The sequence below is a fragment of the Prionailurus viverrinus genome, chromosome X, assembly GCF_022837055.1.
Source record: "Prionailurus viverrinus isolate Anna chromosome X, UM_Priviv_1.0, whole genome shotgun sequence".
Classification (NCBI taxonomy): Eukaryota; Metazoa; Chordata; class Mammalia; order Carnivora; family Felidae; genus Prionailurus; species Prionailurus viverrinus.
In genome coordinates, this window is record NC_062579.1 from 74,224,771 (window position 1) to 74,287,610 (window position 62,840).

General features: G+C 40.1%; 2 protein-coding genes across 6 annotated transcripts; both read right to left on the bottom strand.

The window, feature by feature from the left end:
• Nucleotides 1–23,087: 23,087 nt before the first annotated feature.
• TIMM8A (translocase of inner mitochondrial membrane 8A) lies at nucleotides 23,088–25,945 on the bottom strand. Its single transcript, XM_047843188.1, has 2 exons — nucleotides 25,722–25,945; nucleotides 23,088–24,176 (listed from the first exon to the last, which is right to left on the bottom strand). Exons 1-2 carry the CDS (start codon nucleotides 25,851–25,853, stop codon nucleotides 24,015–24,017), a joined length of 294 nt encoding a protein of 97 aa, XP_047699144.1. The 5' UTR covers nucleotides 25,854–25,945; the 3' UTR covers nucleotides 23,088–24,014.
• Nucleotides 25,946–26,560: 615 nt separating this feature from the next.
• Nucleotides 26,561–58,497, bottom strand: BTK (Bruton tyrosine kinase). Of its 5 annotated transcripts, none has more exons than XM_047843181.1 (19): nucleotides 58,359–58,497; nucleotides 50,105–50,275; nucleotides 49,461–49,559; nucleotides 46,132–46,200; nucleotides 44,484–44,565; nucleotides 38,363–38,491; nucleotides 37,983–38,050; nucleotides 36,857–37,044; nucleotides 36,368–36,430; nucleotides 35,738–35,792; nucleotides 35,382–35,461; nucleotides 35,096–35,223; nucleotides 34,076–34,150; nucleotides 33,428–33,599; nucleotides 32,691–32,907; nucleotides 31,365–31,429; nucleotides 30,437–30,555; nucleotides 29,762–29,919; nucleotides 26,561–27,062 (listed from the first exon to the last, which is right to left on the bottom strand). In XM_047843181.1, the coding sequence occupies exons 2-19, from the start codon at nucleotides 50,243–50,245 to the stop codon at nucleotides 26,991–26,993; spliced, it is 1,980 nt and encodes a 659-aa protein (XP_047699137.1). In that variant the 5' UTR covers nucleotides 50,246–50,275; nucleotides 58,359–58,497; the 3' UTR covers nucleotides 26,561–26,990. The 5 variants fall into 5 exon arrangements, with proteins under 5 accessions (XP_047699137.1, XP_047699135.1, XP_047699139.1 ...); XM_047843179.1 differs by having other exon boundaries at nucleotides 50,105–50,350; nucleotides 58,359–58,476; XM_047843183.1 differs by lacking the exon at nucleotides 50,105–50,275 and having other exon boundaries at nucleotides 58,359–58,463.
• Nucleotides 58,498–62,840: the final 4,343 nt, after the last annotated feature.

Sequence of the window (62,840 nt, forward strand, 5' to 3'; positions counted from 1 at the left end):
CTATCTATTGGTTGTCCTGATTATTATCCCTTTCCCAGGCTGCTCCAGACAATATTTTGCCTTTAAATGCTTTTGGCAAAAGCTACCTAGAAGCCCTGGGAATGCTCAGAGTCAGGTGAAATAAAGGCAGGTCCTTATGCCAGTCCTTGAGGGAGTCACTAGTCAGGTTGAAACACACAACCACAATCTTTGAGAATAAGGTCCATATTGCTCCTTCTGGTAGTATCAACCTGTGCCAGGAGTGCAGGATGTTGTCTTCATGGCTGCCGCTGACCTGGGGAGTGAGAAGTTGGTAGGCAGGTGATCAGAAACACTACTGCACTCTTTTACTGCAACATAGCCACTTCTTTTTCATTAAACTTTCCCCTACTTGTTGTAAGATTTGTGTTTTTTTGTACTACATTCCAGAGTTCTGCAAAAGTTGACAGTTTTTACCATCTAATTAGTTGTTTTCATGGAGAGATAGAACCCAGGAGTTCCTTAGTCTGCAACTTTTGGTAATGTCACTTGGCAAGAATAGTTGCTATAAACTGTTTATTATCTTCCAGAGTTTTTATAAAGTTGATTTTGACAGTGACAATTTATTTCCTGATTTTATGAAAGGAAGAACTTTTGCAGTTTCCTACTCCATCATTTTTGTTGATGTCACTCAAACACAGAAATTTTTTGTATCTGGACAAATTGCCCATCCCGGTATTTTATCCCACCAGAGAATCATTGCTGGAAGGAGACAGTGTCTGACCATTCTGACTTCTACATTGGCCTAGTGTTGGCTCTCAGCTCCAGCATTTTCATTGGAGTAAGATTTATCTTAAAGAAGATAGGACATATTAAAATGACCAACAACACTTCTATTAGAGCAATCTAATTTTTGTAAAAAAGAGCATTTAAAAAAAGATTATTAAAAGATTATTATTATTATTAAAGATTCTGTCTCTCCCTCTCTGTTTTCCTCTTCCCCACTTGCACTCTCGGTCTCTCTCTCTCAAAAATAAATAAACATTAAAAATTTTTTTAAGATTATTTAGGGGCATCTGGCTGGCTCAGTTGGGAGAACATGCAACTCGTGAACTTGTGGTCATGAGTTTGAGCCCCACATTGGGTGTAGAGATTACTAAAAATAGATAAATAAACTTAAAAAAACTAATTTAAAAAATTAAAAAGGCTAGTTTTTCTTCTCTCCCTCTTGCTTTTCTTTCCATTAACACATTTTCTTCCTTTTACTTGTCTGTATTTTATCTTATTTTTCAGTTAACATGCAAGTTAATTTTATAATCAGAAAAAAATCAAGCTTTTTCAAAAACAGGTAAATATCCTGTTTCATAAATAGAATAAAAGAAGTTTCATGAATGTCATAGGAAAAAAATCCAAGCTCCTTACTAAAGCTCATAAAGAACAGTTAGATTTTTTAATTGTTTTTTTCACCCAAAGAAAAAGATAAATAGTTGCATTATTACTTTATTATATTAGTGTTCTAGAATTGACAATGAATAATTTTTCTGCCTTCCCTTAGGTCATGGTAGTCATACATACTTGAAGGAATGGTTCTTGTAGGTTGAACTAATATTCAGTAACCACTCTTCAGTTTATAACCTACTGGAATTCTATTTAACCCCATGCTCATATAAAAAACAAGTTTTTTTTTTCAGAGATCACAGTCAGATTTAGAATAAGCCAATAAAGGGACACCTAGGTGGGTCAGTCAGTTAAGTGTCCAACTTTGGCTCAGGTCATGGTCTCACGGTCCATGAGTTTGAGCCCCATGTCAGGCTCTGTGCTGATAGCTCAGTGCCTGGAGCCTGCTTCAGATTCTGTGTTTCCTCTCTCTCTGCCCCTCCCCCACTCATGTTCTCTTTCTCTCCCTCTCAAAATAAAAAAATTAAACATTAAAAAATTTAGAATAAGCTGACAGATTTAGGATTTCTCCTTTTCTCACATATTTTCAGTAAAATCTCATTTCCTCCCATAATCACCTGCATACTCACACAGAAATAGTCATATAAGCATTACTTACTTTTCCAAAATAAAAAATTATCTCGAGTATATATATCTCTCTCTGCCCTACATTCAGATCTGTTTCTGTGTAGCTAAGTCAAAAGCAACTTAACTTCAGCTCTCATTGACTTGGCCTAGAGTTATGGTTGAGTCTTACTGTTCAAGGCCTGCACTATGGGTAAACAAATTTCCCAGAAAAATTCTCCAAATTAGGAGATATCCTGGGAACAAATAGCAGAAAGAGATAAGGATAAAGTTGATGTCAGACTCTAGAAATTGGAACTGCCTATGAACCTTTCAATAAAATCCTGCCTTTTTGTTCTTCTCTTCTGGTAGAAGTAGTGCTTTCTTAATCATAATGAAGTAGAAATTAAATGCTTATCTACTACTAATTTCTCTGGACAACGTGATATGTTTTCTTCTTATTTACCAGTCATTTGCACACATTTGCTGATACTTTGATTGGTGGGTCATAACACATTAGAAACTATTAGCCTAAAAAATAAACTATCAATCTTGGCTCACTGCAATAGTGATAACTACTAGGGCATCAGTAAGAACTGTCCTATTTGATAGCTGCTGTGGGATTTATTTAATTGGGAAAAAAACATAGCACTAACTGGGATTTGGTAGATTCTCAGAGTTTACATAGCATAAGTGTATATTATATATAAGAGCTGTTGATTCTTTACAAGGGCTGGACTTGACTTTAAGAAGTCTAGTGTATGTAAAAGTATATACCATATTTTGTTTATGTTCATGTTCCCTCACTTAGTCATGAACTTTGTGTAACCTTTGCAGTGGGAATTGGAAAAGCTACCAATTTTGTAGCCTGCGCCCGCTGGATGGACTGAATATATTAGTCAGGTAAGAAGAATTAAGATGCTTTATCTGAAGGGTGTCTGAATGGCTGAGTCAGTTCAGCATCTGACTCTTGATTTTGGCTCAGGTCATGGTCTCACGGTTTGTGTGTTTGAGCCCCGCATCAGGCTCTGTGCTGACAGAGTGGAGCCTGCTTGGGATTCTCTGTCTCTCCTCTTACTCTACACCCCCATCTCTCAAAATAAGTAAACATTTTTTTAAAAATATGCTTTATCTGAGACTTCTGTTAGCATCATCATAATTTTTATTCTATCTTTCTCATTCTTATTTTTAATTTCTATATTCCCAAATTAATTCTAACTGATAGTATTTTACTTCTGCCAAAGATGGTCTTTTATTATCCTCATCTCTTTATTTATAATAAATTTTAAATTTTAGTGTTTAGAAGATACTATATATTTCAGTGAATATTTGCCCTTATATAAAACCTTCCAATTTTAACATTGCTTAAATAATTACTTCTACAGTAACTTTTCTAAAGTTAATTTATCTGTCTAAATACCCTTTGCTGCTTCTTACTTTGTTCCTAGGACCATTTTTATTACTATCAGCCATTTTTATTCCAAAAATCTATGTGGTATCAGGAAATTGTAATGATCTTCGTCATTTTTACCAAGAATTTTTCCAAGAATTGCCTAGCCTAACTTTGGTTTATTTACCTTTATCTGTTTTCCCCTAATCAATTTTATCTTCCAATTTTTTTTAAAAAATTGATTTTTTATTGTTTATTTTTGAGAGAGACAGTGTGTAAGTAGGGGAGGGGAAGAGAGAGACGGAGACACAGAATCCAAAGCAGGCTCCAGGCTCTGAGCTGTCAGCAAAGAGCCTGATATGGGATAGAACTCTCGAGCCATGAGATCATGACCTGAGCTGAAGTTGAATGCTTTAACCTACTGAGCCACCTACTCTTCCACTTTTTGAATGAGTAACTGAATATGCATAGAAAGATGGGCTGCATCCTAAGTGTTCCGAGCTCTAATGTAATATTGATCTATGCCTAACAGGGGGAGCAAAATTCTCCCTTATCACAGATGGTGGAGAAACTGAAAGATCTAGGTACTGATTGACGAAATGAAAACATTATTTCTAGTTAAAAATCACTTAGAATTTTTATTTTAAAATTACTTAGTAACAAGTTACACTGTGACCAAATATGGTTTATTCCAGTAATGAGGGTGGTTGGTTATAAGAAAATCTATCATCATAATCCATTATATCACCAAATTAAAAGAGAAAGTTCTATGATCACATTAATAGTGAAAAGGAATTTCTTAAAATTCAACAGAAATTCCTAAGAAAAACTCTAAGTAAAATAGGAATAGAAAAAAACCCTAAATAATACTAGTCTATTTACCAAAGACCAACAACAAAGAGTATCCTAAGTAGTAGCAAAAGACTCAAACCATTTTGTGTAAAAGCAGAAACTGTACAGATATGCCTATTATTATTATTATTATTCAATATTATTTTAGATATTCTATACATGTGTTGTTCAATCTGTTCAATATGATACCTACTAGTCATATATAACTAACCACATTTAAATTAATTAAAATTAAATAAAATTTAAAATGTAGTTCTTCTTTCTCACTAGGCATATTTAAAGTGCTCTATAGCCACATGTGCCTAGTTGCTACATTAGACAGTACAGCTATAGAACATTTCCACCTTCACAGAAAATTCCACTAGACAGTACTGTTATAGAGAATGAAGTAAGATAAGAAAAATCTGTGTATATACTGTGAAAGAAGAGATTAAATGACCTTTCTTTGGCTAATGTATGCTTATATACATAGCAAACCCAAGACTTTAGTAACAAAAAGTCTAGAATTAATCAGAGAATTTGGATTCAAGATAAATTTTTCTGTACCATAGCTATACATGCCTAAAAATGGAAATAAGAAAAAAATTACACTTATGATAGCAGGACAAAAGAACTCATAAACAAAAAAAGAAATACAAATACTGCATGATTTCACTTACATGTGGAATCTGAAAAAGTCACTCATAAAAACAGAGAGTAGAATGGTGGCTTCCAGAGTTCAGGGAGAGGGCACGGGGGAAATGGAGAGATGCTCAAAGTGTACAAAAGTTCATTAATATAGGAAGAATATGTTCTGGAAATCTAATATCCAGCATGGAGACTATAGTTGGTAATACTGTATTATATTTTTGAAATTTACTAAAAGATTTCTAAAAGTTTTTATTTAAATTCCAGTTAGTTACCATGCAGTGTATGATATCTCATTGATCATACAATAATATCTCATAGTTTTGATTTGTACTTCCCTGATGATAAGTGATGTTGAGAATCTTTTTATGTGTCTGTTGGCCATCTATAGGTCTTCTTTGGAGAAATATCTATTCGTGTCTTCTGATCATTTTAATTGGATTATTTGTTCTTTATATATTTTGGATACTAGCCCTTTATCAGATATGTCATTTGCAAATGTCTTCTCCCATTCCGTAGGTTACCATTTAGTTTCCTTGATTGTTTCCTTCACTGTGCAGAAGCTTTCTATTGTGATGGTATCCTAATAGTTTATTTTTGCTTTTGTTTCCCTTGGCTCAAGAGACATATCTAGAAAGAAGTTGCTATGGCAGATGTCAAAGACATCACTGCCTGTGATCTCCTCCAGGATTTTTATGGTTTCAGGTCCCACATTTAGGTCTTAAACCATTTTGAATTTATTTTTGTGCATGGTATAAGAAATTGGTCCAGTTTCATCCTTTTGCATATTGCTGTCCAGTTTTCCCAGCACCATTTGTTGGAGAGACTGACTTTTTCCCATTGGATATTCTTTCCTGCTTTGTTGAAGATTAGTTGGCCTTATAGTTGTGGGTTCGTTTTGGGGTGTTCTTTTCCATTGATCTATGTGTCTCTTTTTGTGCCAGTACCACACTGTTTTCATCATTACAGCTTTGTAATATAACTTGAAGTCCAGCTTTGCTTTTCTTGTTCAAGGTTGCTTTGGCTATTCAGGGTCTTTTGTGGTTCCATACAAATTTTAGGATTGTTTATTCTAGCTCTGTGAAAAATGCTGGTGGTACTTTGATAGGGATTGCATTAAATGTATAGATTGCTTTGGGTAGTATAGACATTTTAAAAATATTTGTTTTCTGATCCATAAACATGAAATGTCTTTCCATTTCTTCATGTCATATTCAAATTCTTTCATCAGTGTGTTACAGTTTTCAGAGTATAGGACTTTCACCTCTTTGGTTAAGTTTATGTCTAGGTATTTTGTTGTTTTGGGGGCAATTATTAAGTAGGATTGATTCCTAATTTCTCTTTCTTCTGCTTCATTATTGGTGTATAGAAATTCAACTGATTTATGTACATTGCTTTTATATCCTGTGACTTTACTGTATTCATTTATCAATTCTAGCAGTTTTTTGGTGAAGTCTTTAAGATTTTCTGTATATGGTATCATGTAATCTTCAAATAGTGAAAGTATTACTTCTTGCCAATTTGGATGCTATTTTTTCCTTTTTTGTTGTCTGATTGCTGTGACTAGGATTTCCAGTACTATGTTGAATAAATGTAGTGAGAGTGGACATCCTTGTCTTTTTTCTGACCTTAGGTGAAAAGCTCTCTTTTTTTCCAAACATTGAGGATGATATTAGCTGTGGGTTTTTCACATGTGGCCTTTATTATGCTGAGGTATGTTCCCTCTAAACCTACTTTGTTGATGGTTATCATGAATGGATGTTGTAGTATGTCAAATGCTTTTTCTTTTCCTTTTTTTTTAAATTTTTTAATGTTTATTTATTTTTGAGAGAGAGAGAGAGAGAGAGCACACAACCAGGGAGGGACAGAGAGAGAGGGAGACACAGAATCAGAAGCATCTTCAGGCTCTGAGCTGTCATCATAGAGCCCAACACAGGGCCTGAACCCACGAACCGTGAGATCATGACCTGAGCCAAAGTCAGACATTTAACCGACTGAGCCACCCAGGTGCCCCTCAGATGCTTTTTCTGCAACTATTGAAAGGATCTATGGTTTTTATTTTTTCTTTTATTAATGTGATATATCACATTCATTGATTTGTGAATATTGAAGCACCCTTGCAATCTGAGAATAAATCCCACTTGATCATAGTGAATCATTTTTTAATGTATTGTTGGATTCAGCTTGCTAATATTTTACTGAGAATTTTTGCATCCATGTTCATCAGGGATATTGGCCTTTTTTTAGTGGAGACCTTATCTGGTTTTGGAATCAGGGTAATGCTGGCCTCATAGAATGAATTTGGAAGTTTTCCTTCCTTTTCTATTTTTTGGAATAGCTTGAGAAAAATAGGTATTAATTTCTCTCTCTTTTTTTAATGTTTTTATTTGTTTTTGAGACAGAGAGAGACAGAGCATGAGCAGGGGAGGGGCAGAGAGAGAGGGAGACACAGTGTCTGAAGCAGGCTCCAGGCTCTGAGCTGTCAGCACAGAGCCCGACGCAGGGCTTGAATTCATGAGCTGTGAGATCATGACCTGAGCCAAATTCAGACGCTCAACCGACTGAGCCACTCAGGCGCCCCTAACTCCTCTTTAAATGTTTGGTAGAATTCACCTGTGCAGCCACTTGGCCCTGGACTTTTGTTTGCTGTGAGTTTTTTTTTTTTAATTTTTTTTTTTCAATGTTTATTTTTGGGACAGAGAGAGACAGAGCATGAACGGGGGAGGGGCAGAGAGAGAGGGAGACACAGAATCGGAAACAGGCTCCAGGCTCTGAGCCATCAGCCTAGAGCCCGACGCGGGGCTCGAACTCCCGGACCGCGAGATCGTGACCTGGCTGAAGTCGGACGCCCAACCGACTGCGCCACCCAGGCGCCCCTGCTGTGAGTTTTTTTGATTACTGATTCAATTTATTTGCTAGTTGTGAGTCTGTTCAAGTTTTCTAGTTCTTCTTGTCTCAATTTTGGTAGTTTATATATTTCTAGAAATGTATCCATTTCTTCCAGGCTGTCCAATTTATTGGCATGTAGTTTTTCATAACATTTCCTTATAATTGTTTGTGTTTCTGTAGTGTTGGTTGTTATTTCTCCTCTCTCATTTGTGATTATATATATATATATATATATATTTATATATAGATATAGATATATGTATACATATATATATTACACATATTAAGAGCTTTAAGATATTAATACTTTTTGACTTAGTAAGTCCACTTCAGAGTAACTAACTTAAAGGGTTTATCTGACTTGCACACAATGTTTTGTGGGCAAGTATATTCTTCACTGGGTTATTTGTAATAGGAAATAAGTGGAAAAGATCTAAATGTGCAACATTTGGGGAATATTGTGGTGAGCTTTATGATCTGTACCTACTATGAAGCCAGTCAAATGTATCAAAGAAGAGTGTACCATAACAATCAAGAGCATAGGTTTTGAAGACAGATGTGGATTCAAATTGAAGCACCCTCACTGGCTGAGTATTTTTGGGCAAATCACTTCATAGTCTTTATAAGCCCACTTACCTGTAAAATGGGGGCAATAAGAGTTTTCAACCCATGCGGGTTTTGTGAAGAGTCAGTGACTTTATTCATGTGTTTAGCCCAGCCTTGGCAGATAGCTTAGTAAACAGTAACTCAGAATAACTCTAGGATGTATGTTTTTAGAGAAGAGAAAGTGGGATCAGGGAGAGGATGAGTTACTTACCCAAGTTCATATAGCTAGTAATTGGTGAGCTGGAATTCAAACACAGAATTTTGACTTCAAAACCCAAGTTCATAACGAAAACACTGAAATGTTAGCTGTTATTTATGTTCTTGCAGCAGCTGCTTCATGACATGGGAAAATGCTTATGGAAAAAATATTGAGTAAAAAAAGTAGAATACAAGATTGTAGTATTATTCTATTTTTTATTTGATATATATGCATATATATACATAAATATGCATGGATAAAAGGCTGGAAGAAAATATGTCAATATATTAAAATGATTATATTTTGAGTAAAGTGTTTAGAACAATCCTGGCACATAAAAAGTGGTAAGTATTATCATTATGATAATTTATTGTGATGTTCTGAAGATTTGCTAAAATGGACTAAATGTGAATTTGATAGTATTTATCTTGCTCAGGATTCAGACTTCCTGAATCTGAGAATTCACATCTTTAACTCATCTGTTCTGGAACACCCTCAGTCATTACTTCTTTGAATATTACTTCTTTTCACATTTGTCTCTTCACCTCTTTTTCATATTTTTATTTCTTTATCTCTCTGTACTGTTTTCTGTATATCTCTATTCCAGTGTACCACTTTTTGTCTTTAGCAGTGCTCCATCTGTGGTTTAATCTCGCCATTGGGTTTTTAGTTTTAAAATTATTTTTTCATTTCTAGAATAATTATTCATTTATGTATTAAAAATTTTTCATTATGTTTATTTTGAGAGAGAGACAGAGGGTGAGCTGGGTAGGGGCATGGAGAGAGAGAGGGAGACACAGAATTCAAAGCAGGCTCCAGGCTCCAAGCTGTAAGCACAGAGCCTGACGCAAGGCTTGAATCCACAAGCCATGAGATCATGACATGAGCTGAAGTCAGATGTTTAACTGACTGAGCCACCCAGGTGTCCCATATTTATGTATTTAGATTCAAGTTAGTTAACATACAGTGTAGTATTGGTTTCATAATTTAGTGATCCATCACTTACATACCCAGTGCTCATCCCAACAAGTGCCCTCCTTAATGCCCATCACCGATTTAGTCCGTCCCCCACCCACTTCCCCTCCAGCAACCCTCACTTTGTTCTCTGTATTTAAAAGTCTCTTATGGTTTTCCTCCCTCTCTGTTTTTCTTAGTTTTCCTCCCCTTCCCTTTTGTTCATCTGTTGTGTTTCTTAAATTCCACATAGGGAATTGGGGCGCCTGGGTGGTGCAGTCGGTTAAGCGTCCGACTTCAGCCAGGTCACGATCTCGCGGTCCGTGGGTTCGAGACCCGCGTCCGGCTCTGGGCTGATGGCTCAGAGCCTGGAGCCTGTTTCCGATTCTGTGTCTCCCTCTCTCTCTGCCCCTCGCTCGTTCATGCTCTGTCTCTCTCTGTCCCAAAAATAAACAAACGTTGAAAAAAAATTAAAAAAAAAAGAAATTCCACATAGGGAATCATATGATATTTGTCTTTCTCTGATTTATTTCACTTACCATAATACACACTAGTTCCATCCACATTGTTGCAAATGGCAAGATTTCATTACTTTTGATCGCTGGGTAGTATTCTAGTATATATATGTATGTATACCACATCTTCTTTATCCATTCAACAGTCAATGGATATTTGGGCTCTTTCCATAATTTGGCTATTGTTGATAGTGCTGCTATAAACATTGGGGTGCATGTGCCCCTTTGAATCAACATTTCTTAAAGTTTATTTTTAAGTGTATTTATTTTGAGAGACAAAGCGCGAGTGGGGTAGGAGAGAGAGAGAGAGAGAGAGAGAGAGAGAATCCCAAGCAAGCTCTGCACTATCAGCGTGGAGCCCAATGTGGGGCTTGAACTTACAAACCATGTGACCATTACCTGAACCAAAGTCAAGAGTTGGACACTTAACCAGCTGAGCCACCCAGGTGCCCCTCGAATCAGCAATTTTGTATCCTTTGGATAAATACCTAGTAGAATTATTTTTTTTTATTTTTTTTCTTTGTCAATGAGGGCCAAGTGGCTGAGGAAGAAGTACATAGGGGTGTGGAGGCCAGAGTTCAGCCTGATGATGAGTAGGTTCCCCAGCACCATGGTCAGGTACATGCCCAGGATAGGGGCAAACAACATACCTTGTGACTCTAGCCAGATGGGGAGCCCCAGGAGAAGGAACTCGGACACACTGCTCTGGTTCTCTCACCACATGTTCATCTTCTGCTGGGGATAAAAGGATAGTGAAAAAAGCAGAAATCAACAAATGTTGATTTAACAGCAGGCAGATTAAAATGACATCCTTTCTACTGATGAAAAAAAATTGTCTTTTAAAAAAATAGTGTCACTTTCTCATGTTTTCAATTATGTCTGTAGTCATTTTATACAGAGTTATCGTGTTAAATGGTTATGACACTGAAAATTTATCTGAAGATTTGGGGTCTAATCCTGCTGTTATGTGTTCAGGCATTGGCTTATGGTGTGGTATTGCTTCATGTGTTATGTAATTTTTTTATTATAAATCATATTCAGCATGGCTTTACCTGTGACAATCTTGTGGAAGATTTGTCCCTGTAGAGCTGTTTTATGTTGCTTCTGCCAGGTAGTTCAAGGGATAGCTCTGGTTTATGGCTTTCCACTTTATGTTTGGACCCCTAGTGATTTCTTTTACTTACTTGGAAACTCAGCTATACATTTAAAAGGCTACTATATTTTATTCCATATTTTGAAGTGTTTTAGAGTGAGGGAAGACTTTCAGGCTATTTTCACCACACTACTGTAAATGGACATGAAAGATTATATTTATAATAATCTTAGAATGGCAGGCAGCATTGGCTTTGATGTTAATTCTTTATTGAGAAGGCCATCCTTTCATAGAAGAATGTAAATGGATTTTTCCTGCCCTACTTCACTAAAAATATTTTTCTTGCCTAAAAAGAAAACAAAACTGTCAACTACCAGTTACCTGAGGTCTGCTGCCACTTTTATTTTTTCTATCCAAGTCTTGGTACATTTGGCAGAATACCAGATTTCTTGTCAATTTCTTGCAAAGGACTATAGTGAAGGTGAGGAGGATATATCTCACATATGTGAGATGTGGATATGGATGGGTCACTATTAATATGAGAAAATTGATCATATGCATGATTCTCAAGCTTTTTGGTGAGCTACGTTAGAAAAATAAAAGCTGTTTGGCATACTTTTTAGAAAGGAGAGAGTAATGTATCTCCTTTCACACATTTCAGGAATGTGTAATATAAATAATATGGATACCGAACAGGTTGTAAATGGGTGAATCTTGAATGGTTGGTCATCCTCATTTTTTCCTCTTCTCTCAGCCATCAAAACCCAGCCTATTTACCTTGGAATTACCTTTCTAGCTTAAAAATCTATCAGGTCTCTACTTCTAGTCTTGTCCTTCAGTCGCACTGGTATAATTCTAATTTTCCTAAAACCTGTGCTTTAAAATACTTCATATGTGGGGCGCCTGGGTGGCTCAGTCGGTCGGGCGTCGGACTTCAGCTCAGGTCATGATCTCTTGGTCTGTGAGTTCAAGCCCCACGTCAGGCTCTGTGCTGACAGCTCAGAGCCTGGAGCCTGCTTCAGATTCTGGGTTTCCCTCTCTCTCTGACCCTCCCCTGTTCATGCTCTGTTTCTGTCTGTCTCAAAAATAAATAAACGTTTAAAAAATTAAAAAATAAAATAAAATGAAAGACTTTATATGTTCCCCAGTGCCTTCAAAATAAAATCCAAGCTCCTGAGCATGGCATAATGAAATATTCCAGGCCTACCTTGTGATTCTTATCACCAGAGATTCTCCAATGTCTACCATGCATTTCAGTTGCACCAGATTACTAGCACTTCTCTTCTCCCCCTACCCCCACAAATTCTACATATTCTTTTCGGCCTAATTAAACATGTAATGAAAATATTATTGGTTTTGATGAAAATGTATTCATGAGTTTGCTGCCATTAAAGCCAGGAAAATAAAACTTTAATAAATTATGGTCTTGGCATAAATAAAATATTTAAACTTAATGCTGTGAGTTTTAATGTATCTACTTTTCAATTTTGTAACTGCTTTAATGTTCTGGAAAACATTAACCATTCAAGAATACATAAAAACATGTATATGGGGTCCACATTTTTCCTTTTGCCTCAAGCTCCTGTATGGCTCAGTATGGCACTTTTGTTGATCCTGTCCTTATTTAAAATTTTGATATTCTGTTCATCATGGATTTTTGCATTAATTTCAATTGGCAAATACTGAATTATCTAGATTGTTGAGGTTTTTCTGGTATCCCCTTAAATTCTGCACACAAGGTGAGTGCTTTATTCATCTCACCCTTATCCCACATTTGCTTGAGGTCCTTAGGTATATAAATAATCTGAGACTAGTGGACATCTGAAAGAATTGCAGTTCAGGGGGCGCCTGGCTGGGTCAGTCAGTGGAGCCTGCAACTCTTGATCTCAGGGTTGTGAGTTTGAGCCCCACGTTGGGTGTAGAGATTATTTATTTTTATTTATTTTTTTTAAATATGAAATTTATTGTCAAATTGGTTTCCATACAACACCCAGTGCTCATCCCAACAGGTGCCCTCCTCAATACCCATCACCCACCCTCCCCTCCCTCCCACCCCCCATCAACCCTCAGTTTGTTCTCAGTTTTTAAGAGTCTCTTATGATTTGGCTCCCTCCCTCTCTAACCTCTTTTTTTTTCTTCCCCAACCCCATGGTCTTCTATTAAGTTTCTCAGGATCCACATAAGAGTGAAAACATATGGTATCTGTCTTTCTCTGTATGACTTATTTCACTTAGCATAACACTCTCCAGTTCCATCCAGGTTACTACAAAAGACCATATTTCATTCTTTCTCATTGCCACGTAGTAATCCATTGTGTATATAAACCACAATTTCTTGATCCATTCATCAGTTGATGGACATTTAGGCTCTTTCCATAATTTGGCTATTGTTGAGAGTGCTGCTATAAACATTGGGGTACAAGTGTCCCTATGCATCAGTACTCCTGTATCCCTTGGGTAAATTCCTAGCAGTGCTATTGCTGACTCATAGGGTAGATCTATTGTTAATTGTTTGAGGAACCTCCACACTGTTTTCCAGAGTGCACCAATTTGCATTCCCACCAACAGTGCAAGAGGGTTCCCGTTTTTCCACATCCTCGCCAGCATCTATAGTCTCCTGATTTGTTCTTTTTAGCCACTCTGACTGACGTCGGGTGGTATCTCAGTGTGGTTTTGATTTGTATTTCCCTGATGAGGAGCGACGTTGAACATCCGCCTATTTAAAAATAAAATCTTAAAAAAATGAAAAGAATAGGAAGGAAGAGGGGCACCTCGTTGACTCAGCTGGTAGAGCATGCAACTATTGATCTCAGGGTCGTGAGTTTAAGCTCCAGGTTGGGAGTTGAGCCTTCTTAAACAAACAACGACAAAACTAAAACTACTTGAAAGTGTTGCAATTCAAATATAGAGCTTTTATTCCTGGGAGTGGTTTCCATCACACCTCTCCACTTTTTAGTACAGAGCTCAGAGTTCTGAAGTGGGGAGAAATTTTATTTTTAAAATAATGTTTATTTTTTGAATATGTAATACATTCACATGATTCAAAATTCAAAAGGCATACAGAAAAGATGTATGGTAAAGCCTCCTCCCATCCTTACTCCCCAACGACATGGTTCCTCTTCCCGGATGCAACCAACGTTAACAATATCCTTCAAGAGATATTTTATGCTTATTCAAGCAAATGTGCACATATGTTTTAATCTCCCCCCCCCCTTTTACACAAGTGGTAGCATATTGTGTCTTCAATCTTGCTGTTTTAATTTAACTATGTATTGGAGCTCAATATTGGTATAGATAGAGATCCCTCATACATTTTTGTATGTACGTATGTAGCCTCATAGCTACATAGTTAAGTATCTCATTGTAGGAACATTTTTTAATCAATACCTTATTGAGAGACACTTGGGTTGTTTCCAGTCCCTTTCTGTTACAATGCTGCAGTGAATAATCTTATTTGTCAACTGGAACATGTGCGTATATCCATAGGATGAATTCCTAGAAGTCAGATTTCTGGAATAGGTGTGTACATATATAACTTGGTAGATATTGTTAAACTGTTCTCCATGGAGATGATACCAATTTACACCCCCCACTAGTAGTGTAAGGGTAACCGTTTCCTTTCACCACCCACACAACAGTATGTTACCAGAATTTTGTTTTGCCAGTCTAACAGGTGAGAGATGTTATAGCTCAGTGTAGGTTTTTAAAATTTCTCTTAAATATAAACATCTTTTCACATATTCAAGAGCCATCTGTGTTTCCATTTCTTTGAATTGTCTTTTTATATCCTTTGTCCATTTTTCTATTGAATGGTCTTTTATGATTGATTTGTAGGGGTCCTTTATATAAGGAAATTAGTCCTTTGTAGAAAAGGTTCAAAGATTTGCTTCCTGTTTGTTATTTTTCTTTTAACTTTGCTTAATGAAGTTTTTGCTATTCAGAATTTTTTATATAGACAAAATTAACAACCTTTTATTTTACAGCTCCTGAGTTTTGTGTGAAGTAGGGAAGCTTGATGAAAGCTCACTCAGGAATAGACTGAGAGGGATCTTATTAATCACTATATCAGTAACAAAGGGAATGTGAATCAGTTAGAAATTTCTGAAATTCCTGAAATTTCTGAAATTATTTGAATCCAATCCCTCACAGTCTGTTGCCTCAATTAGTGAAAATACTCTTACTACTGTTCTCTTTGTCTTAATCCAACTACCATCTAGCTGCTAAAGTGATCTTTCTAAATACATACATGAGGGTAAGGGGAGAACTTTCATTTATTTTAAACAATTCTATATTGTTTGAAAGTTTTAAAACATGCATGTAATACTTTGGTCACTTAAAAAATTGCAAATATCATTATATTACTCCACTGTTTAAAATCCTTCAATAGCTTCCCATTGATTGCAAGATAAAACTCAAGATTCTTAATATTATATGCTCCATTAGCCCTGCCACTTCATCAATGAGTCAGCTTCATTAAGTGACTTTTTGCTTTTCTCTTGTTCTCTCATATAATGACTCTGCCAGGGTTATCAAAGATGCTCAGTTCTGAATAATGGTAATCAATTGCTACTGCTAAAGCATCTATGGTGTACCAAGTACTTTACATGTGATCTCATCTTTCAACCCTTTAAGGTGGGCATTACCATCTCAGTTTTATAAAGAAACTGAAAATCAGGGGAGCCTGGGTGGCTCAGTCGGTTAATCATCCGATTTTTGGTTTCAGCTCAGGTCATGGTCTTGCAGTTGTGAGTTCAAGCTCTGCATCGGGGTCTGAGCTGATGGTGCGGAGCCTGCTTGGGATTCTCTCTCTCCCTCTCTCAAAATAAATAAAATTTAAAAAAATTTTTTAAAAAGGAACTGAAGATCAAAGGTTAAATGACTTCCCTAAGGTCACACAGGTGTTGGCAAAGTCAGGATTTGAACCCGTTCTGCCTAACTCTGAAACCTATTCTCTATTATACCATGGTATCTCCAGAATGAAATGTTCCACTCTGGCCTTGCCTTTTAAAGAAACATATCTTCCTATCTTTAAATGCATTAGGAGGTAGTTTAGTGTAGTAGTTCAGACCATTAGTTCTGGGGTCAAACTGCTTGGATTCAAAAACCATCCCTGTAATTTATTAGCTGTGTAACCTTGAATAAGATCATTTCTCTGGGCCTCAGCTCCTCCATCTGTAAATCGATGTAATAATAGTTCTTCTGAGTTGTAATTTTTAGATGACCCATGTAAAATACTTAGTACAACATGTGGCAAATAGTATATATTTTCTCAGCAAAGTATAGCTATTATTATATTATAGATACAGCTCAAAATTCTGTTGACCCTTTTGTTCATCTAGAGTTCCTGATCAGTACATTTGAATCCTGGCTTGCTATATCCTAACCATCCCTTTTATGTATTTCTGTGTAGCAGAAAGTACCCTAATCATATTGTATAGGCTTTGCCTTTTTGAGTGATTTTTTAAGATATAGCCTTAGATACACAACACAAATTTTATTAGTTCATACATTAATGGTTAATGGCTGAAATGTTCCTCTTGTTAAAATGTTAATGGATGTAATGATTTAATCATCAAATTGATTTAGCATTTCTTTCTTTCTTTTTTATTTTTTTATTTTTTATTTTTTTATGAAATTTATTGACAAATTGGTTTCCATACAACACCCAGTGCTCATCCCAAAAGGTGCCCTCCTCAATACCCATCACCCACCCTCTCCTCCCTCCCACCCCCCATCAACCCTCAGTTTGTTCTCAGTTTTTAACAGTCTCTTATGCTTTGGCTCTCTCCCATTCTAACCTCTTTTTTTTTTTTTTCCTTCCCCTCCCCCATGGGTTCCTGTTAAGTTTCTCAGGATCCACATAAGAGTGAAACCATATGGTATCTGTCTTTCTCTGTATGGCTTATTTCACTTAGCATCACACTCTCCAGTTCCATCCACGTTGCTACAAAAGGCCATATTTCATTTTTTCTCATTGCCACGTAATATTCCCTTGTGTATATAAACCACAATTTCTTTATCCATTCATCAGTTGATGGACATTTAGGCTCTTTCCATAATTTGGCTATTGTTGAGAGTGCTGCTATGAACATTGGGGTACAAGTGGCCCTATGCATCAGCGCTCCTGTATCCCTTGGATAAATTCCTAGCAGTGCTATTGCTGGGTCATAGGGTAGGTCTATTTTTAATTTTCTGAGGAACCTCCACCCTGCTTTCCAGAGCGGCTGCACCAATTTGCATTCCCACCAACAGTGCAAGAGGGTTCCCGTTTCTCCACATCCTCTCCAGCATCTATAGTCTCCTGATTTGTTCATTTTGGCCACTCTGACTGGCGTGAGGTGATACCTGAGTGTGGTTTTGATTTGTATTTCCCTGATAAGGAGCGACGCTGAACATCTTTTCATGTGCCTGTTGGCCATCCGGATGTCTTCTTTAGAGAAGTGTCTATTCATGTTTTCTGCCCATTTCTTCACTGGGTTATTTGTTTTTCGGGTGTGGACTTTGGTGAGCTCTTGATAGATTTTGGATACTAGCCCTTTGTCCGATATGTCATTTGCGAATATCTTTTCCCATTCCGTTGGTTGCCTTTTAGTTTTGTTGGTTGTTTCCTTTGCTGTGCAGAAGCTTTTTATCTTCATAAGGTCCCAGTAATTCACTTTTGCTTTTAATTCCCTTGCCTTTGGGGATGTGTCGAGTAAGAGATTGCTATGGCTGAGGTCAGAGAGGTCTTTTCCTGCTTTCTCCTCTAAGGTTTTGATGGTTTCCTGTCTCACATTTAGGTCCTTTATCCATTTTGAGTTTATTTTTGTGAATGGTGTGAGAAAGTGGTCTAGTTTCAACCTTCTGCATGTTGCTGTCCAGTTCTCCCAGCACCATTTGTTAAAGAGGCTGTCTTTTTTCCATTGGATGTTCTTTCCTGCTTTGTCAAAGATGAGTTGGCCATACGTTTGTGGGTCTAGTTCTGGGGTTGCTATTCTATTCCATTGGTCTATGTGTCTGTTTTGGTGCCAATACCATGCTGTCTTGATGATGACAGCTTTGTAGTAGAGGCTAAAGTCTGGGATTGTGATGCCTCCTGCTTTGGTCTTCTTCTTCAAAATTCCTTTGGCTATTCGGGGCCTTTTGTGGTTCCATATGAATTTTAGGATTGCTTGTTCTAGTTTCGAGAAGAATGCTGGTGCAATTCTGATTGGGATTGCATTGAATGTGTAGATAGCTTTGGGTAGTATTGACATTTTGACAATATTTATTTTTCCAATCCATGAGCAGGGAATGTCTTTCCATTTCTTTAAATCTTCTTCAATTTCCTTCATAAGCTTTCTATAGTTTTCAGCATACAGACCCTTTACATCTTTGGTTAGATTTATTCCTAGGTATTTTATGCTTCTTGGTGCAATTGTGAATGGGATCAGTTTCTTTATTTGTCTTTCTGTCGCTTCATTGTTAGTGTATAAGAATGCAACTGATTTCTGTACATTGATTTTGTATCCTGCAACTTTGCTGAATTCCTGTATCAGTTCTAGCAGACTTTTGGTGGAGTCTATCGGATTTTCCATGTATAATATCATGTCATCTGCAAAAAGCGAAAGCTTGACTTCATCTTTGCCAATTTGGATGCCTTTGATTTCCTTTTGTTGTCTGGTTGCTGATGCTAGAACTTCCAGCACTATGTTAAACAGCAGCGGTGAGAGTGGGCATCCTTGTCGTGTTCCTGATCTCAGGGAAAAAGCTCTCAGTTTTTCCCCGTTGAGGATGATGTTAGCTGTGGGCTTTTCATAAATGGCTTTTATGATCTTTAAGTATGTTCCTTCTATCCCGACTTTCTCAAGGGTTTTTATTAAGAAAGGGTGCTGGATTTTGTCGAAGGCCTTTTCTGCATCGATTGACAGGATCATATGGTTCTTCTCTTTTTTTTTTTGTTAATGTGATGTATCACGTTGATTGATTTGCGAATGTTGAACCAGCCCTGCATCCCAGGAATGAATCCCACTTGATCATGGTGAATCATTCTTTTTATATGCCGTTGAATTCGATTTGCTAGTATCTTATTGAGAATTTTTGCATCCATATTCATCAGGGATATTGGCCTGTAGTTCTCTTTTTTGACTGGGTCTCTGTCTGGTTTAGGAATCAAAGTAATACTGGCTTCATAGAATGAGTCTGGAAGTTTTCCTTCCCTTTCTATTTCTTGGAATAGCTTGAGAAGGATAGGTATTATCTCTGCTTTAAACGTCTGGTAGAACTCCCCTGGGAAGCCATCTGGTCCTGGACTCTTATTTGTTGGGAGATTTTTGATAACTGATTCAATGTCTTCACTGGTTATGGGTCTGTTCAAGCTTTCTATTTCCTCCTGATTGAGTTTTGGAAGAGTGTGGGTGTTCAGGAATTTGTCCATTTCTTCCAGGTTGTCCAATTTGTTGGCATATAAGTTTTCATAGTATTCCCTGATAATTGTTTGTATCTCTGAGGGATTGGTTGTAATAATTCCATTTTCATTCATGATTTTATCTATTTGGGTCATCTCCCTTTTCTTTTTGAGAAGCCTGGCTAGAGGTTTGTCAATTTTGTTAATTTTTTAAAAAACCAACTCTTGGTTTCGTTGATCTGCTCTACAGTTTTTTTAGTTTCTATATTGTTTATTTCTGCTCTGATCTTTATTATTTCTCTTCTTCTGCTGGGCTTAGGCTGCCTTTGCTGTTCTGTTTCTAGTTCCTTTAGGTGTGCTGTTAGATTTTGTATTTGGGATTTTTCTTGTTTCTTGAGATAGGCCTGGATTGCAATGTATTTTCCTCTCAGGACTGCCTTTGCTGCGTCCCAAAGCGTTTGATTTAGCATTTCTTATATAAGTACTAAAAGTAGTAATTCAATTATTTTCTTTTATCGCAGGATTTGTGTGTAGTGATCAGTTCCACTTGCTTGTCTTCATAGTGGGACCTCATGATGGCCTCCTTATGTATATTCAGATATGATCTTCTGTTGGCTCACTTTCTGTGTCGGGTATCAAGTTTGGGCATTGCCTTGAAGCAGCTGTTTTAGGGAAGCCAATCACATAACCAGCCCTCAACTGGATACTCTTGACTTGTCTGTGATGGGTGTGGCATTCAAATGAACTATCTGACCAAGGCTTTGGCTATTGCCAGTACCTATGCAGTCCTTTTCATATAGTATTTGCTTTTCCCTACTGCTGTCATCACCTCTCTGCCATTCTTTTCAAGGAATGGCAGCAAAGTCTCTCAGCAACTTTGGTGGTACCACCTGTGGTTTCCTCACCCTAGTTCTTGGGCTTTTTTCCTCCATGCCTTTTGAGAGGTCCCTTGTGGTATCTGCTGCCCATTGACTGGGGATCAATTAATCTAAACAATACCCAAAGGGCGCCTGGGTGGCTCAGTCGGTTAAGTTTCCGACGTCAGCTCAGGTCATGATCTCACAGTTCGTGAGTTCGAGCCCCGCATGGGGCTCTGTGCTGACAGCTCGGAGACTGGAGCCTGCTTCAGATTCTGTGTCTCCTCTCTCTGCCCCTCCCTCACTTGTGCTCTATCAAAAATAAATAAACGTAAAAAAAATACTTCATAAAAAATCTAAACAATACCATTTCTCTTACATGGAATAAAAATGCACGTTACCAGACTCTTCTGCATCAGCCTCTTTTGAATCCAGAAGATGAGACAGGATGGGAGTATGAAGAGTCTCAAAAGATGCACTAGTGGGTGGTCTTTGAAATAAAATCTCCCCAGGCCAAGATTTTTTAAGGTACTCATACGAATGAAAATTGGTTTAAAAAAAGCCCCGATTGCTTTCCATGTAAATGTTATTCTACATGGGGTTTATTGACTTGTTATATTTTTAAATCTAAACTCCTAATAGAGATTTGTTACCATAAATAAATATGAAGTTCTTGCTTGATTTCCTTGCATGTGTCATCCCTAATGTTCATTCATGGGTTCATGGACAGGGGCCTTAGGGATAGTCTTGGTCCAGTTTTCACAGTATGCTTAGTAAAACCCTAGAGGTCCTAAGACAGTGCCTTAGGCACCACAGGGGTGGGTGAAGTGGGGGTGGGGGTGACAACAGCAGGCCTCCAGATATCCCCATCACTGTTGAAGCAGCTTTGCTTCTCTGTTTTATACATTAGGCTTCCAAGTAAGATTGCATTTCGGGAACAGCCTGCTAATTCATTCCTTTTATTTCTTTATGTCTTAAGCATTGTACCCTGAATATTGAAATGAGAACTTTAAATGTTATTAGGGCTGACACTACCACCTTTCTATCAAGATCCTGAAAATAAATTCTGGAGACTGACAAAGCAAACAAAAGCTTAAATTGTTGCTCTGGTATACTTAACTTCCTTGCAGATGGTGACAAATGTTCAACCTTTTCTTTCCTATTATCTTGTACCTAGCAGTGTCACACATAAACTTGGTGCTCAAGCATGTTGTATCAATCTGACAGACTCTTTCTCATTATGTACACTAGCTGAGCAAGCAGTAACACTGTAAAACAAAATGGTTAACTTTGTGTCTAAATGTGAGGAGAATATTTTAATACTAAGTGAAGCAAGAGTAACAATGAATGAAATAGCTAATAAATAATGACATAATAATATATAAGAAAAAGAGTAAGGAAGAATTAAGAAGGCAAAGACTAAAAGACCCTCCCTTTATGACTTGAGGTTTTATGAGAACACACTAAACTCGGGGAGGGGTGGTGGTGGTGGGAAACAATAGAGATATATAGATACAAAGTATATGCTAGATACCTACCCTAAGAGCCTGAGTTCTCCTGGACTTCAAAATGACATTATTATTACTTCTCTACATGTACATGTTCTCCAAACAGCAGCCAGATCCCCGTAAAACTTAAGCGATATCACATCACTCATCTGCTAAAAACCCTCAAATGGCTCCCCATCTTGCTTGGTAAAAACCAAGTACTTGCAATGGCCTACAAAGCCCTGTATGATCAGTGCACATCCCTGCCTCCCAGCCCCAGTCCCTCTCATGCATAGGTCTCTGACTTTATTTCTTAGCATTCTCCTTATTCATTTCACCCCAGTCATACTGACCTTTTGACTAGTCTACTTTAGCATCACAGCATGCTGCTCTGACCTTGGGGCCTTTGGACTTTCTGTAACCTCTGCTTGAAATATTCTTCCCAGATACCAACATGACTTGGTCACTTAATTCTTTCAGGTCTCTGCTAAAATGCCATGTTCCCAAAGAGGCCTTCTCTAACCATCTTATGTCAAATCACAATACCCCCACAAACATTCCCTGCTTTTTCTACATGGCACTCCTTTATTTTTTATGTACTCCTGAGTCTCTGGCAAGAAAGTATCTGGCACAGAGTAATCACTTAAAACTTTTGTTGGGGGTGCCTGGGTGGCTCAGTCTGTTAAGCATCCAACTGTTGATTTCGGCTCAGATCATGATCTCAGTTTGTGAGATTGAGCCCCATGTCAGGCTCTGCGGAGCCTGCTTGGGATTCTCTTTCTCTCTCTCTCCCTGCTCCTCTCCTGCTCATGCTCTCAAAATAAATAAGTAAAACTTAAAAGAAAAACTTTTGTTGAATTTTTTCATCAGGATTTTTAAAAATTTCCTTATAGTACATATATGGTGGAAAGCTAAAAGGACTTGAGGCTTCTAGAAATGTGTATTTCCCCAACCTTCGTGGACTTGAACCAAAGACTCCCAACAGGCAGTTCCACTTTAGGTCTACACTCCAGTATACTACTAGGATTTGAAGTTGGGGGGGTGTGGAATCCAGTCAATATAACCTCTTCTACTACACTCAAGGAATGGACTGTCAACAGTGAAATTTCCCCCATCTCATCTCATCTGAAGGTTCTCTTTTTGTCACATAAAGGTCAGAGATTCCTGGAATACCATGCTGTTCCTTGCACAGAGGAGGTACCTGGACTGATTAACCTTCAGTCTTGGAACCAGACTACACCAAATCTCTCCAGGGTGCAGGTGATAACCAGAATAGAAAGCCTTCTCAATCAGAGTTTAATTTTGTAGAAGCTTTTATTTCAGTGATTAAAAAGATGCAATCAATGGAACCTATACTGATTAACATTAGACATGCACCTCTACCTGAAACTGCTGTTAGTTCTTGACTGGCCTAAATCTTTACAACATACTTAGGCACATCTTTGAATTTTTTCAACCCTGATATACAGCGTCAGTAAGCTTCTTCCTTGTGGCAGTTTAGTAATGAGTATTATGCTCACTGGCTACATTCCTTTATAACCAAAGGCCTCTAGACACTCAAGCTACCTGTACTACCTTGAGACCATACCTTTATATATTTAAGTAAATCACAGCATAGGGGAGATTATCTAGAAAGCTGAAGTGTATTGTATGAATATCCCATCGATTTTTTTCCAACACTGATAGTCAAAACACTAGATAAGGAGGCCTACAGTTAAGTAGCAAATTACCCTTTGCTCATTGCTGCCCTTTTTGAGAGACACAAAGATGTATAACAATCTCCCCAGAAATCCTAAATGAATCCATGCAAATGACAGGTTGTACCTATGTGGTCCCACTATCAAATTAGAGAAAGCAGTTCCACTGTCAAAATTATAGAGGGCAATTAATGGGACTTTGAGAAAGCACAGTCCCACATACAGTAATATGCATCTAGTAGAGTTTTCCATTCATCTGTCAATTGTTTTCACAAGATTAGCATTAAAAAACACAGTCAAATACACATGTCCCTCAAAGCGTGCACGCACACGCACACACACACACACACACACACACACATACACACACACACAAAACTGGTCTTTGTTCATTCTCAGATGACAGGATGTCCCAAGAGTGACAAAGGTGGGAGCCAATCCCCCCATAGCCTTTTCTTCAACTATCCCATCAACAGCTCTTCATTTCTTGGACTACCTTCCTTTTCCAAAGAGGTAATGCTGAGATCAGTCAGAAAGGCTTTCTGAGAAAACTGGCTTGGTTTTCTGGGTCTGTTCCAGTCGATTCAAGATGAACTGGCTTGTATCAATGAAGCGCTCAACGCAGTTCACAAAACAGGCCTCAGCCCGACTATCCAACTTTGGCCCAGGCTTGTCCATGCACTTTTCCTGCTCGGGACAAGATACAGAATCACAAACAGGACAAGATACAGAATCACAAAGAGAACTTGGGGTAAAAAAAGGGGGGGTAACTTCTTGTTATTTATAGGAAAAATTTCACCTAAACCCAGTATCTGTTATGTTAATATTTCTCATTTGGCGTATGGCAAGCAGTTATCTACAGCCTTACATTAAATTCTCACAACAATCCTACCTAATAGATACTATTATTAATCCTCATTTTACAAACAGGGAAGCAGTGGGAGAGATACTTTGCCCAAAATTATTGGGCCAGAAAATGGTGGAGCTATTACAGAGCAAAAAGGGGGGGGGGAGGGGCAAAATACAAGTGAAGTAACCCTTGGCTGAATTTGGCTGTAACTCCACAATGCTGCCACCATTAAATGCCTTTAGACTAACTGCCAGGGGGAAAAAAGGGAGGTGAAAGCATAAATCACAGCAGTGACACCCTGAAACCTATCAAACAAAAAAAAGACATCTATTACCCAAGATGCTGTAACCTTGTATACTTAAGCCAGAAGTTCTTGAATCCTCTCAAGATGAATGGAAAGTTGTATGAATTTTCCTAAAGGGCCCACAAATTACAGATTCTTAGAGGAATCCTCAACCACACCTCCTCCTGGCCCAAATGTAATGAATTACAGTTGTTGTTTTTTTTTTTTTTTTTTTTTTTAAAGAATGAAAATACCAAGTAGTACAGGACTTAAGTAAGCATTCGTTAGGGGTCAGAGTCCCACAATACCATCAGTTTATGTGAAAGGGACTATGGAACCAATAACTGTATATAGTTCAAGTTATTTCAAATGAATTTTATTAGTTATTCTCTGCTGTGTACACAAGCGTCAGACTCTCCACTTCCAAGGAAAATTATCCTTGACCTTTGAATTCTATGAGATTTTTTTTCTCAAGGCAGGGCAGTTATGCTGTCCTTGGCAGGTAGAGAACACTTTGATCCTAAGCTGCAAATGCCTTTCACCCTTTTGCCAAGTCCCCTCACAAGGCATATTCAATTCCTCAACATTGAGACCCGAAACAGCTTGGTATTACACAACAACCCAACAAAAAAGCAAATTTAAGTGTGGGGGGGGGGAGGGAGACGCTACTTTTACAGTTAGTGGGCTACAGCGACTCATTTGTCACGGACAACGGTTAAAGCAACTGGGAAATCCAGGTTAACCCTGAGGAGTCCAGGAATGGGGGACTCGCTTCCTGGGAATCGGGTTCCAAAAATAAGAGCTCAGTATTGGTGAACAGCACCAGGCAGCGTCAACCTAGGGTCCTAAAAGTGCTGCTCGGGACAAGTGTGATCCCCAGTCCTCTGCACCAACAAAGCCGAGGTCTGGCGTGAGAATTCCCCGAGAAGCGGGGTCACCCTCTCACCCCTCCCGCTTGGTGTGAGAAACCGAAGGAAACCAAGGCAAGATGCTACCGGGTCCTCCCCGTCCCCGAATCCCGGACGTCCTGACAAGTCCCGCCCGGAAGGGGCAGGGGGAAAGCAGGGACAGTGGCTAGGTCCCAGCCCCAGCTCCTCACCCAACAAAGTTCCGTCATCTGGTGCACCAGCTGCTGGAAGCGCTGCTTCTGAGTCTCCACCTCGATGAAATGTTGCAGCTGTGGGTCCACCGAGCCCAAACCCGCCGCGGACGAAGACGAGGAGGCATCCATCCCAGCGCCGCCACGCGTGCCGAGAGGAACTCCGCAGCAACTCACCGACCTTCACATGTCTCCGCGACGGAACCGGAACCACAATCCACCGCCTCCAGACCCGCCCCGTGACTGCAATGCGCCGGCGTGTGGCCCCCTACCCCCGCCCGCCGCTCCTCCCAGCCGCTTGCGCTCCCCGCTCCAGCTCGCGACCCAGCGGCCGCTACCTACGTCAGCCGGGAGGCCTCCGGGCTTGTAGCCGGGTGTTGCGATGCGGTCGAGATGCTATTCCAAAGAGAAACGGTCAAAAGTGAAAAAGGAAGTTACTTCACACCAGGTGGCCGGTTCGGTCTGCCCGACAATCCCTGGCCCTGCCCACTTCCAAATTGGCCCGCGCTTTTCCTGCCGCTGTGACTGCTAGGCCCGTCTCTTAGCGATCCTGGAGCCCCAGTTCTTTGATGGTGTTTTGAAAGAGGCTCCTGCAGAATTTGTCCCCAACTTTCAGAATCATTCCGGTAATGCTGCATGCACTGGTGCTTTGCTTGTGAGTTTATCTCTGATTTAGAGCCAGAATTTTCCAAGAGCCAGAGGAGTTAATTGCCGTGGATCTTGCCGAGTTCTCAAAGTAGGAATATGGCAAACCAATGCCACACAACAGTTCTCTGCAACACTGAGATAGGGCGCTTCAGGGAGGTTGTGTGATTAATCGAGGTAGCAAGAAACCTTCGTGCTTTCCAGTAATTTTATTTTATCAAAACACCCTGCCCTCCCATTTTTATGACACCATTTTATTCTTGCCAAATTCTGCCTCCCGCCCCCCAAGCTCTAATGCCTACCCAAAGAGCTGTTGGATCCCTTTTCAGGCTATTTACATCCCTCCCTCCTCCAAACTTTCCATCCCAAATTCAGTCCTGTCTTAATACTCCTGGAAATTATTTTCTCTGAGAACAATACCAGGCACAAGAATTCCTTGGCTTTTGCTCAGAAGGTACTATCCCAGAGAATCATAGAAAAGAGTCATTCCTAGATGTAGAGAGGGGCCTTTGTGTATTCAGCAAGAGCACAAAGGACCCAGTGCCTGTAAACCTGGGATTTCCTCAGAAATGAAATTGGGGCTTGTGGAGGAGAGGGGTAGAACCAAGAAGCTTATTGGTGAGCTCAGGATTCTTCATCCATGACATCTAGGATGTTGCTCAGAAGAATTTTGAAAGTAGGACGTTCCTCTGCTTTCTAAAACCAAACAGAAAGTAGAGTGTAACAGCAGGCTAAAATCCAAAATTCAAGGGAAATGCACTGAGTAAGCAGCAAATGTTTATCAAGTGTATACTATATTCCCTATAGCATAACCTGTCAATTACACACAAAAGAAAGAAAGAAAGAAAGAAAGAAAGAAGAAAAGAAATGGAAGTGCTCCATAATGTCTTTGTGCACTTTTCATCTTTAGTAACTCAGGTTATTAATGTGATGGGACAATTCACAAATTAAACTCACAAACACTGATTAAACTGAGGGTAAATTCATTACAAAATTGTACATCAATGCATCCTTATTGTGGATCCTCAAGTGAAAAATGGCTACTGAACAAGTTTAAATGTTTGACAGAACTGAAATTGTAAGCTTTCAAATACGGTTTCTATCATCCCACAAAGTTCTACAAAGAAATTAACATTTCAAGATCATGGGCTGCATCAGTGGGCAGAGATCCTCAGCACCTAGGACATTTTTATTACCACTGTCTGGCCTCTAGACTAAGACCCTTTGTGACCACCATGGTCCATAAACCCCTGAGGTATTTCGTGATTCAGGGCATATTCATGCCAGAAAGGTCTCAATCCATCAGAACCAAAGAGTCATCAATTTCTTGTCCCTTTGAATCAGTGGTTCTTAAACCTAGCTGAGTATCAGAATTTCCAGGGATGTTTAAAAAGACTTTTCTGGGGGGGGGGGGTACCTGGGTGGCTCAGTTGGTTCAGTGTCCAACTTTGGCTCAGGTCATCATCTCATGGCTCATGAGTTTGAGCCCCTCATAGGGCACTGTGCTAATAGCTCAGAGCCTGGAGCCTGCTTCAGATTCTGTGTCTCCCTCTCTACTCCTCCCCCACTCGTGATCTGTCTCTCTCAAAAATAAAATAAACATTAAAAAAAGTTTTTTTGGAAGACTTTCTGAGTTCTGCTTCAGACACACCTAATTGGAATCTATGAAAGTAAGGCCCAGTTATCTGCAGTTTTAAGAGTTCTCCAGGGATTCTGATATGCCAATTTCATGAGTATTACTTTTCTTTAAATGTTTATTTATTTTGGTAAAAAGACAGAAAGAGAGACAGAGAAAGACAGCGACAGGGCATGAGCAGGGGTGGGGGGTGGGGAGCAGAGAGAGGGAGAGAAAGAATCCCAAATAGGCTCCATGATGTCAGCACAGAGCCCAATGTGGGGCTTACTCCAAGGAACCATGAGATCATGACCTGAGCCAAAATCAGGAGTCAGACGCTTAACTGATTGAGCCACCCAGGTGCCCCTCATGAGAACTACTTTAAACAGGCTCTGCAGAAAGCACCTGTATGAAACAGTTAACTAGCAGAATGAGGATGTCCTAGTTGGGAAGGAGCATTGTCAATCTCCCTTAAACCTGCATGGCGCAGGAGAGAGAAGGGAAATGGTGTCCCTTTCTCCATACATCCTTTGTGACTTCAGTCATTTGTTGAAGGGAAAGGAACCATGCTTTGATCCAGATACCCACTTTTCACCCCACCAAGAGGACTCCAGATTCACATATATGCTTGTTGGACACTGTCCTTTCCTGTTTCTAGTGGCACAGAACTAAGCCGAGCATTCATTTCCTGCTAGAGATTTAGGGTGCCAAATTAAAGTTGCCAAGGATCTACTGAAAAGTGGAGAAAGCACCTCTGAAAAAACTCCAGGTGAGAGCAGCAACACATTTTATTTTATTTTATTTTTATTTTTGAGACAGAGAGAGACAGAGCATGAGCAGGGAAGGGTCAGAGAGAGAGGGAGACACAGAATCTGAAGCAGGCTCCAGGCTCTCAGCTGTCAGCACAGAGCCCGATGCGGGGCTGGAACTCACAGACCACGAGATCATGACCTGAGCTGAAATTGGATGCTTAACCAACTGAGCCACCCAGGTGCCCCCAAAACATTTTAGTAATAGTGGGATAGGCTCCTTATTTTCAAAATACCACTACTATCCACATACCCCATGATGCATTATATTTAAAAAAAAAAATGACCACTACTGGGGCACCTGGGTGGCTCAGTTGGTTCAGCATCCGACTTCATCTTAGGTCAGTGGTTCTTGAGTTCGAGCCCCACATTGGGCTCTCTGCTGTCAGCATGGAGGCTGCTTCAGATTCTCTGCCCCCTCCCCCCCTCCCCTGCTTTGCTCTCTCTCTCGCGCGCGCTCTCTCTCTCTCAAAACACTAAATAAACATTTAAAAAATTAAAAATGACCACTGCCTATTTTAGTTCCTTTCAGGATTTTTTTTTAATGCCATTTAGGACCACAGCCAGAAAAGGTTGGCAGTTAGTAAAGTAGAAGAAAAAGCCAATGACTTCCAAAGGAATCAACACAAATTTTAATGACTTTTCTCTTCATTGTAAGAGTCCATACATTTGCCTGAGTACCGTTAACTGCCTGCTTATGCTAGGTGACATGGGCCCACAACATCCCCTCTCCCTAAAGCTGAGTTGGTAATGGAGTCTGTTAATGATACTCTAGGGAAAACTGGATGAGCCTGGGAAAGCCTCTGGCCATCAAAGGACTGGGGTACAGGCTGGGTCCAAGAATGTGTGTAGCTATCGGTGTGTGCCCAGCTGCCATGTGGCCAGGGAGCATGGGGACTGGGTGCCTGGCTGGCTAAATGGGAAAGTACAGCTTGAGGAAATCACTTAAGAGGTCCCAACAAAACACTTACCTCATGCCAGCAGCTGTACATGATGCTATATACCCTCTCTGAAGCTAGATGAGGCCTATAGAGACGTAGACCTTGGGCAATGTGTTCAGCTGTTTCACTGTTAGTAAATCTTTCATATGGCATCTTCCCCAGAGAGTAAATTTCCCACATCAAAACCCCTAGAAAATGAAAAAATGTATTAAGTCGATTTGCAGTCTCTTCAGGTAGTTGGGACACTAGTCTTCCTAGATCAATGTCAAATATTAGATGGAGCTGATTCCCCACACTTTGAATTTTGCATTTGGTCCAAACTGCTCCTGTAGTACTGACCACACTAGAGGGTAAACAGGGTCTTACTGGACTATTAGCTCCTCTAGGAAAGAGACAGCTTCTTATTTGTAATTATAGGGTCTGGTAGAGTCCCTTGGTACATAATCAGTATTCAGAAGCTGTGGAATACTGAATAAATTGTTCCTCTCAATATATTGTGAGTTCTAAGAAGGCAGGAATCATGTCTATTTTACTGTTTTTAGCCCCAGGAACCCCTGTGGTGCCTGACAATAGTAAGCACTCCCTAAGGATTAGAAGAATGAAAACAACAAATAGTAACCTCTGTGTGCAGGTTACAAAGTGGCAATTTCCCCACTGCTTTCCCTTCCTTTGAGCTATATAATCTGTATAATTTTATCCACTCACCAAAAGCCCAAATGTCAGATTTGCTGCTGAACTTGCTATACATAAGGACTTCTGGTGGAGACCACCGGACTGGAAATTTGGAGCCTACTGAGCTTGTGTATTCATCATCCAGGACATACCTGTGGATGGTTCAAGACTTGTTACTGTTAGGATTTGGAGAGCTTGACATGTGCTTAAATTTTCTTGGCACAGTCATATGAACTGCACAAATGCATGCCTATGGGCCAATCAGTATGTTTTTAAAAAGTTATTTTTAATGTAATCCTGTTTTCTTATCTGAATTAGCTTTCTTGATTAATAATATGGTTACAGAAAGTATGAAGTGAAATAATACTCCCTTCTTCTTCTCTGTCCTTCTTTGTCTTTTCTCCTTCCTTCTAGTCTGTAGTTGCCCGTGGGAATTAGACTAATTAGTAAAGAAGGAGGCTCAGGAGTAGAGACAACAGGATTAACAAATCAAAAAAAAATATTTGGAGAAATTGGCTAAAGAGGGAATGACAAAATAGAGGAGAGGGATACAAAGGACAAAAGAAGTGACTTAAATAATTCAGAGAAAGAAAAGGAACAGAAAGACTAGAATGAGGGGGATAAAAGAAAGGGAGAGGGTGAAAAACAATAATGCTGCCTCATGTTTGTGCTGTGCTATTTTTACTTTTACTTTTTTTAATGTTAATTCATTTTTTGAGAGAGAGAGAGAGAGAGAGAGAGAGAGAGAGAGAGACGGAACAGGGGAGGGGGCAGAGACAGAGGGAGACAGAATCTGAAGCAGGTTCCAGGCTCCGAGGTGTCAGCACAGAGCCCAACGCGGGGCTTGAACTCACGAACTTCAAGATCATGACCTGAGCCAGTGTCAGACACTTTGAATGATTGAGTCACCCAAGCACCCTTATTTTACTTGTAGAGGGAAAGATGAAAAAGATACACTTACCTGGACAGGCCGAAGTCAGATACTTTAACAACTCCTTGATCATTTACCAAACAGTTTCGGGCTGCCTGTAGTACAACAATTACCAGTGAGACTCTGGCCCTGACATACAGGTCACAAAGGCACAAAGCTTCTGCCCACCAGGGGAATGAAGCCAGGGAAGCTTCATCTCTTTCACTTCAGAGACACTTTCCCACCCAGCAGGAGTCAGCTGTTGCCACTGAGAAACTTGGATACATTTCCCATACATCTAAAGCAACCTGCTATGTAGACATAAGTAAAACATTGAGGGCATGCAGAGTGATTCCATTCACAGTAATGATTCCATGACACCCCTTCCTCTACCAAAATGTTGAGAGAATTAGGGGAAACAGAAGGCAAGTTTGTTTTGTTTGGTTTGCTTTTCTGCCAGTGGGCTAAGACAATTTGAGCCTTGGCCTCCCTGAAATAAGCAGTGGCACAAACTCTGATGCCTCTAGAGGCCAGGCAGGCACAAAATGAGAGAGTGAAGTGGGGAGGGTAGATTGCAGGAAAATGCAAGGCATGCAGTTGGTCTGAAGGAGGCAGCTGTTCCTCAGCACCAGTTGACTGTTAGCATGGTCTGTGAGAATGGGCCTGGTGTTTCAAGATGGTCAAGATTTTCAAGACAAGCTGGAAATTCAGTTTTTATTTTTAATGAAAACACTTTTTATGTTTATTTATTTATTTTGAGAGAGAGAGAGAGAGAGAGCGAGCACAAGCAGAGTAGGGGCAGGGGGCGGGGAGAGAATCCCAAAAAGGCTCCGCGCTCTCAGCACAGAGCCTGATGTGGGGTTTGAACGCCCAAGCCGTGAAATCATGACCCGAGATGAAATCAAGAGTCAGATGCTTAATCCATTGAGCCACCCAGGTGCCCTCAGTTTTTTTTTTAAAATGTGTTTTTAAGTGTTTGCTAAGTAACATACAACATTTTTTTTAATAAAAGAACAAATGCACCCAAATGTACAAATGTACTCTGATGTAACCAAATGAGGTTCTGTGCCAAGGAGCAGCCCCAGTGTAAAGCAGGGTTGCCCTTCTGTCCTGAAGGACCCCACCATTTTTACTTGCTGTGGTAGGGGATGCGAGTGAGTGACAGCTCTAGCTACCACCATGGCAGAACTTGTGTTGGGGCTAGAGATCCTTGACTGGTTGACCACTGGAGCATAGGTTCACCTAACTCTTAATGCCTTCTAGATAAAACTGAAATGATGATTCCAGCAACCCTCCTCATCCATGTACTATATATATTCCTCTGCTACTTTCACCCCCTCGGTCCTTGGTCCCAGGCCAATCCTTCTGAGGTCCTACCAGGTCTCGGTGAAGAAATTGCTTTGACTCCAGGTATTCCATGGCTTCACAGACATCCTTGCACATCTCCAGCAGCTGCTGAGTCTGGAGGCGGTGGCGCATTTCCCTCAGGTAGTTCAGGAGGCAGCCATTGGCCATGTACTCAGTGATGATGAAGATGGGGCGCTGCTTGGTACAGACGCCATACAACTGTACCAGCTTCTCATGGGAAAGATTCCTACAGGAGAGGCAACAAACCAGTCCTCCCTTTCTGGCTCTGCATACTAATCAGAAAGGGGCTGGAGAGGAAAAGAGTTGGCCTGGAAGTAGAGTATCAGGTAAGGGACCATGATAACAAGTTGACTTTCCTCCTTCCCACCCTAAACCACAAATATGCCTAATATGTGAGAGTAGAGAGGGATTTGAAGCCTGTCAATAGAACAGAAAATAAGCCCAGGGCTAACTGAATAATAAGGGTAATCAGAATCAGTCTTCCTTTTGAAATTTTCATTTTTCACATTTATCCTTAAATGCTACTGAGATGGTACAACCCTGTGATCAACACTATTATCAACCAATATCTAAGATAAGTGAATGATTACCTCAGCAGTTAGTATTCCCACCAATCAAAGATTGACCTCAGGCCCTGGTCCTAAATCTCTCCTACTCTAAGTCACCTTAAGCCACAGCGGAAACAGTCCTGGTAATTCCTAGACTCCAGCAACTGGATTGAGAGTTGAGTTTGGGCTGTAACTCACATCATGACTTTGGCTTCTTCAATGAACTCATCCTCGGACATGGAGCCTTCTTTGATCATCTTGATGGCCACATCATACTGGCCTCTCCATTTCCCATATTTCACTACCCCAAATTGTCCAGTCCCCAGCTCCTTTAAGAAGGTCAGGTCCTTTGGATCGATTTCCCATGATCCTATAACAACAAAGCCTTGATACGATTCTTTGGGAGTCATGTATGTATAATTCCTACAATAGATAAGAATCTCTACTAGGGGTAGTAATAGGCAAGTGGTAAAAAGGAAATGTTCAGGAGTACTAATGTCTCTTTGCCTGGGAAAATCTCAGGGACAGGGTGGTTACTGGTTGAAGGAATTGGAATTTTAGGTGCCAATTAGCCATAAAGGAAGGAGAAACTAGACAATCTGTTAAAATTCCTTTATGGTTATTTTTTTAACACAATTAAAAAATAATCCCTTTATGAATCTGTTTTTGCAGTCCCAGTAGGAGCCACCAGGGCAAGAAGAATTATTAAATAACTTGTTTGGCTTTGTTTTAATCTTCCTTGAGGCAGCTGGTGCAGAACAATGTGCTGCAAGGTCTAATTGGGTCTGCCAAAGGTGGTCCTTGCAACTGATCAGTCCACCCTACCCTAGAGAAATAAGAAGTTACCGTAGCCCAGGCCTGCAGTGGAAGGTGCATTCTTGTTTTGTTGAGACACTGGATATTTGAGCCTAGATATGAGTCCTGAAACATACAAAGAGGGTCATGCTGCTGGTGCAGTGTAGGAGGTGGGATGTCATACACACCCTCACTTAAAGCCTTACACTTCTGATATTTATCTTTCTGGTACATTTTGAATCCCAGAAGATCTTCACGAGCCCAAATTTTTCTGGAAGTTTCTCCTTTCACAAAAGGATTTTCAGAAAAAAAAGAGATAAATACTAATTGAAATACACTCCCCACTGCCTTGCATGGGGATAGCAGACAGCAACAAGTCTTCTCAATGTATTCATGCCCTCATCAATCTCCCAGTTTTTCAAATGCCTACCAGACTTAGAAACTGTCTTCTGATATTTTCTAATCTGTATGTTCTTTGAGGGCAAGGACCTTGACTAATTACTGTGTTCTCCTCCAGTATCAAGAAAACTGCTGAGGTTGGGGCGCCTGGGTGGCGCAGTCGGTTAAGCGTCCGACTTCAGCCAGGGCACGATCTCGCGGTCCGTGAGTTCGAGCCCCGCGTCAGGCTCTGGGCTGATGGCTCGGAGCCTGGAGCCTGTTTCTGATTCTGTGTCTCCCTCTCTCTCTGCCCCTCCCCCGTTCATGCTCTGTCTCTCTCTGTCCCAAAAATAAATAAACGCTGAAAAAAAAATTAATAAAAAAAAAAAAAAGAAAACTGCTGAGGACACAATAGGAACTCAATGAATACTTGCTGATTTATTAGTTACCAGTATCTTCTATGTCTTTCCTTACCACTGAGATTCAGTCACCAAATAAGAAGTCAGTCTGTACTGGGTGTAAAGTCTGCCTTTGACTGCCTCTTTACTTGACCTCTACCCAGCATCATAAGGGTTTTCTTTCACAGCTAATTTTCACTGCTTTGTGAGGCTTTTTGTCCCCTCACCACTTTGTCCTGAATTGCTTCTACTGGTTCTTGTCACACCCTTCTTCTCTGGTACCCCTGATACTCACCTGCAGAGTTATGCTGATGGTAGTTAATGAGTTCAGGGATGGTGCTGAAAAGGTGCTTCTCAGCCAGGTAATACTGGCTCTGAGGTGTGGAACACACAACATAATGGCGTATCACCCCTTGAGAGTCCCTAAGGAAGTGGGTGCTGAGTCAGCAACTTGAGAACAAAGGTCAGCAGGACCCAAAGTAAAGTGAATTTTGAGTTTATGGCACACAGGTAGTAGGAGAGGCACACTATTAAAGAACCCCTCCCCTTTGTCCCCAGGGCCTTGGAACAGTAATGCTCACCCTGTAGATTTAGCAAACACAGACACAGTATATTTTCCTGCTTTGCTGGAGTCTCTGACAATGAAACCTCCTTCTTTCCCCTGAAACAATGAAAAAGAAGCTGACTTTAAGGAGGAAGTGGTGCTCACACCTGCATCCCACCTGCCCAAACCTGAGAGAAAACTGAAGCCTTGATTTTACTGCCAAGTTCCATGTTTGAGCTGCAGCCTCATTGCTTTTGATACTGAAAAGTGTAATTGAGACCCCCCAAAATAAAATGACAGCCTTGACACTGCCTTGCCTTGAGGTGACAGATAGAAGCAAGCCCTCACTTGTTGTGCAAGGAGAATGCCATTTGCCTGTGGTCACACACTTACCTCTTGCTTTAGCAGTTGCTCAGCTTGACTCCGAGTCATGTGTTTAGAATACCACCTGTAAAGGGAGAATGCTTCAGTGGCTCTTAGGCCACAGGGTTAGCAGCTTAGAGGTTACAGCACTTTTCACGGCTCGTCTATGCCAGTGGTTCAGTCAGTTCAATTAACTCCTATTTATTGAGTACCTATCATGTGCATAGCACACAGCATCCCTTTCCCAAAGACTGGTTGGAAATGAAGAGCACAGGACAAAAGGCAAAAGGGTTCAAGGAAGGGATTAGGGACAGGACATTCAAGGATAATCCATTTACATGATTAGGGAGAAAGGAAAACAACACAAGTTTGACGTTTTCACCCTTTCTTATCAAATTGTCAAATACTTTTCTTTGAATGGTTCTTCTGAATTTGGGTAGGTGAGGTTGTGTGATGACCTCTCCAGCTCTCATAAGAAAAGAGTGTTTGGGGTGAGGGTAAGACATACCCACTGACTTAGGGTGGTGGCATCATTTGACCCAGTTGGCAGTGGCTTTAGTAAGTATCTTAAAATAAAAATTTTACTGAAAGTATAAGAATGTATACATTATATTCCATTCGTCTGGGAAGACTGTGTGCTGGGAACATAAGCATACTCACTCATACATTTCTATGGAGTCTTCTGCTTCGGTGACATAGTTACTAGGGATGTAGCCTTCCTGCCTGTAGAGGAGACAGTGTGGTATATCATCCAGTACTTCCCATCCTGGCAGGGGCGGGGGATACAGATTCATATGCCTGTATCCCCTGGCTCAGAACAGATCTCAAATGGAGGTATATAAACCACATTCCTCCCTCAAAGAGGATCATGTCACTGATGCATGGCTAAGCCAGTGAAGTGTGTAGCTTCTGCATGTGCAGCGCTGATTATATGCACATGACAACATATGGGCCATACCTTGTAGGCTCCAAGAGGTGGCCACAAGTAGAGCTGCACTCTGGGAAGTACTTGGCAGGACAGCATAGTCACTTTGGTGTGGGAAGAACAACTTCTGATTGGGATACTGAACGGGGGAATCATGCTGCAAGATTTTGCATGTGTGTGGAGAAGGTGGGCACAAGGCTCCAGAAGGGCTGGAGTGGACTCACCCATTTTTATCCCGCGCTCTCCACCAGGGTAAGTTGCTCTCCTCCAGGATAAAATACTCATCACCCTTTCGTAGCTGTAGATCATTTGCATTCATTGGCATATAATCATAAAGGGCTACAACCTTTTTCAGCTCACTTGTAGAGGGAGGTGCTGCTGTTGGCTCAGGGGGCAGAGGCTTTTTCAAGATCTGTGTATTTGAGGAGGAAAAAGTAGGGGATTTTGGCTAGATATCAAACCCTCTCCTCTTCTCCCCCAACTCTCAGGCTTACTAGAGACACCAGTCTAACCTAAATCAGGAATTTAAAAAAATGTTTATTCAGCATTTATTCAACCAGTTTTCAAGTATCTATGCTGGCTTCTCAGACTGGAGTGCACATCAGAATCATCTAGAGAGTGGGTAATAATCATAGGCTGTTTCCTATATCAATAGTGTCAACATATCTGGGGATGGGACCCAGGCACCAGTATTTTTAAAACTTCCCAGACAAAAACCATGAACAGTCATGATCTAGAAACCTTGGCATTAAACAAGTACATGGATCTACTAAGTGGCTCCAAATCTTAGTTTCCTTGTTTGTAAAATGAGCATAATAACTCCAGCCCTGCTTACTCATAAAATATGAGAAAGAGGTTTTTAGATTTCAAAAAGTAACCAAAAAATCAATAATAATATACTAGTGGTAGGATCAAATATTGGGTATATGGGTTTTCACTGTTAAATTCTTACAACTCTATGTTTGAAAATATTTTTCACTTAAAAATATCAGGCTTTGTTTTGTTTTAAAGAGTTGATTGGATTAAATCATTGCCAAGAGCTTTGCAATAGCCCTCTATCTTACCACTGAATAGGAAGTCCTAATTAGGACAAATCCCATGTTTCCTCAAGAACACCAATTAACATTACTAAGTCCCCTGGGAGTTCTAAGACTAGTGTGCTTTCAGGGTGTGACTGTAAGTTTCTCTTTTTTTAATTTTTAATTTTATTTTTAAATTAATCTCTACACCCAACATGGGGCTTGAACTCATGACCCCAAGATCAAGAGTCACATGCTCTACCGACTGAGCTACCCAGGTGCCCCTGTAAGTTTCTATTTAAACAGTAGCAGCACCAATTTCCCTGTATACCTGGTCCTCCTCAGGTGTGGGAGGAAGGGGCTTTTTCGTCTTTCGGTGAGAACTCCCAGGTTTTAAACCTACAAAGTAAGAAACCAGTTTTGATATAGAATGCATCTTAGGAAAGGGCCCAGGGACAGATTTGATTAGGAACTTAGCTTTTGTATACATTACCTTTAGGAAAGTTATAAAAAGTCTAAGTGCATACAGCCCTGTACCAGGTTGCACAGCTTGGACAGCAGAGTGCCAGCAGGATTTCGGCCCCAGCTAAACCCCTCTCCCAGGCCCCTTTGTGCAGTGGGCAAAATGTACAAACCTGGGTTTGACAGACCCTTGAAAGGGTGGTGGATAGGGTCAAAAGAGGGAGAAGTTATATTGATCAGATCTCTTACTTCCATTCCTATTCTCCAAAATTTGGCAGCCCATAGCATTTTTGGCTGTCTGAGAGCAGCAGAGATACTGCCCATCGATCCAGAAGCAAGGATGGTATTTCTGTGCCAGATCACTGTTGTACCGGATTACTGTAATGGGAGAGAGAGAGAAAGAGATCACATCTGAAATTCCAAAGAATCCACCATTTGCATGTTTTCCTCTTTGACTAAGGTTAGTGGTGAGCTCCAAACAACTGCCCCTTCCTCAGGACCAGTTGGCTCATATCCCTGTCCCTGGAGAGTTCTTGTGCAGTCCTCTTCAGTGGTCTCTCATGATGACTATCTCCTGACTACTGTGGTAAGAATATCTATGTGTCCAGAGCCCCAGAACAACAACAACAAAATATATATGTTCTCTGTTTTCCCAGTAACCATTACAATATTCCTGTAAGGGAACGTGTTGATTATGGTGTTCTTTTCCAGATACAGGAAACAATAAGCCCATGCCAAACTCACTCCAGTTCTCAACATGCCAATGTCCCAGCTACCTGAGTGGTCTTTTAGAGATACCTACTTTAGTGAGATTATCTGCATCAGGCTTTCCATGTTCATAGAATAGACAATAGAATGGAGCTCAGGAGCAAATGAAGTGATTCTGCCTCTAAGAATAAACATGGTTCCGGTCTTCCTAGGGCCACCAAGGTGGGTTCAGCTCATTGTGGGAGATAAACACAGCACCTCCATTTCCTTCACAGAGTCATGAGGTTCAAAATGTCTCCCAGAAGCCAAAGTACTTTGCAAAGAATAGAGTGGTTTGCAGATAGGAGGAATTGGTATTACTGTTTTTAATACTGTGGCATCTCAAGAACCTGAGCATGAAGTCAATTAGATAAGTCATCCATGGGATCAAGTTGTCAGATAACAGAGCCAAGACAACTGAAATAATTGACAATAGCTATCATTGGGACAAAAAGACTTTGGCTGGTCTAAAAATATGCACATTTGAGGACTTGCACATTTCAGCCTTTACTGCTAAGGAGAAGCCCATGTAACTTTTTTTTTTTTTTTTAAGATAAAAACAAGGCAGGGGTGCCTGGGTGGCTCAGCTGGTTGAATGTCCAACTTCAGCTCAGGTCATGATCTTGCAGTTGACGAGTTCGAGCCCCGCATTAGGCTCTGTGCTGACAGCTCAGAGCCTGGAGCCTGCTTCAGATTCTGTGTCTCCCTCTCTCTCTGCCCCTTCCCTGCTCATGCTCTGTCTCTCTCTGTCTCAAAAATAAATATTAAAAAATTTTAAAAAAACAAGGGAAATTTTTCCTCTGTAGAGACCAACTCAAGTCCTTAAGAGCTTGCTAGTCTCACTCCATTCATTCACTTAAGACTTTGAGGGAAGCCTAGAAGCTTCTGGTGGCCAGGTGCATTTCACAGGCAAATTAACAAAAGTGCTGGTTTTTTTAAAGTACTATTGTGATACTTTTCTAAACATGGATTGGAGGACTTCTAACCACTGTTCCCTGCTTAACCTCATCCTTTACTTTCTCAGCACTCCCCTTCACCATCATACCAGGTACAGGGTGGTGGGACCTAGTCAGATGGAGGTGCAAGCTAAGGGGCTGCATTGTCTCTAGAGAATTTTAAAACACTAGTAAAACCAACCAGAAGTCTGTCTTTTATTATTACCAGGCACTGGCAATTCTGAACAACATTCCAGATGTCAGCCAGGACTGATCACTCTCACTACCTCCATTCTCTGCCCCTCTCTCCTCCCACCATTACTCTTCACCCAGGGATTTGAAGGCCCTCTGGTGCAGGCCTGCACACTGGCAGACCAGAATTCTTAACCAATAACTGGCTGCTCTACAAAACGAAGCTATGCTAATATGCGGATGAAGGCACATAATGCTTTCTGCCCTCTCTCCCTACAGAAGACTCATTAAGAACTCACCCTACATTGCTAAATAATGCCTGCCTCTTACAGGGTCCCTTGAAGACGACACCCTTTCTCTTGCTGGCTAATCCAGAACTGGTATTTCCAGCTACCTAGGAGGGAATTTCAAAAACATTCATCTGTTATGGACTAAATGTTTATGTCCCCCCTGCCTTGAAATTCGTATGATGAAGCCACTCAATGCGATAGTATTAGGAGATGGAGGCTTAGGGAGGTAATTAGGTCATAAGAATGGAGTCCTCATGATGGGATTAGTGCCCTTATAAGAAGAGACAAGAGAGAGAGATTCTGTCTCTCTCTGCCATAGGAAAACAGAGGGAGAAAGTGGCCATTCTGCAAGCCAGGCAGAGGGTTCTCACCAGAAACCAAATCCACTGGCATATTGATCTTGGACTCCCCAGATTCCAGAATGGTGATAAATCAACGTTTTTTGTTTAAGCCACCTGGTCTATGGTATTTTTTATTACAGCCTGAACTAAGGCAGTGTCCAAGTGAGAGGGCCAGGAAAGACTACTTCACCAATGCATAGGGCCAACTCTGTCTGGGAAGCACTAATGGTTGATGCACTTTCTCCAAGTACTTGATGGGCTGGTCTCTCATGTTCATATTTATCAGGATAATGTCTAAAATTCTGTTTCATTATGAATGAGTTCTTCCTCCCTATATTAGTTGTTTCAGTTTTGTCAATGCCACTCTTTCTTTCATGTTTGGTGAGGTCAGGACTTTTGCTTATTTTTGAAGTTGCAATTAGGAGAGGATCTATTAAGCTTGTCCAAACCAATATTCTACAGTGAATGTAGACACATATCTGTGGTGCTATAACATTAAAGTGCCCACTGTTGTGTTCAAGGAAATGGAAGGAGAGAGCCCAAGTCCTCAGGGATACAACCTCTGCATGGAAAGTGCCACTGAAAAAAGAAGGCAGCTGGATATGGGGTACCTGAAGCCCTACTTTTAAATGGAGGTATAACTTACACATAATGAAGTGTGCAATCTAAGATATACAACTAGCCACATTTGTCTACAACCATTTAACCACCACTCTGATCCAGGACCTCAGAAGGCTCCCTCAGGCACTTTAATAGCCAATAACCCTGCAGAGGTAGCCAGTACTCAGATGAAGTCTCCTTCTCATGCCTGTGATTTTCAACTGCTGCATTTTATCCTACAGTGGGATAACTTATCCCTAGAGTAGGACTTTATGCCTCCTAGATTATCTCACAATTGGCATTGCAGAACCTGGGGCTGTCTTGGTATTGTTACGACTTGCACCTAAATCCCCTAGCAACTATGGTATTTTGTTGCAAGTTGCCTACTTTTTTGGGTCATATTGTCAGCCCAAGCAGGTTCAAGAAGACATACACCCAGGTGTAGAACAACTGGAAATGAAATGCCTTCAGAAACACAAGAGAAGAAAAGGCAAAATTGTACCTTCCCACACTACCTATCCACACTAATAACCCAACTCAAATGGTAGTGTTTTCTACTTGTTTTGGCTTTATTTTTACTGTTGTTGTAGTTTTACTTACCTAATGAACTTTAATAGTAGTGCATAATCAGCATTATAAGTTTGCCATTTGAGTTAATAAGCCAAGTTTACAAGCTGGATATTCTTTTTTTTTATTTTCTTAATGATTATTTATTTATTTTGAGAGAGAGACAGAGAGGAGAGAGAAAGAGAGAGAGAGCTCAAACAGGAGATGGGCAGAGAGAGAGGGAGAGAGAAACAATCCCAAACAGACTCTGCAGTGCCAGTGTAGAGCCCAACACCGGGCTCAATCTCACAAACTGTGAGATCATGACCTGAGCCAAAATCAAGAGTCAGACCCTTAACGGACTGAGCTACCCAGGCGCCCCACACACTGGATATTCAGTCGTTGCTAATACCTCGAATATAGTGGACACTCAGTAAATATTTGTTAGGCTAACTTATGACTGGTTTTGAAATTAGTAGTTTAAGTGTCAGGGAGTTACTAACTTGCATGTGTCACTTTTTTTTCTCTTCTGGTTCTTGCTCAGTATGTCCCACTTTCCCCTATTTCCAAACTAACTCCTAGCTGTCCATCAACATGGAGCCCTAGTTAGTGGTGGCTGTATACTCTTACAGAAAAATCAGTGAGCATAACCATTGGTCCCTTTCTGCATTCAAGTCACTGTATTAAGCACTGTGGAGAGAAACCAAAGAAATACAAGCATATATGCCTTCTGTGTGCTCATTTTGTACCCCTAGGGCTAAATCAGGCCTCTTACCTCAAAACATGCCCCCCCAAAAAATCCCAAGAACTGGACTTTGTGGTATAAGATATCACCAATTTGCCGTCTCAACATGGCCTTACTCTAGAATATCTTGCAGCTAACTACAGGTATAACTTCTGGGCTTGAGAACAAACCAGCATGAAACTATGTACTAAACTTAGGCTCTGGAATCATTCAGACCTAGGGATATGGTAAAAATACAGGCTTTACCATCAAGTGTGCCCATGAATGTGACCATGAGCAGGTTACTGAACCTCTTTGAACCTCAGTTCCCTCATCTATAAATAGGGGAATAATACATACTTCATAAACTTATGAGAATTAAAAGCTAGTACATTTGAAGCACTTGGCACAGAGCTTGGTACATAATAAGTGCTTATTAAGCGTTGTTATTTTTTTATTTTTAAAGTTTATTTATTTAGCTATTTATTTGTTTTGAGAGAGAGAGAGACAGCACACGCCAGGGAAGGGCAGAGAAAGGGAGGGAGAGAAAGATTCCTAAGCAGGCTCTGAGCTGCCAGCACAGAGCCCGATTCAGGGCTCAAACTCATGAACTGCAAAATCATGACCTGAGCCGAAACCAAGAGTTGGACACTTAACCGACTGAGCCACCCAGGCACCCCTATTATTGTTGTTTTAACCCACGGTTGCTGTGAGAATTAAATGAGACAATAAATATAAGGTACCTAGCTTGGTGTATGGCACATAGCAAGAATACAATAAATGACCCCTTTCTTCCTTTCTCCTCTCCTCTTTCAGCTTGAAAGATTTGGTGATTTTTATTTTGGCCAATCAGACTTGCACTCAAGGGAGTGAACAAGGGTGGTATGGTGAGCCACCGAATATCAGAATCTAAATGTTAACAAAAAGGGCTGTCGTGCAATAACCCAACCATGCTGTTATCAGTCTGCCATCCTTCCTGTTTCTCTAGGCAGCCTTTCCTGATGTCAACTCAACCAGTTAATCTCTCAGTCACTTGACATGTGGCTATATATACACACAAATATGTGTGCATGCATCCTGTGCTGCAAGACTTTAGAGTCAAGTTTATCTGAGCATGTTGTATGGTCTTTGTGAAATGCTGAAACTATGCAAGTTTAAGTCCTCACAAAACAAGGAACATGAAATAGTTCCTTAGAAAATATTTACCCATGAAAGAGATGTACCATGCTTTCCTATACAGTGTTTTATAGTTTTCCATGTGTTTTCATAAACATTATATCATTTGATCATTAAGACAACCCTGGAGGTAGGTATGGCAGGTACCATTATTATTTCTATTCCAGAAGAAGAAACTAAGCTTCAAAAGGAGCTTGTTGGCCTACTTGCTAGAGGTCACCCAGTTTATTAGTGGCAGAAGAGGGCTTGGAAGAAGCTTCTCTGCTCTGACTTCAAGCATTCTCATAATCATCTAAGTTTTGGGAACTAGATATTTTATAGTTAGGATTTGAAATATTGCAATAACCATTGAATGCCATACCACCCTTATAGTTGGTGGAAAGAGCGGGACTATTTTATAGATAGGGAAATAGAGGTGCCTACAACTACAGAATTGCACTAGAGAGATAATGGTGGAACTGCATTGAAACTCTTTGTCTTGTACATTATCTTTTATTCATATAATGGAAGGAAAGGAGTTTAATAACTCAATTGTATCACTAATATTGGATAAAATACAATTTATCGTCTTCTTTCCTTCCTCCCTCCCTGTCTTCCTCCTTCCCGCCTCCCTCCTCTCTTTCCTTTTGTCTCTTCCACCTCTTCTCTTTTTTCTCTGTCACCTCCCTCCTTCCATCCATTCTTCTTTAGTCTCTCCTTTTCTCCCTCCCTCCCTCTTTCCCTGTCCCCCTGCTCCTTTCTCTCTTCTTTCTCTCCCTCTCCCTCTCCTTTTTTCCCTTCTTTCTTTGAAAACTAGTTTATTTTCAAAATAATTCTCACCATTTTTGAGCTGATGAATCCAACGCTTCCTCAGTTCTTCAGTTGGGGAGAAGACATAAAGAGGCCCTTCATCATATACAACCTGAGGCAATGGACACACAGACTTCAGCAGTTAGGATTCAGAAAAAAGAAGAAAATTTTTGAAAGAAATAATCTTAAGCTACAACTTTGTATATTCATAGTGGAAAACAAAGAAAGTTAGGGTCTTCAGTCAGCAGTGGAGTTGGGGTCATGTGAGCTGTCTGATAAATTCCTGAACAAATTAATATCCAGGGTAGTAGGACTTACGGGCTCTTAGCTTTTTAAATGGTCCTAGATCCTCTTGACCTGTGTTTCAATTTGTGTGTAAACATAGTTCATAATATTTCCCTCTACTCATGATGGAGACAGGATTTGTGTTTATCCAACAAAAAATATGTTATGATCTTATTAAACTTTGTGTTTGTATAGGAGAGAATTGAAGTAATGATTTGTATAACTTAAGTCTTCATCAGTACATATGGATTATAATATGTAACAAAATTTTAACTCAGAGCTAATTTTCCTCCCATGCCCTAGTGGCCTCCCATTGCCAAAATAAACCAAGTTTGGAACCACAAAAGAGTAAAGTATATATTTACTTCAAAAAGAGTAAAGTATATATTAAGCATTGTCATCAAATCAAACAGTATTTTTTAAAAACTTCACATGTACAAGGCATTGTGTTTGGTATTGTAGAGGTGCATGAAACATGTGGTTCCAATCCTCATAGACATTACATATTGGATTCTGAAATCAAATGTAAATTAATTTGAATTAATTAATGGTATTATCCACTAGCCCAGCCAAACAACATCATCTTGTTGAAAAACAACAGTTGTAAAAACAATGTCTAAAACACTCCTCCTTCATAGGTTTTGTAAATTTTGATACAGTCAAGGATGTGAACAAGATCCTTGCAAATTTTTCTTTTTGCTTGTTAGTCTTGCTGTGCTCATAAATCCATGACAGAAAGCCCCCTCCCCTGAGACTTTCCACTTCCTTTTCTGGCTTTCACTGTTTGCAGAGGCTGCTATATTCACAACATATGACCTACAGAGTTTTCAGGATGTAAGCAAGCCAAACTGAAGGTTGAATCTGAAGCTCTTGCTCTCCCTCATGGATTAAAATGCACCTATGAAACAGATATCTATGTGGCTTTTCAGTTATTTCAGACTTGAATAGAATTTAGGTTTATGTATAAGTCTAATAAGCCTTCCCCATACTTAACTTCCTAATACTACTCCTTCCCTCCCCTTTTCTGTCTTTTCAACCCACATGACCACCATTAGACAGATAGGCAGAACCAGAAGGAAGTGAAATGCTCACTCAACAGAGCATCTTTCTTAATGTAGTTACCATAGACAAGACACGCCATAATACAATTACTGCCATTATGGATTCTGTTTGAGGTGCAGGGACTAAAAGGTACTGTGTTAAATTGGGAAAATAGAAAAAAAAAAACAAACAAACACTCTTAGCCCATGTCAGTGTCATTTCTCACTTGAGTGTCCTTATCCACCTCAACTTCTGTTCACTGGGACCTAGTATTTTTCACTGTGCCGTGCACCCCATCCCTAATTATTACATTACAGGTACCTTTGAGAGCTGGTGAGAGAAAATACCTTACCTGGAAGGGATAAGGGAACCTTTCAATGATTGAAATCTGTTCCATTTCACTGGATTCTTCACCCCTTCTCTGCAATGAAAGAAGAAAGCACATGCCACTGTGGAAAACAGTGTGGAAGTTCCTTAAAAAGTTAAAAATAGAACTACCTTATGATCCAGCAATTGCACTACTTGTCATTTACCCAAAGAATACAAAAACGCTAATTCAAAGGGACACATGCACCCCTATGTTTATAGCAGTATTACTTAAATAGCTGAGATATGGAAGCAGCTGAAGTGTCCATCCATTAATAAATGGTTAAAGAAGATGTGATATATAGATATAGATATAGATATAGATATAGACATATAGATGTGTGTGTGTGTATACACACACATACAATGGAATATTATTCATCCATTAAAAAGAGTGAAATCTTGCCATTTGAAGCATGGATGGAACTAGAGAGTATAATGCCAAGTAAAGTAAGTTGGACAGAGAAGGACAAAAAACATATGATTTCACTTAATATGGAATTTAAGAAACAAAATAAACAAGCAAAGGAAAAAATGAGAGAGAAAGAGAGAGAGAGAGAGAGAGAGAGAGAGAGTCAAAGCAAGAAACAGATAAGTATAGAGAACAATTTGGTGGTTACCAGAGGGGAGGTGGGTGGGTGTTGGGTTAAACCGGTGATGGAAATTAAGGAGTGCACTTGTGATGAGCTCAGGGAAAGTATGGAACTATTGAATTACTATACTGTACACCTGAAACTAATATAACACTGCCTGTTAGCTAACTAGAATTAAAATAACAACTTAAGGGTGCCTGGGTAGCTCAGTCGGTTGGGCATCCGACTTGGGCTCAGGTCGTGATCTCATGCCTTGTGAGTTTGAGCCCCACGTCGGGCTCTGTGATGACAGCTCAGAGCCTGGAGCCTGCTTTGGATTCTCTCTCTCTGCCTCTCCCCTGCTCATTCTCTGTCTCTCAAAAATAAACATTAAAAAAAAACTTAAAAAAGAAGAGAGCATGGTTGTTAATTGATACATTGCTGTCTTTTGGATTTCCTTGGGTACTGGGAGTCCTTTGCAGTGGCTCCAGAAGACATTCCTGCACAGACAATTCTTATTAGAGATTGCTTCCTTTAACCCAATAGGGACACATATCCATAAGAACCAGCACATACGTGTTCAAAAAAAAAAAAAAACTTCACACATTTCAAACCATCAAGGAAAGGGAGGTCACTCAATCAGTGGTGCTGGGACAAACATTTTACCACTAATATTGGTATGTGTGTTGAGGGAGAGTTAGGTGGCTATTTCACACCATACACCAAAGTAAATTCTGGATGGATTCAAGAGGTTAATATAAAAATGGAATTATGAATGACTGAGAAAAAAAACATATTGACTGTATGTATAATCTTGTGGGAGACAAGGCCTTTCCAATATAATGCTAAAGGTTAGAAACATTAGGAAAAAGATGAAGTAATTTGATGGCATAGACTTTAAAACCCAGTATGGTAAAAATGAACAAGTAAAAAACACCATAAAATTAAAATATAAATGAAAAACTGGGAAAAATATTTTCAACACATATTACAGTTAAAGGATTAATACTCTTTTTAAAAAAAAATGTTTATTTTGACAGAGAGAAAATGAGCAGAGGAGGAGTATAGAGAGAAGGAGACAGAGAATCCCAAGCAGGCTCTGCACTGTCAGCACAGAGCCTGACATAGGGCTTGAACTCACGAACTGTGAGATCATGACCTGAGCCAAAATCAAGAGTCAGACACAACTGACTGAAGCACCCAGGCACTCTAAGCATTAATACTCTTAATATATCAAGATCTCTTAAAAAGTACTAAGAATAAGGTAAACATCTGGGCAGAAAATTGGGCAAAAAAAATGAGCAGGCAATTCACAGATGGAAAAATATAAATAAGCTGTAAGACATAAACATTCAACCTTATGAGTAACAAAAATTGCAAAATAAGTCAGAAATGAAATATCACTTTTCTTGGCTGCCAAATTAACAAATATTTAAAATGTCTGATACTGGAAAGAATGTAGAGAAATAGAGATACTCTCATACATAGCTTGTAGGAGTGCATGAAATTTAAATTCCACTTCTAGAAAATAGAATATAAAGATAAACATAACCAAATTGTACAAATTTAATAAAGGGAAGAACAATATTTTACTTCTAGGAAGTTATTTTAAGGAAATGAATAGCAAATGTACATAAAGATGTATGCAAGGATATTCTTAACATGGTTATAATATAAAGTTGGAAACAAATGTGTAGTAATAGGTCAGTTAAACAAATTGCAATATATTCATAATAGAGAATACCACATAGTCATTAAAATCACGTTATTAAAAAGTATCTATTGTCATGGGAAAATATTCCATATATTGTTAAATTGAAAACGTTACAAAGCAAGATGTTTAGTATGATTCTATGTTTTCAATACCTAACATGGGTGCCTGGCACACTTAGGCAGAAAAGCATGTGGCTCTTGATGTTGGGGGTGTGAGTTTGAGCTCCATGTTTGTTGTAGAGATTACTTAAATAAATAGGCTTAAAAAATAAATGTATAACATACATATTAGTATGAATATATGTGTTGCTAGTGGAGAAAAACATCTGAAACTCTGTATACCAACATACAATAGCTGTTTTACCTGGATAATGGGATTATGCATGGTTTTATCTACTTTATTGTGCTTTTTAAAGTATTTTATAGAGTTTCTATAATAAGGAAAAATAATAAATGATATTTTTTAAAAAAATTCAATCTGAAATCTGTAAGTGTTTTGCCTTAGAGAGCCTCTGGGAAATGAGAGGAGACTAAACCTTGAGTTATTAAAGAATCTCATGACTCAGAGCCCTAGATTCTGGCCTTCAGACTAACTCAAACCTATAAATCCGATCCTGGTATCTGAGACAGTAAAACTAATAATCTCTGATCAGTTTGAAAATTTTAAATATTGGGGCCTCTCTCTGGCTGGCTCAGTTGGTGGAGCATGTGACTCTTGGTCTCAGGGTTGTGAGTTCAAACCCCACCTTGGGTGTAGAGATTATTTTTAAAAAATAAAATCTTTACAACAAAAAGAAAATTTGATATGTCGTCTTAAAATTGGTGTTAGGAGCTTTCAAGGTTAAGTGAGCTGTTCTGCATCTGGGTGGAAAATGCTGAGACTCAATATAACCAATATGTGGCAGAGTGAAGAATTTTATAAAGGGAGATTTACCATATTGCACAGCATCACCATTTTATTTGCAGAGAACTGAAGTGTTCCAAGTTTCTTAACCACTACACTCCTGCTCTGACAATGGCCTCTACTTACCGGAATCTGTCTTTCAGGGGGAGGATTTTTTTCAGGAACCACTGTTTCAACGCAGGTGATCTTCTCAACATCTATTGAACCCTTCTTACTGCCTCTTCTCTGAGAAAGAGAATGAGGAAGAAAATGGAGAAAGGTTAAGACTGATTAAGCAACTAGATGATTAGATTTTGTTATCTAATCATTCAACATAGTGAGGTGACACCCACAGTCTACATCAGGACCTGTCATTTTGAAAAAAAAAAAACAAAAAACTTCCAGATCTATTAATCTAATATTTTTTGACTATCAGATAAAGGAACATACTATAGAAGCGTGGATGACTGTGTGTGGCTTTACCATAAAAAGTAAGAAAGTAATTTTCTAGACTTGGATTTCATTCTCAACAACATTTAATGAATGATCACCAATTACAAGAATCCATGGTAAGATTTCATCCCTCCCACCCCTGCCAGCTTCTTAGCACCTTTGAATTTTTGCGCCAGCATGGCTGTAGTTAGTTCAAGGATAGGAAACATTTTCCTTACTTTGAAATGTACCCAGGTCCCTACCACCTCCCTCCTCCAAACAGAAAGGATCTACTTCCTTCTCAAGGAAGATCTAAGGCCAGGTCCTTGAAACTCAAGTTTCACAGCAGAGAAACTTACCCCACGTTCAAAGTCATACTCATAATAGGAAAGTTTATTCACAGTCAAGAGAAAGAGGCGCTTCTTGAAGTTTAAAGGTGATGTTTTCTTTTTCTGTTGGGATCGCTTGAGAAAGATGCTCTCCAGTATCACTGTAGCCATCGCTTCTTCTTTCTGAAACTCACTTGTGTGCTGTTGATAATGAAAGTTCTTGAGGACCCAGATCTTTAATCCTCATCCTTCCTGGTTTCCCCTCAGCCTGGCCATCTAGTTTCAAATGGAACAGAAATGTGCAAAGCTAACAAAGATCCTTCTTCCTACCTTGACATCTTCCTTCCACAGCTCCCACCTCTGTCAGTTTTCAGGTTTAATGAATGCACATTGAACTGGAGGACTGGTTCGACGTTGTGAGTTCACATACACTGGCTTTTTGTATAAGGCAATGGAATGCTCTGGATGTCAAATGACATGTACTTGTGTGCTTGGTAATGTCTAGAGGCAGCTTTATACTAACCACCCTTTTATGATATCTGTTAACAGCAAAAGCCTCTGTGCAGCTGTTGACTGATATTCCCAGAAGGGATAATGCAGGTGCCAGAACTCCACTGAGGCAGATATTGGACTTTCAGTTCCCAGTTTCCTAGACAGCGAATGTAATTTTTTCAAACACTGTCCCACTGGGGTCTGTAACCGAGGGGTCTAATAAGGATATGGAGGCTGCACCTGCAGGTATGGACATGTACTAACTGCCGCCCAACTGATTTTGTCCATCAGCCACTGGCTGAGCTACAAAGGATAGAATCTTTGTTCTAAAATTGAAAACCAATTTCTGGGGAGGAAGTTGTTTTTGTTTTTTGGTTTTTCCTCCCTCCTTTTTTTTTCTTAGATTGGTTCTTTTAGACAGTGTCATACAAAAGTGATGCAACTTAGTCTTATGGATGCCATCTCTGTTTATGAAAAGTAACTTATTTCACCCTCTCCAAACTTATAATACTCCAGAAAGATTCAGTTTAGGTAACTGAAGTATGGAAATGCAAAGACAGTTACAAAAAGTCACCATTTTTTTATTTGCACAAAACACGTTTTTATATAAGTTATTTGCTTGGTTTATGCACAATTGTATACTACTAATTCCATACCTTCCTTAGACAGATAAAGTGAAACTATAAATACTGCCACAAAACAGAGCACAAATAAGTGCTGAAAAAATCACCAACCCCTCTCAAATTTGTTACAGGTGGGTTTTTTCCTTAAGGGGGGTGGCATTTTAAAAAATTAAAGTCCTTAATGATTTTGGTGGCACTATGGATGCAAAATAAAGTCAGCATTTTTTTATACCTGTGAAGCACAGATTATTGCTCACATCAGGAGAGCAAGGGAGTGGTTTTTATCAAAGCCTGAGGCTATCCACACCATTGTTCTGCTCTTTCCTGTGGTGGAGAAGGTTCTATTATCATACTGGGGACACAAAAATAGGTTAAAGGAACACCACAGATGTTCAGAATGATCACTTATCCACCATGTCAATGCTACTGTCTTTTGGTGGCAGACTAATTCAATGGTTCATAATTCAATTGTTTATAAATTGTGAATGGTTCACAATTCAATGGTTTATAAATGATCTTTTGAGAAAAATTAGGCAAAGGAGCAAACTTTTTCCCATATCATGTCACACAGCTCCCTGACTCCCTGGTTTACATGGTCTCTCACAGGAGTGACAAAGTTTACAACCAGAGTCCTCTTTAACACAGATTCAGCTCAAAGCCCACAGAAATTTCCTTCAACATTAAAACTATTCACTTTCCCAGAAGTAGCGGTAGCCCAGTAATAATACTATATTCTCAAGAATTGTCAGTCATCAAGATCCTTGTAACAATATTACTTTTTTTTCCATGGTGAATTCCAATTAAGTACCTTTTCACAATCAAAAAGATTCGAATTACAGAAGATAAAATAAAAGAAAGTGAGCAGCATGACCAGTAAATTGGATCAGAAGCACCCCAACAAACTGCAGCCAATTTTGCTTCTTTTAGCTGAGTAAAGCACACCCATCATTTTACCTTTAGCTTTGTTGCAAGCTCTTGATGGACACATTCCCTGCTCTGACCTGGCATCCATCCACTTCAGTCTTGGCGTCTGCTCTTACTTCCTATGAGATAGGTCCTTCTGGAAGCTGCCTCTGCTCTTTTTCTTTTCAGAACAAATCCAATTTGTACAAGAGGAAGCCTTCTTCTCTTTCGAATGTCTGTGTTTGGTTAGGGTTTAGTGCTGGTCTAAGTATGAGGAAGTAAGCAAGCTTCTCACTAGCCATCACCCCTTCAAGCAAGGGGTGAAATGGCCTCTACCTCTAGATCATTGACCTAAAGGATTACCAGGATTTCCAAGGGCTAGCTGCACCCTCTTTGGCAGATTTCCTCCTATTCCTTGTGATCCAGTCCCTGCACACACAGCCTGAAAATGTGGGAGTTCTTCCTTAGTCATCACTGATCCATCCACCAATAATGTGAAAGAAGGTGCATCTGTCCTTTATGTCTTCCTGAATGTTGCTTCTTTAGGTACTTATTGTGGAAGGTTCTAACTTTTTTTTTTCTAACTATTTCTGAAGCTGACAATTTGACCACAAAAGATGCACAGTGAGGGCTGACCCTCCAGTTCACTCAGGGAGTGGGGGTGGGGGTGGAAACCGGAAGTGACATGAATATTACACGCAAGCACACATACATACTGCTGTTCATATAAAGAAAGAGGAGGAAAAGTAAAAGAAAGACACAGAGCTCTTCATTTAAAATTCAGAATTCCAGTATTATGTTCTCTTTATTAAACTACAAATGCAAGGATTTTCACGTGGACACCTTTTGCAGCCTCCCAGCTCCCTATGGAGCAGCAGAATTCAAAAAGTGGGTGCTTGTTAGTAAGAGTTCAGCCATCTTACAAACTGCACTATCCTAAAGAACTAATATGAAAAGCTCCTACAGGATGGGTACACTAAACCACCTTTGGTCCTATTATCGCTCAGGCTGAGGTAAACACTATTATAAACAACACCAGAGCAATGTTCAGAAGACTACACAGCCTGCCTATGATTGGGAAGAGTCCAGGAGATGCTAGTTAGAAATACCCAGTCAGTCATAGTTCAAATAGCTACTTAGCCAGAGTATCCAAGAAATATCATTCTGTCTTTATTTCTCCTTTAAAGCATTAATTGCCCCAAGAGTCTGTCTATTCCCTTTTCCTCCCAGGGGAATGGAAGGGAACTCCTGTTTCTCTCAATGCAGTCTACCTATCAGGCATTTTATACTCATTATTTCATTTATTTCTCACAACAAACTGATGAGGAAAGTGAGACTCATGGAGGTTGTGTGACTTGCCCAACCTCATCCATCTGTGAATCCACAGTCCTTGTTGTTTCTGTGACACCGACCTCACTCCTCCCAGAGGGATTTTTTTTTTTTTTTGGCCTTCAATGAGTTGTGGTGCTATCCACCTCAGCACCTTGTCATCCCCCCTGGCTATCATCAAAGAGTAGTTGGGACAGACCCCTCTGCATCTTATAGGAACATTTGGCAAAAGAGGAAATGGTGGTAATTTCAGGGGATAAGAGAGAGTACAGGACCCTGGGGAAATTTTCCTCTGCAATAATCCTCCAAGCTAGAAAAGATGATTTATCCCTATTAACTTTCAACTGTACTTTTTCCCACATGTGGACTCTTCTTAGTCCTACCAGATTTTCTTACATTTTAAATCTTTCACAAGGAGATCCTAACTAGTTCAAGATTTTTCATTGTTGAGATAAAAACACAAGACTTAAGTTGAACCCCCATCCACTCTTTGTCCCTAGGGTTGTTACTGCACACTGTGAATACAAAATTTTGATTGAATGTACTTTCTTTTATATTATGAAATGTTGCAAATAGACAGTACAGAGAATAACACTATACTTAGAAATGCACCACTTAGCTGTATAAAATCCCAACATTGTGCTATAATTGCTTCTGATGTTTTTCACAAATAAAATACCATCCATAGAGTCAAAACCTCCTTGTATACTCCTCTACAATCAATCCCCTCCTTCCTCAGAGGTTACCAATATCTTGAATTTTGTGTTCATCATTCCTAGGCATGGGTCTATATTATTACTGCATATGTAAATATCTATAAAAGATACTTAGTATTGGTTTGCATGTTTTACATTTCTATATAAGTGTTACACATTCTTCAGCAACTTGCATTTTTCTCAGCTTAATGTTTTATGATTTATTTTCCTTGGTAGTTCTAGCTCACACATTTTTATCTATTTTTATATGCATAAAGTATTCTATATCATGAGTACATCACACTTTATTTATCCGTTCTCCTACTGATGGATATTTAGGTTGATTGTTTTCAATTATAAACAATGCTGCCATGGACATCCTTGTACATGTGATCATAGTTTTCCACTCTAAGAATGAATTCCCAGTTACTCAAAGTGGCAAACCCAGGTCTGGCTTATCTGTTGGCCTATGTGCTTTGCGTTATCCCTTCTTTCCATTTCAGTCCTGTCTTCCTGATGTTTTACTATGAAATCTGGTAGAATTATCAACTGTTTGAAATTAGAGTAGAGTATCATGGGCTAAATTTAGCTCACCAAAAATCTCTTCTCAGTTCCAAGAAGCATATCATAGGTTCTGATTGAGATTTTCACTGAGAATTTCCTGGAACCAGAAGAGAAGTCTTCTTTCCAATATAACTGTAGCAACAAAGAAACCTAATTGCTCTTGCTAAGTTCCCAAGAAGCTCTATTCAAGCACCAAAGAAACGTAATTATTTGATAAGCTTCATGCTCAGCACTATAAGGGGTGAGCTTTGTGATGAAGTCCTCTAGCCAAAATCAGTTTTCTGGCTGCATGTTAACCAGGGAAATTCTCATCTGCTATAGTCCTCTCCAAGAGGCCTCAGGTTTCTGGTTCTTCTGGTTCTTCATGTAAATATTTTACATGAGAGCCAGGTAGATAATCTGTAAGTCTGCACTCAACATCAGATTGGTGGTAATACTTTCAGCACTGTCCTTCGGCTCTCAGGGTGACTACTGGGGTCTTTCCATCTTTCACTCCAGACTTGAGTGGCCCTTTGGCCTTCTTTTTCGGTTTAGTTTTTGTTTTCCCTGGTTTAAATATTTTATTTATTTTATTCTTCAATATCAAAATAACACATGCTCATTATAAAAAATGTTTCAAGGGGTGGCTGGGTGACTCAGTCGGTTAAGCCTCTGACTTCGGCTCAGGTCATGATCTTGTGGTTCGTGAGTTTGAGCCCCATGTCGAGCTCTGTGCTGACAGCTTGGAGCCTGGAGCCTGCTTCAGAGTCTGTGTGTGTCTCCCTCTCTCTCTCTGCCCCTCCCATGATCACCCTCTCTCTGCCTCAAAAATAAACATTAAATTTTTTCAATTTTACAAGGATATTAAAAAAGAAAACTATAAGAATATTAAAAAAGAAAACATCAATTATAAGCTCACTATCCAGAGGTATTAATATTTGGGCATATTAACTTCCATTTTTCCTGTGCATTTTTCTTATATTTGAGATCATACTGCACATGCAATTTGTAGTTTACTTATATTTCTTAACATTATCTAGCTATCCATCCGACCAACACACATTTTCCCCAAAATATCCAAAGGTTTTGTTTAACAGTATTCCTGATTATCTTTCCATGATATTAGGATCTCTATATAAGCATCATTCACCAAGTTAAAAAGTATATGCATTTTGCATTTTGAAATACATTGACAAAATAGTTTCCAGAAACATTTTACCAATTTCCACTCCAGATATTAGTTTTTGAGAGCCTGCTTCCCCAATCCTTTATTTATTTTCTGCTCCATTTCTAGTCAGTTTTATACTCTGTTTTTGTTGCAGACTAATCTGTGTTTTTCATTGAGCCAGTGATCTTGAACTCCAGTGTATTCCAACCTCCAACTTGTGTACAGTTTAACTTATCTTGACTCTCCAGAATTTCCTTCTTCTAGGAATGAACTATATTGACAATCGTTTATTTTTCTTTTAGGGAAGAAAGGCAGTGATCTTTCTGAGGTTCAGATAACCAACAATAACTCTCAGGGTCTCTGATGATGGCTCTCAGAGAGTGAGAAGAAAAGCCTGCAATTAAGGCTTTTGTATTTCCAACACCCTCCCTCAGTGCACATGAACCTCTATGGAAACTGAAAGTCACACGTGGCCCATTTGTTTCAGGGTCCTCAGAGGAGTTCTCTCACCCCATCCCCTAATGGCTTTATTTGCATAACCAAGAAGCTTTGGGATGAATTAGGTCAAGGTCTTGTCTCTAGCTTCTTGTTGAGCACTGACTTACTGAAAATTATAGCTCTCCCTTATTCCCAGGAATTATCGATCTGATGTCAATACAGCATCTTTGGTCAAAAAGCAGCAAGTATCTGATGACTCTTTGGAGAACATCCAAACTGGTTTTCAAAAGGCATATCTTCCCCTTATACTAAGTCACTTCCTGGTATGGGTCTAGTCCACTGAAAGGAAAATCTCTATAGGAAATTTGTCCAAATGGAAATAGTAAATCATAGTGCTGATAATTTCAAATTGCACTGAGACCCTAGAAGCAGACGGGAAATTGCATTAGTTCTCACCATAAAGAGTTTACAAAGGATTCTAGCCAAACACATCACTGGTCAAGAACAACAGGAATTTGTACTTTAATGCAGTTTAAATATCTGAATATAAAGGGGGTCAGAATAGAGCACACAGGGCTAGCCTTAAGAGACACTGTTTCGGTATAATGCTTTACGTTCCATGAGTATTTGCATTTTGTGGCTTTTTTGGAGGGTGACATTGTTTTATCAAATAACTGAGGCTCCAGAGAGGCTATAGCACCCTTAGTTCTGGGGCTTGACATGCAAAATGAGGGAAAGAGTAGAACTAGCACACAACTAACAGCACAGAGGACAGTCCCACAGCTTTATAGACCCCTGCCTCTAGGCTTTGCTGCTGGCCTGCCTCTGGAAATGCACAGCATGGCATTGAGATTTTGAGCTTGGAGAAATGAGTGACCAGGATATGGGACCAGGATTCCCTTTGGAGTCTAATAGCCCACCCAAGGATGTCTTGATCAGGGTCAGCAATCCATTTTATTCTAAATGTCACACCATTTGCTCTAGGCAGGCCCTCTGGGGACACTAGCAGGTCTCAGGCAGAATAAAAATAATAGCAAACCTGGAGATGCTAGTACTTACTATTGCCAGGCTTTGTTTTAACTGTTTTATATATATTAACATGGTTCCTACTCATAACAATCCTATGGGGAAGGTAGTAAAAAAGTAGTGGGAGAGAAAAAATGGAAAAAATCAGGGGAAGAAAAGGGCAAGAATAATCCAATGCAATTCAACAATTATTTATTAAGCACAACTCTGTTCTGGGGATATGGTAATGAACAAGATAAAGGGGGGTGTAAAGGGGAGTACAGGTAGAGAGAGGAGGAGGAGAGAAAGGAGAAGGGGGGTGGAAAGGAGGAGAGAAGAGAAAAGGAGAGGAGAAATAATGACAAGAGAAAGGAAAGCTGTGCACATGGCAGGCAATGGTAATAGGAAAAACCTTCCCCATGACCTCAGGGGTTGGCCACACTTTCTGGGCTGAGGCTGAGGCTGTTTTCTTCCGGCCCAGGCTCTTACCCTCATTACCACGAGGTTGGTGCACACATAATCATTCCAATAATCCAGCCCACTCCAGACAACATGGGTCCGATGCAGCCCAAGGCAGGTAGTTTACACCCTGGTTTAGACGGTGCTTTTCCCCAGTTTACACAGGTTGATGACCTACTGTGGCACGTGAACTTTTACTGTTTTCTCAATCTGCCTCCTACTTTTTCTTCTTCTAAGGGCCTCAGTGACACAAGTATACATTTTGGGCCTTCAAACAATATTTTACCAAATGGCTTATTTTTATCCTACCACCATCGACAATATTACTTTCCTGACAAGTTTTGCCAAGGTGCCCGTTTCCAACATTTGCTACCTGTTCAGATGATCACTTCATGCCACTTTTTTCTCTTCTTGTTCCCCCCGCAACCCTACTCAGAAAGGACCCTTACATCCCATTCTGATCATTGGAAAGGACCACCAGGGCCTTGTGCTGATGACACTCCCACCCTCTGTCAGCCTTCTCTGCCAGCAGAGGATATGGCACCAGCCACGCTTTCTCGCCAGCCTTCAGGGATCCCATGAAAAATAATTGTTGCTGCTGCCCAGCCTCTGCCATGCCCCAGACCCACCTCAGTCCTGACTTAATGCAGGTAGCTTTCCAGATGCATTGAGATGCCAGGACTTTGAAGGTGTGACTCGATCTCAGAAGACACTGGCCCTGGAGACATATTCTTACAGTCCAGAGAGGAAGGACAGTCTGAGCAAACCCCACCCTTTCACAGCCACTCAGTTCCCTTTTTTTGTTTCCTGACTTAAACCGATGTCTTTTTTTTTTCTTCTCAGCAGCATGGTGTCTGGTTCCCTGCCTCTGTTCCTATACCACCTCCCCCTCCCCGAGCCCCCAGCTGTCCCCGCCCTTCATTTGCTTGGGACCTCTGACACTACTATCTTAAGTCTGCTCTGAAAGAAACCTTCTCAACATTACTCGGGACAGTGAGACTCTAGATGGGTCTGGGTTGAGCAGACAGGTCATCAGGCTGACCTTCCCAAGGTGAAGGGACGACATGCCTAAAGAACTGTGGGGATATTCAGCAGAGAGAGTGGAGACTTACAGGAAAGAGGAGAAATGCAGACCTTCAAAGATGTATCAAAGGGTCTAATGAGGAAGAGTCTTTACAGTCTCATGTCCTTGAAGGCAGAGGAGGTTCAAGGTCACACAGTTAAACTTGATAACGAAAGATGGAGACTGCTCACAAGGGGACCCCCAAAGTGCAGAGCCTGAGAGAGGTAGAGACAAGACTTCCCCTTGCTGAGTCATTTTCTAAGAAAGCATGTTTTTCTACAGATAAAAATGTACAAATGTAAGCCCTCACAAAGACCTGTGCCCTTCCCCATTTTCTGCGGATGTTGATTTTCTCCATTTCAGATTCTGCCTCAGGGATTAACTCTTTTTTTTAAATTTTTTCAACATTTATTTATTATTGAGAGACAGAAACAGAGCACAAGCATGGGAGGGGCAGAGATAGGAGGAGACACAGAATCCGAAGCAGTCTCAAGGCTCTGAGCTATCAGCATAGAGCCTGACTTGGGGTTCGAACTCACAAACCACGAGATCATGACCTGAGCCAAAATCGGACACTCAACTGACTGAGCCACCCAGGTGCCCCTTAGGGATTAACTCTTAATTTACACCTTTTTCTTTAATTCTGTAAGTCTATAAACCAGACTAAGTGTGTTAATTGAAGCCTGAATGTTTCCTCAACTACTTCTTAGCCTGTGTTCTGGCCACAATCATCTCTTGGAGGATTCTCCTAGGAAATGAAGACAGTACTGGCTGCAGACCAGGATGGCGGCAGAGCCCCTGCTGACTGGTTGGCTTTCCCACCTTGACACATCAGGCACTGCCATGTTTACTTGCCCTACATGCTGTATCCTAAGATCACAGATCTCACTAGAAGTCTGTCAGAAGTCTTAAGGCAACAAAACTTTTTAAAACACATTTTGTAGGGATGGTAGAGTGGATAATAGTCACATCTGCACAAGATAGATATATCCTTTCACTAGTCACTTCTGAACAGCTGCTCTGGTCCTCTGCCTGAGAGTTGGTCACAGACATTCTCCTCCCCTCCCCTTTTCGTCAGTCAGATGCTACCTGTTGTCACATGGCCTATCCCTTCTCGAGGGCCATCTTGGGGTGGAGACCGGAAATTGATAGGCATACAATGGGGGATCTGGAAAAGGGAGAGTGAGACAAGGGGATAGGGTAAAATAAACCTATGCACTTTTTTACCATCTCCCCATGAGCCTTTCCCTAACACACTTCTCTAGATGACAGAAGGGCTGCACCCAAATAGTGCAAATAAATGGCCTAGTGTCGCCTCAGAAAATTCCCGATGTAATGTAAGGTTTTTTTGGGTGATATCCTGTTGAACATTTTTTAATGAATTTTGAGGAAGATATAGGAAGTAGCCTAGCTAATCTGGGAATGGTGCAAGGCTATTATGAGTTAGATTGGATGACAGAACTGGAGCAGTTTGCAAAAAAGGTCTTGGTCACCTGGTGTGATAAGCCAACTTCAACCAAGTGTATTTTACCAAAGCTAAGGGATGTGTCCCATAATTGGGCACCGAATTGAACTTCAAAGGACTCCAGGTGAAAGTGGGATTGCAGTAGCATTTGTGAAAATGGTTCATAGGTTTTTGCTGATAATGATCAAGAGAAATGTCAGGTCAGTAACATGGCTGCCAGAAAATCCAAGGTCATATTAGGCTTCCTTGTAGAAGTAAAATATCTAGACAGAGGAAAGTGAATAGGTCACCTACTTTGCAAGGTGAGGCCATATCTAGACTCTAGTGTTAAGTTCTGAGTGCCTTGTCTTAAGAAAAATTAAGCAAGAGTATGTCCAAAACAGAGACCAGGATTAGTGAAGGAAATCAAAACCAAAGCCATGTTACACAAGGTGTGATAGAAAGAACTAAGGTTGATTAGACTAACAGGGGCCATGTTCATTGTCTTCATTTTTCCATTTGACTAATGTCAAAACCCTGTAGAAACTCTTCAAATGTCAGTAAGACTGCCTAAGAGCCCAAAGAGAAGAAGAAAATGTCAAGACTATGGGCTGGCTGTTTGGCAAAGAAAGTTTTAGGAAATGTAGCAGGTAGTGGTAATGTTTTTATTGTCTCCTTCCCAGAGACCATCCAACAAAAAAAGGATGATCAGAGAATCAAGTCTGGACTCATGGGTATTCCTGGAGAGTTATGCAAGCATGAGATCCTAGGCTTTCATAGTTCCTTAGCCCTTAGTCACTTGTACCCCTTCCAGAGTCCCTGATCAATTCTCTCACTTCATCATCCTCTACCCTGCAGATGCCCCTGCTTCCCCCATGTGATGTTGTGGTTAGGTGCAAGGCTGTGGTGTTAGAACTACCTGGGTTGAGATTTCAGCTCCACAAAATAATCACTTGTATTGTGCCTGAGTTTCCTTACCTGTGACATGTTCATAACAGTACACAATACATGGATTGTTAGGATTACAAGAGGTAGTATATAAGGTGTTTAGGAAAATGCCTGGTATATAAGAAGTCCTCAATAATTGTTAGCTATTATAATTACCAGGCCACAACAGCCATATTGTATAATGTTAAAGAAACCCAGAATCTGGAGTCAGATCACCTGTGTTTATATCCTGGCTCCACTAAATACTATTAACATTGGGCAAAATGTTGAATATACTATTTGAATAGCTTATGGCCTCAACTTTCTCATGTGTAAAATGGGAATAATAGTACTCCCTACCTCTTAGAATTACTGTGAGAATTTTATGAAAAAATCAACTTTAACTTTTTTATTAAATTTTTTAAATATTTATTTTTGAAAGAGAAATCACAAGCTGGGGAGGGGCTGGGGGAGAGAGAGAGAGAGAGAGAGAGAGAGAACCCAAAGCAGGATCGATGTTGTCAGCACAGAGCCCCATGCATGGCTTGAACTCGCAACCTGGGATCATGATCTGAGCCTAAGTTGGAGACTTAATGGACTGAGCCATTCAATTTAAATTTTTAAAAATTTTTAATTTATTTTTGATACACACACACACACAGAGCATGAGTGGGAGAGGGGCAGAGAGAGAGGGAGACACAGAATTTGAAGCAGGCTCCAGGCTCCGAGCTGTCAGCACAAAGCCTGACACGGGGCTTGAACTCACGGACTCAGAGATCATGGCCTGAGCTGAAGTCGGACGCTCAACCGACTGAGCCACACAGGCGCCTCTGAGCCATCCAATTTTATTTATTTATTTATTTTTAATTAAAAAAAAAAAATTTTTTTTTAACATTTATTTATTTTTGAGACAGGGAGAGACAGAGCATGAACAGGGGAGGGTCAGAGAGAGGGAGACACAGAATCTGAAACAGGCTCCAGGCTCTGAACTGTCAGCACAGAGCCTGACGCGGGGCTCAAACTCACGGACCGCGAGATCATGACCCGAGCCAAAGTCGGCTGCTCAACCGACTGAGCCACTCAGGCGTCCCAAGCCATCCAATTTTAAATACTCAGTGCACTGAAGTCTTTCTCTGCTAGACTCTTTTTTTAATTTAATATTTATTTTTGAGAGAGAGAGCAAGCGAGTAGGGGAAGAGCAAAGAGAGAATCTGAAGCAGGCTCAGATTCAGTCACTCAGCCGGAAACAGGCCCAGGCACCCCTCTGTTGGACTCTTGAAACCTAGCACATGCCTTCTGCCAGGTACATAGGAAGGGAAGAGCGGTGGATACTTTCTATCTCTGCCTGTTTATTGCTATTGCGGTAAGTGAAAAGTTTCATTGTCTCTTCAGAACAGCGGCCAGCTTGCTCCTTCAACAAACGGGTACTTTTTTTTTTTTTTTTGCAAAGTACAGTACTTTGTAATTATATATTTATGAGAGTGTATTTGATTATTTGATTGTTGTGTCACTCTCCTAGAAGAGTGCCCAACACAGAATAGGAATTCAATAAACATTTGTTGAATGGACCAAACAGCCATGTGATAAATGAAATAGGGCACTGGCTCCCTCCAAGCCAATCCCTCCACCAGCATTTCACTGTCAAAAGACGTTCCCAGTGTCCTTGAAGTGGGACAG

Bases quoted from the DNA above. Each gene is read 5' to 3' on its own strand.
- BTK (XM_047843181.1), bottom strand. From the start codon at position 50,245: ATGGCTACAGTGATACTGGAGAGCATCTTTCTCAAGCGATCCCAACAG. The intron at 36,431-36,856 runs GTGAGTCCACTC...TCTCCTCTACAG, and splicing joins AGAGCGCGGGATAAAAATGG to GCAGGAAGGCTACATCCCTA. The intron at 32,908-33,427 runs GTGAGTTACAGC...CCTCTCCTGTAG, and splicing joins GAAGAAGCCAAAGTCATGAT to GAATCTTTCCCATGAGAAGC.
- TIMM8A (XM_047843188.1), bottom strand. From the start codon at position 25,853: ATGGATGCCTCCTCGTCTTCGTCCGCGGCGGGTTTGGGCTCGGTGGAC. The intron at 24,177-25,721 runs GTGAGGAGCTGG...TGTCCCGAGCAG, and splicing joins AGATGACGGAACTTTGTTGG to GAAAAGTGCATGGACAAGCC.